General features: G+C 35.3%; 1 protein-coding gene across 1 annotated transcript; it reads left to right on the forward strand.

Annotated features, from left to right (window-relative positions):
- Positions 1-25,080: 25,080 nt before the first annotated feature.
- Positions 25,081-26,830, forward strand: LOC145613893 (uncharacterized). Its single transcript, XM_081668932.1, has 3 exons — positions 25,081-25,404; positions 25,493-25,655; positions 26,349-26,830. Exons 1-3 carry the CDS (start codon positions 25,081-25,083, stop codon positions 26,828-26,830), a joined length of 969 nt encoding a protein of 322 aa, XP_081525058.1.
- Positions 26,831-72,089: the final 45,259 nt, after the last annotated feature.

The raw sequence follows: 72,089 nt of genomic DNA on the forward strand, positions 1-72,089 counted from the left end.
ATTTGACTTTCATTAAATTCAAAAAGCGTTGTTTGAATGTATTTAACTTTCATTTCACTCAATTAGCTTTGTTGAATGCATTTGACTTTCATTTGATTCAAAAAGCTTTTTTTGAATTTGTTTGACTATCATTTGACTCAATTAGCATTGTAGAATGCATTTGACTTTCATTTGACTCAATTAGCTTTGTATGAATGTGTTTGACTTTCATTTGACTTAATTAGCTTTGTTAATTGCATTTCACTTTCATTTAATTCAAAAAGCTTTGTTTGAATGTGTTTTACTTTCATTTGACTCAATTAGCTTTGTTGAATGCATTCGAATTTCATTTGATTCAAAAAGATTTTTATGAATGTGTTTGACTTTCATTTGACTCCATTATCCTTGTTGAATGCATTTCATTTTCATTTGATTAAAAAAGCTTTGTTTTAATGTGTTTGATTTTTATTTTATTAAAAAAGCTTTGTTGAATGAGTTTGAATTTCATTTGACTTAATTAGCTTTGTTGAATGCATTGGACATTCAATTGATTCAAAAAGCTTTGTATAAATTTGTTTGACATCCATTTGATTCAAAAAGCTTTGTATGAATGTGTTTGACTTTCATTTGACTCAATTATCTTTGTTGAATCCATTTGACTTTCATTAAATTCAAAAAGCGTTGTTTGAATGTATTTAACTTTCATTTCACTCAATTAGCTTTGTTGAATGCATTTGACTTTCATTTGATTCAAAAAGCTTTTTTTGAATTTGTTTGACTATCATTTGACTCAATTAGCATTGTAGAATGCATTTGACTTTCATTTGACTCAATTAGCTTTGTATGAATGTGTTTGACTTTCATTTGACTTAATTAGCTTTGTTAATTGCATTTCACTTTCATTTAATTCAAAAAGCTTTGTTTGAATGTGTTTTACTTTCATTTGACTCAATTAGCTTTGTTGAATGCATTCGAATTTCATTTGATTCAAAAAGATTTTTATGAATGTGTTTGACTTTCATTTGACTCCATTATCCTTGTTGAATGCATATGAGTTTCATTTGATTTAAAAAGCTGTGTTTGAATGTGTTTGACTTTCATTTGACTCAATTAGCTTTGTTGAATGCATTTGACTTTCATTTGATTCAAAAAGATTTGTTTGAATGTGTTTGACTTTCATTTGAGTCAAAAAGCTTTGTTGAATGCATTTGACTTTCATTTGATTCAAAAAGCTCTGTTTGAATGTGTTTGACTTTCATTTCAGTTAAAAAGCTATGTTGAATGCATTTGACTTTCATTTGATTTAAAAAAGCTTTGTTTGAATGTGTTTGACTTTCATTTGACTCAATTATCATTGTTGAATGCATTTGACTTTCATTTGATTCAAAAAGCTTTGTTTGAATGTGTTTGACTTTCATTTGACTTAATTGTCTTTGTTGAATGTATTTGACTTTCATTCGATTCAAAAAGCGTTGTTGAATGTGTTTGACTTTCATTTGACTCAACTAGCTTTGTTGAATGCATTTGAGTTTTATTTGATTAAAAAAGCTTTTTATGAATGTGTTTGACTTTCATTTGACCCAATTACCTTTGTTGAATGCGTTTGACTTTCATTTGATTCAATATATCTCTTTTTTGTTGCTATTGAAAACAAGTTGTCTTACTAGTTGTTGCTAGATTTCATCAAATTTTGTCTTGTTTCCATATATCAACAAATTCTGACAACTAATTTTTTATTTGTAGCGATTTAGAAACAAATTGAGGCACCAAATTTTTGAATTGCTCCTATTAGAAATTAGCCGTCTTACTAGTTGTTGCATTTTACATTCATTTGATTCAAAAACCTTTGTTTGAATGTGTTTGATTTTCATTTCACTCAATTAGCTTTGTTAATTGCATTTCACTTTCATTTAATTCAAAAAGCTTTCTTTGAATGTGTTTGACTTTCATTTGACTCAATTAGCTTTGTTGAATGCATTTTACTTTCATTTGAATCAATGTAATACCCCGTATTTTTATGTATTTTTATAAAGTATTTAAGTATTAATAATAAGGGCTCAAGTATTTTCATTAAATATTTTGAAGGGTTAAAATATTTTAAATATAAGGTTTTATAAAAGTAAAATATATTTTGGGTCAAACCATTTTAATTATTGGATTATAGATAAAGCAAGTATTTATATTTGGGTCAACAAGTATTTAATCCAAATGTAGCCCATCTTTCTTATGAACCCAATCATCCTTAATCATATATGGCTAGACTCTAGTCTAGGCATCTTACCCTACACCCTACCTAAACTCATCGTTTTACACCCCTTCCCCCAAATACTCACTTTTATAGTAACTAAATAGTAATAACCTTACTGTTTACCCCACCCCATATATATTAAAAAAAAAAAACAGCCATTATCACTTCACTTTCTCTCTCCTCACCCATTTTCTACATTTTCTCTCTCTACATCTATTTTTTTGCATTTTCAAATCTGAAAATTTCTATGAATTTATGAGAAATCATCAAAAAAATTGTTCAGTTACTACAACTAATCAAGGTCGAAATTCAAATTAAAGAAGTGATTTTATTCATATTCTGTTCGAAAAAGAGTATAAACCCTAGTTTTATTTATTTTTTTGTTGCAATTGTGTTACAGGATCATCATCGAAGTATAAAACATAGAAAAAGAAGGTATGGACTATTGCATTTTAGTAACTTTTACTAATTTCGTTTTAAACTAGTAATTAGAACAAGTACCTTTTGATTTTTGGGTATAAACTATGAAATATTCCTTCAATTTTTTTTTTTTTTTTTTGCAGTTGAAGGAATTAGTTTCAGAGAAGAACATCAAAGAATCTGGAGAAAAGTAAGCATTAATTAAATTAGTTTGTAGTGTTTCTTCTTTACTGAATGTTCATTTTCGTATTAATAAATGTTCATTTATATAGTAGTATACAATCATTCACATGTTAATAGATGATTAATATAAATATATTACTACATTTATACTACCTCCGTTAACAATTATCTGCAACAAAGGGGTATTATTTGTGAGATATAAAATATTCCTTTGTTGCAAATAATAGTTAACGGAGGTAGTATATTACTACATAGTCATTGTATTAATGTTCATTCTTTTTCATAGTTTGGAGTGGAAAATTATTAGTAGATAGTCATTGTATATATAAATGTTCATTCTTTTTCGTAGTTTGGAGTGGAAAGTTATTTTAGATGAATATTCATTTGTATTTTGGTAGATGTTCAATCGTATAAAAGTATATGGTTTTCACATATTAATATACAATTACTAGAGTTTTGATAAATATTTACATTTTGGTCATCTTCTTCAAATATTTCATGCTCGGTTAAATTTTGAGTTTCAATATTTGTCTTTTTTTCAGATGCATGTATGATAAATCACATATTGATAGCTTCAAGAGTTATACACGTATATATTTCATGTTCATTGATTGATATCTTTCATAGGCATTTTTAAACTAATGCATGTTCATTTATATATCAATAGATGTACATTTTCATATTCAATTATGTAAATATTTTCATTATTGTATTAATAGTTGTTCATTCCATATAAATAGATGATCATTTCTACACATATATATGTTCATTTCCTTATCGATCATTTCAATTGTTATATTTTCATATTCTTATGAAAATTGGTTCTTTCAACACTTATTCTTGCTCAAATCTAACTAAAAATTCTTGTTTTTTTCTATTAGTTAAACAAAGAATTATGGATATAGTGAGTTACACCACACGATTGCAAGGACAAAAAGGAAGACAACAAAAATAAGGAAATCAAGAATGCATGGATTCGCGCAATATCAACCAATAACACTAGCTTGAATTTTTCGATTTTGGATCGATAATTCATTGTGTATAATATATGTGTAGAATTGGGTTGTATATTTAATTCAATATTTTAATTTTTGGTGACATACAATTTCTATTTGATTTTAATAAGAAGGAAATAACTTTTTTGTTTCCCAAAGTATTATTACAAATCACACCTTCAAAAGCAAACATTTAAATAGTATATATATAATACTAATATTTTTTTGACGACTTTGAACCATCATTCACTAACTAGAATATTTGACACTTTATGTTCATAAACACACCTGAACGATCAATAGAAAACTGTACAATAATTAAACATTCAGTTCTTGTATCAAGTCTCTCATAGGACCTAATATTTCTACACTTATTATCTTTATAACCCTGATTAGGACAAATAAATCCTTTCATAAAACATGAGCCATCCCTTCGCCTCTTACTCCTCCCAACTCTGATCCCAAAACCTTTCATAAAAGCATACTCATTATACATTTCATAAGCATCATCTTCAGAAGGAAATTGTTTCCCCCAATAATCAAAGTGACTTGCTTCTTCAAAACAAATAGCATCCTCTGTTCCCACTGCAATAATTAAACATGTAATAAATGAATGATTACAGTAGCAATAATGGTCAATTACAATAATGCATTTGATCAATTACAGTAAAATTATCATAAATAAAAATATAAATGAGCATCTATACTTACATAACTGAACATTATTAATGAAACTACAAAACAGTGATAATAATTAAAAGTTACATGTACAACTTATAATTCCATAAACACAAGTTTATCTATAAATGAACATTTATAATTACATAATTGAACATTATTACAACAAAACGGAATAACAAATGTTAAACTTTTTTTTTTTTTTTTGAGGGAACAAATATTAAAATATGTTCACTAGTTAAAATTTATATGAGTGTCTTTAAAAGAATGAAAATCATTGAAATTCACATGTACACCATATATTTTCGTATACGACTACAATAAACCTATAGTTTACTACATAAACATACATTAAACATAATTGAACATTTACTATTACACAAGGGATCATTTTTTTTTAACTAAGATTATTTTTGAACGACACACCAAGGTGATAAAAATAATTGGTTTAGTAAAATTATAACAACTATAGATGTTCATATAAGACGTACAAAACTGGAAAGGCAACAATCAAATAATAAGATTACAATCGATTACAAAATAAAAACAATTACACAAATAAGATTCAAATTAGAAGAATAATACAACCAAAACTATGAATCAACTACTATATTAGAATAACAATACCAAAAACAGAGCATTATTATCAAAATTAAAATCAGTAGAACAAAAACTGTGAAATCAAAACATTATAATCGTACAATTACAATCGAAAAACATAGCATTATCAAAATCTATTGATTGATTATCATTTAAAGTACGAATTACTTACATTGATGTTTAAAGGAAACAAGTAATCTAACTCCAATAGGGAAAATTGACTCACAACCATGATCAAATACAATTGAGTTTGAGATCTCCATGGAAGAAGAGAGAGAAAATTAAAAAAAACAATGTAAAAAAAAGAGGAGAGAGAAAATAGAATCAGTGAAAAATAGGAGAGAGAAAATTTTAAATTTGATCTATAAATTATATATTTGGTTTTCTTGAATGAAAAGTTATAAAAAAAAAAAGAAAAACAAAAAACAAAACAAAAGATGGCATTTAGACGTAGTTAGTGGGGAGGGGGTGTAGGGGAAGTTATAAAATTAAAAATTTGTAAATCATCCTATTTTTACTTTTGGGCCACCTATTTCATCATTTAAAGTCCATTATTTTTTATGAAGCCCAAATCTACCCTAACCTACTCTACACTATAAATACTCCATTTATCCCCAAAAATTTCCCACACAAAAAGGTTAGTCTTATTTTCTATCTCCTCTTATTTTAACTATTGTTCTAACAATTCATAATTTGGGTTTTTGATTTTAATTGTTTAAATAAGATTAGTATGTTTGGTAATTGTATTTTAATGATTAAAGATTGTAAATTTTAAATAATAAAGTGTTTTATTTTCAGATTTCATAAAATTATAAGTTAGGGTTTTAAAATTATTAAAGACTTGATTTTTAGGGTTTTTATGAACAATTGATTTAGGGCTTTTATAGTAATGATATTTTGGAAATTTTGGTGATTATAACTACTAATTAGTTTAACTTAATTCCAGATTATTTTGAAAACGTAGATACGTGTTTTAATTTTTAGATTTCCGTTCGTTAATATTAATCCCGTATTAATCCCGATCAGGTTCTAAACTCATCCGATTTTGACAAAAAAAGTAGTGTTTTCCATGTGGAAACAACGTTTTAAGAAAGACTCACTACCTTTGGTAGTGAGCACCACACTCTCGTGCCCAAATTCAGCTTCTAAATATGATTTTCCAGGCAGTTTTTGGTTTTTAACGAAGTTTTTTTAAATTTTATCCTTGAGTTTAAAGGGTAATAGATAATTTAATTTTTCTATGGATAACTTAAGTATAAAGATGTATTTTGATGAAGTTTTAAAGGTGTTTTTGATTAGTTTAAAATGCTGGAATTTTATTTAAAGTAGTTAATTGTGATTTAAATAAAAGGGTGTGACTACCTATTAAAAAGGAGTTTAATTAGGGGTTTTTAAATCATTTTCAGATTATTTTAAATGGTTTAAAGTGAGTTTAAGTTTCTGAAAATTGTGTATACAAGGGTAATTAATTTAGTATTATTGTCCCTTTATGTAGGAGACTTGATTCGGAAATTGTTGTAGTATTTTCGGCCACTTTATGGGCTTAATTGAGGTACGTTCGCGTACTTAGCATATTTTGATGATGTAGAATCATGCTAGGGTTGGTTTCAATCAATTACAAGTAGTATCATGCTAAGGTTTATGTATGGAATTGTGAATTATTGGTGTTGGAAATTGAATTGTGAAGAATGAATTATTTGTGATGGTTTATGGATTGGAAAATTATATTTTGGCATGATTATATGGACTACACTTTTATTTATGGCAAGTTAGAATGCATGATTAATTAAACTACATGTTTAATTATGTTTGGAATGTTGAAAAGGAATTTAATTATGGTTCATATAATTTTTATTGATGCTTTAAGCATGAGGAATGAGCTATATAAGTGTCTATGTACACGAGGAATAAATTGTATGTTGGTGCCTTTGTGCACTTAAGGTGTTTTTAACACCGAGGGATAGGATTTTTGGCGCTTTATGCGTTTAAGGTGTCTTTGAAACCGAGGTAGAATTAAAAAGGGTTCAACATTAAATATTATGTGGTCACTAAATATTCAAGAATTAAATTGGTATGTTTGAGTGATTTAATTATTATTGATGATTGAATTGTTATGCTTTGAGGGTCATCACCAAGTCTAATAATATGTAAATAACGTAAAGTGAAAGAGATTACGCACCAAAACTCTTGGAACGTATATACCTTGAGTATGAACATATGGGGGGAGTTATGTGACTTTATATTTGATCATAACTTCTAACGGAGTATAGGATGCTGTATATTCCTTTTTATTGTTATTACGCGCTGGAATTCCGCCACCTATGTGTGGCACAGGTTTGTCGCTGGCACGGTTAGCTCCCGTGTTAGTTAACCTCAATTTATTTGGGGGAGGTATAGTTGGAAACCCATTCGATGCGTAATCAACGCTAAATGAATTATTTTAGTGTCTAGTTAAAGTGTCTTGTTGATTGTTGTGTGTGCTTGTAAACAGGTGCATTGAGGTAAGTGTGTGTTGATAGGTAAAAGCATGTTAGTGTGTTTATTTACTCTTATGTACTCAGCTTTGCTGATTGTGTGTGTTTGTGTGTTTGGCCATGCCTTTATCTTGGCCCTATGATGACCCATTTTTAATGGAGAGTAGTGGGGGCAAGTGGAGATAATCTATTCAGGTGTTGAAGCATATTCATGACGGGGCATGAGTGAAGAGCGAATCATGCTAATTTCTATTAGTTAAGATGTAGTTTATTGCTTTCAAATATTATGTTATGTTATGCTTATGAGACTAACGCAAAGGTTTTTCGTAATTTAATTGGTTTTGATAAGGGCCTTCAATGGTTCCAAGTGGTAGGTTGATTTTATTTGACTTCGTTTGACTTTGGTTTTAACTTTATTTTCGTTTGGTTGACTAATGGGATGAAGAACTGTAGGTCGTTGGGCTACCACCCCACCCAATCAAACAAAATTTGTAACTTAACAAACCCCTATTTAGTGTAGTGGTAAGTCAAGGTCGAACCCAAGGGAATGGAGGTCGAATGCACAATGCCTAAGTCAAGCTATTTCGAAGTCAAGTAAAGGGGGTTTATGAAGGAAACTAGAGCTAGAGCTAAATGATGCAAGAACTTGTATGAAATCAATCTAAAGATATTAGGGCAATGGATCCACATGTAATTGTAATGGAAAATGGTAATATGGGAGGTCGAACCGACTAAGTCAAGTGATATGAAGGAAGATCATCATGTATCCAAAAGAGCATACCAAGATAGTTCACCTAGAGGTCTAACTAGCGTCAACTACGCTAAACACTACCTAGGGAACGTCACAAAGCACCTCAATCGTGAAATCGCAAGTTACTAATCAATGGTCCGTATCATAGCAAGCTCACAATGCAATCTAGTGCAATAATCAAAGATGGCCAAACTTCAATCAATCACACACATGCACATGAATTATCAACCAAATTTAATCATATCATCAACTCCATCAATTATCCCCAAATTACTCTAATCCATCACTCAAACATGCTTCACCATTTCCCTAGCTAGAAAACTACTCACTAGCCATAGGAATCAAGATCAAAACTACAACAATCATCAATTTCATCATCAACATAATTGAAATCAAAGATCAATCAACAATCAATCAAAAATCAATAAAACTACAATCAATCATCAAACTAACTCCAATCAATCAACAATAACATAGAAAACAAATGAAATCAACTAGAATCAAACTTGTATCGAAATCAAGAAGAAGATCCTTACAAAACTTTGATCTAAAGATCAATTACAATGAGGAATTCTTGAGCAATCACCAAAAATCATGAGTTTCTCTCTCTTCAATCCTTGAGTTTCTCTCTCTAAAATTCTCTCAAAAACTAACTATCAAATCCAATCTAAAGCTTCTTGCTAAAAATATGAAGAAATAACTATATATACAAAGAGGAGGTAGGTATTGACGCCCAAAAATAGACCCACGTAGGTGCGGGCGCTCGGAGGAGAGAGAGTGGTGCGCACGGGACACACCCAGATTGGTGCGCCCGCACGCACCAGGTGTGCGGCCGCACCCGACCAATGTGCGGCCGCACACTACCTTGGTGCGCCCGCACCTGGCTGGGTCTTCCCCCTTCTTCTCTTCGTCCTAGCTCAAGCGGTGCACACATCCTAGATGATGATGATGGAGGACAAAGTAGGCAGAAACTTTCTTGAATTTCTTGAAGAGTAAAAGCCATGAGGAAGGCATATACAAAGCCTTGAAGCTTGCCCCTTGGATCCACCTTTGACTTGAAGCTTCTTGCACCATCTTTAGGCATGAAAACAATGAAAGCTCATAGAGAGGAAGCTCGGGAATTCTTGGACAATCAATTACCACCTACAAACAAATGATAAAAAACAAGTAAAAGAGAAAAATAACAAGTAAACTAGAAAATGCATGAAATAGAGAAATTAACTACAAAAAGCATAAAATGAAGAAAACAAGAATAAATCTAAGGAAAACTAAAGAAAAGAGATATAGAAAGAAATAGAATTCATCCAAAAAGGGTAAAATAGGTATTTTTAAAGGAAAGGAATTTCTAGGGTGTTACAAAGTGGTATCTGGGAGCTTTGGTTGAGATTTTTATTACCACTAAAGCCGAAAACGTATTTTAAAGTGTTTTATTTTAAAACTTGGCCAAGTGCTTATTTAATAAAGTAGTTTTAAAAGCGAGTTATTTTATTTTATTATGATTTTAAGAGGACCAAAATATTTTTTTTTTTTTTTTTTTATGAGGTTCAAAATTTTTAGTTTGGACATCCGAAATTTTTATGGTATGTCCGAATTATTTTTGTGATGGACGAATATTTTGGCCCTTTTTCGAAGCTTATTTTCAAATTTTATTTTGAAAAGAGGAGTCAAAAATATTTTTAGTTTGTTCATTTTGTAGGAAAGCAAGGATTGAGGTAAGAAATATGTGTTAAAAGCTTTTATTAGCATTTGGTGAGCTTGGGTAGGAGAAGAAAGGGCATATAGGCTAGAATTTAATTTCTTCCATATGTGTATATTTTTATATGAGGTGTTCAAGCATGTCGTATGACTAAATGTTTATTGATGAAAGCATGCAATATGTAAAATATTATATGTGAGCTATCAAGATTGTATGATTGAACACCGTACTTAATATTTTGCAAGAACTGTATTATATTGTTATGGGAAGGGTTTTCTTTTGGTAGTCAAGCCCGTTTTCTTGTAGGATCCCTAAACTCATACCTTGTGAGTTTCCATGATGAGAATTTTGAGGAATGTTTAGGATTGTTTGCATATTATTGGAAGATATCTTGGGATACACATCATCACATGGGTGTGAGTATTGTGTTTTGGGATAGCATGTTGTTAAGATACCTTGTCTAGTTATTAGAATGAGTTTTTGAGTTTTGTGCACTTGTGTATCGAGACACAAAGGTATGAGAATTAAGAGATTAATACTATTGATTAAAGAGCTTGTAGTTGGGAGGAATTGTGATTCTATACCCATTTGAGGAATATGTTTTGTCTTTGAACACAAGGTTGAGTATGAATCTAAATTGAACAAGAGCCCAAGAAAGGTGAGCATAGGAATTGATTAGAGATGAGTGATGATGGAATTTATTATATGAGCTGAGGGATACCCAATCCGAAGTAATTGGAGTTTGACATTGTAAGGTTAGTGACTTATCATTTCTTATGATTAAAGTTATTTAGTTTGGGGTGGAGAATTGAGTATATATATATTAATATATAATGGGAGTCTTGAGAAATCATGATTTTGTTGGAATATTGAGGACTTTTGTTTTGTCGAACCTTGAGAGCATTGTCACAAATTTAACCTTGAGAATATTAACACATATCATCTAAAAGTTATGAGTATATACTCATTAACCTTGGGATATGAAGATAATTATCTTACGTTAAGGAGTCATAGCAAAGCTATCATTTTGAAGAGAGTTCTTGAACTTATTCACCTACTCTTTTAGAGTTGTTCAACGACCTTATGATTTCTATTGCTTTCCAAGAGCTACTCATTTCTCTCTCTCCTTTTGGGTAGCAGTTATAGGGATATTTATATTTTTGATTGCTTGTTTAATTATATGAACTATGGTTGTTTATCAATCATAATTTTATGCATTTAAATTATTGGATATGAGGACAAAAATATGTTACCTCTTACCTTAATTCGAATTAAATAATAATTGTTCCTTGATTGAGTTTAATGGTTGATGTTTTGATTAGAGCAAGGGAAAGCTAGGTGTTTCAACCCAACCTATATAGCATCTAGTTTTATCATCCAGAAAGTATGGTGTCAAGAAACAATTCCAATAATGGAAATGATTTGAACAAGGTAGTAAGGCAAGCTTGATAGATTGCCAAGGATGATATAACCACCAATAATCCTGTAGTGGATGAAGGTGTACCTAAAAAGTGTTAAAGAGTGAAAACCATCTAAACACCAAAGGGAGATCAATTCCCAAAGTTTTGAGGGTTGAGTTAAAGAGCTATGCAAGCTGTTTATAGGCAAAATGTATCTTGAGAATTTGAGAGGGAATGAAAGTTTGTATGATAAGTACTGGAAGGAGTTGATTTTACCATGTCAATGGGAACGAACAAGTTGTGAATACACCCAATCTTATCCGAGGGACATTTGAGATAGCAAACTCGAAATAAAGATGGAAGGAACATGTAGTGAAGTTTGGGTGGAAATGAAAAGATTGTTTTCTTTGGAGTAGCACTCCAAGTTGTTAAGATCTCGAAGTTTTCAAGGGAGTAGTATTGCTTAGAAGCCCAAGGAACAAGTTAAAGGATGGTGATCTTTATATGAGTTCCAATGATAATTGTCAACATATAATGTTTTTAGGAGCTTGACTAAATTGTATAAAGAGTGAACAATTCATATATTCGCTGAAAAAAAAAAAAAAGTGAGACTAAGGATGAGGATAAGGGATCAAAACCAGAAAGAAGGTGGGTGAAAAAAATCAACAAGATGGCTAAAGGAGTTTTAAAAAGATATTTTAGGAATAAGAAGAAGCAGGAAGGTGGCTTAAGTAATTCTTGGAGGTTAAGCAGGTTAAAACCATGAAGGAATAATATACTTAAAGGTATTGAAATTATTGAACTATGAATATGAAAATGCCATAAAGGAGAAGAGTTTATGACAAGATTTATGAATTTGATTGGAATGTGTTGATATGATTTAAGTAAGGATTGGTTATAAGGTAATTGAAGTTGAGATTATTTATGAGTCATGAGATTTATTTAAGGGATGGTAGAAGAAAAATTACGGGTTGATTAGATGAAATTTGTAAGCAAGAGTAATGTAAGCAAAGAAATATAGGGGTTGAGGGAACTTTAGAAATAATATAAGGACGTGTTTGTGTGTGAAGAAAGGATTAATGTTGCATTGTTTAAAGGAGTTAAAGAATACTGTGGTAAGTCGTTGACAGAAAGTTACATCGCCTTGGGGAGCGCATGGATTTGTTAAGTGAAGGGATGAAAATTTGTATTTGTAAAGTGGCTTAGGAAAATTGATCAAGGTAACAATGAAGAATAATTTATCTTTTGATTAAAAGAGACAATTTGTTTGATCAAATGAAATGAATAAATATAATATTGAGGTTAGACTTGAGGATAGGAACTAGTATTAAGTAAGAACCTTCGAAAGAGGACATTTCGAATATTGGCATTTATGAAAAGATTTGGTCGGTTTGAGTTTCATTTTTTCCCTTTTGGATTAACGGAGCACCTATGTTTTATATGGACCTAAAGGAATAGAGTGTTTTATCGAAGATATTTTGGTAAATTCTAAGAATGGGAAGGAAAGGACGATGTGATTACTTGTGATAAAGTTATCAATATAGAGATGAAAGAAAATGCACCCATGGTTTTTCCTAAGAGTGAGTTATGATTAAGAAAGGACCATCTTGGGAGACCTTGTGATAAAATACAGAGGTAATTGCTGATGTAGCAGGGATAGAAGCGGTGAATTATGGACAATAAATTAGTTGTCATTTGAGGTCTTTAAGTTGGATAATGGGGGTGAAAAAGGTCTATGATGGATTTTCAAGGATAATAGACAAGTGAATGTATTAATGGAGAGTAATAGAAAGTTTATGGGGAATATAAATGTGAAATAAATTTTGTATGGAAACATGATTATTTGAATGAAGTTTAAAGTTGAAATAGACTCTCACACACAAGGATTTAAATATGTAGTAAAGAAATGATTGGAGTTGATAAAGGAATATAGGTGAGGCATTCAATGTTATTGAAAGGGGAGGTAATGTGGTGGATTGATACAAAGTAAATAGGAAAGAAGGAAATTAACCTCCGTGAAAGTGTTGAAAAAGCAAAGTAAAGAAAATGTTGGGTGACTAGAGTTTGAGACCAACAATATTCGAGAGAATGAAGGAAAATCAAGAAGGGAATGTGAATTTGGGTCGAGTTCGTAAGAGGATGTGCTATTTTATTTGCATGAAGATAAAAGCTTTAATATACATTTAAGAATAAGAAGTTGAAGTGAAATATAAGGGAAGGAAAGTGAAATACACCTAGGAAAGGACAAGTTGTAAAAGGATTCAATAAAGGTGTATTAATGATTAAGAGTGATTGTTTCATTTGAATTGTGATGGATAGATTGTCTAAGTCCACAATGTGTAAAACTGATGAAGGAGACTTAGAGAAAAGAGCAATTTGCAAAGGCTTACATCAAATTTGTTGTGAGATTACATGGAGTTCCTAAAGATATCATTTTAGATTGAGATTCCTAGTTTCTTTCAAGATCCTAGGAGATATACAGGAGAACTTTGGTGATACACTGAGGACGATTACTACAACCACAAAATAATAATGGACAAACAAAAGGAATATTTGACGTTGGAAGTCATTAGAGAGCATGAAGCATTGGAGAGAAAACAAATGAAAGTTAACCAAGCAAACCCGCATTGGCATGGCAACATTTCAAGGTTGGTATAGAAAGAACCATGAAAGTTCACTATGTCGGGGAACATTAGTGAGCAGATCGTCTTAGGACTTCAAACGAGTAAAGTTATGGAGAACCCAGAAAAGTATCTATGAATGGATTCGAGTGGTGCAAGTTAATTAAGGGACAAGAGACAAGTGTTATTGAAAGTGTAACCTATAAGTCAAAAGATGAATTTTGGAAAGAAACAAAATATGAGCTTAAGTTTAGAGAAATATATGAATTTGCATAGAATTGGTAAAGTGGTGAAATACTCGGCATATTATTTGACCTTTGTAAGGTATAAGACATCTTTCATAAGTCATTGTGAAAGAACATTGACTAAAGGTATGAATTACAAAGAAAACTATTGAGGGTAACCAATTTAATCAAGAGAAAGCTTGACAAAATCAAGGTTTTAAATAGCAAAGTGCTTCATACTTTTACTAGAAGATTGGTAAAAGATAGTATAGATGGTATTGATTATTTTTGGTATAATGAGTATGGAATTGATGAGACTTTTGGTACTTGCAACAAGGAATGAATATATATAGAGAAGTATTATGATTTTACCAAGGATGGAAAGAGAAATAGAACAACATAACTCTAAAGTTGAATTAACTGGAGTTACGGGGGCGTAACTCATTTTCTTTAAGGGGGTAGAGTGCGATAGAATTGCGCGCTTTTCCCTTAATTTTGGCATTTTAAGTGCTTTTTCGGTCAGTTTTACACTGATTTTGTTATTTAGTTTGTTTGTCTTACACACAAGGATGTGTAAGTTTATTACCAAAGTTGAATCTTACACTAATAGTAGTGTGAGTTTGTTAGATAGCCTAATAGTTTACACATTATTTTGTGTAAGTTGGTTAGTAAAGTTGTTATCTTATACGCTAGTTTGTGTAAGTTGGTTAGTAAGTTAGTTACTTTACACACTAGTTTGTGTGTGAATGAATGGATGAGGTAGAAAGTAAGTATCACAAAAGTACAACAACTAAAAATATTAAGGAAATTTTTAGAATTTACAAGCACTTATTCGTTTTCAAGCGATCCTTTTCTTGTTTTCGTACTTAAGTTTCGAGGACGAAACTTCTTTTAAGGGGGGTAGACTGTAATACCCCGTATTTTTATGTATTTTTATAAAGTATTTAAGTATTAATAATAAGGGCTCAAGTATTTTCATTAAATATTTTGAAGGGTTAAAATATTTTAAATATAAGGTTTTATAAAAGTAAAATATATTTTGGGTCAAACCATTTTAATTATTGGATTATAGATAAAGCAAGTATTTATATTTGGGTCAACAAGTATTTAATCCAAATGTAGCCCATCTTTCTTATGAACCCAATCATCCTATTTTTACTTTTGGGCCACCTATTTCATCATTTAAAGTCCATTATTTTTTATGAAGCCCAAACCTACCCTAACCTACTCTACACTATAAATACTCCATTTATCCCCAAAATTCCCACACAAAAAGGTTAGTCTTATTTTCTATCTCCTCTTGTGTTAATTATTGTTCTAACAATTCATAATTTGGGTTTTTGATTTAAATTGTTTAAATAAGATTAGTATGTTTGGTAAGGAAAAGTATTGTGTAGAACGGACTCGCGTGAGTCCGGTCAAACAAAACGAAAAAAACAAAATTCTTAATTGTCAAAAATTAGATAATAATGGTCAGATATTAAGTTATAAATATCAGAAATTAGATCAAAAGTGTCAGAATTTAGATGATATTGGTCAGAATTTAGATGATAATGGTCACATATTAAATTATAAATATCAGGAATTATATTATAATTGTCAGAAATTAGGTTATATATATCAGATATTAGGCTATATACATCAGAAATTAGATTCCTTTAGTTTGATAATATTCTTAAATATTAGGTAATTCTGATAAATTATATTCTTGAACTTTAGAATTCTGATAAAATATTAACAAACTTTAACGTGAACAGAAGGCAGTAGGCTGGTGTTTAAACAATTTAATCCAAAAATATGCATTTCATGAGCAGAGTATCTACAAGTGGAAGAGCCATAGAAAAGTAAGATGTTTACAGCTTTGGTGTTCTTCTGTTAGAGTTTGTGACTGGAAAAAGACCGACTGATCCATGCTTCGTTTAAAAAGGCTTGAATGTTGTTGGTTGGGTGAGTTCTTAAGTCTTTGTCCTTTCCCAAAAGACTTTACCAGAAACAAAGGTGTCTATAACAGAGAGAAAACAAGAGAATAAAAAAAGCTAGAAGAGAAATAATGGAGGCACCGCACGAATCTGGGCCACAGGGTCTGTCGAGGAGGCCGTCGAGAAACACAGCGGTATTAAGTGGTACCTTACTTAGGTGGGGGAGGGTCACCGACACCGATATGAGAGGGGGAGGGTCCGCCAACCGTCGACAGGGGACTAGGCAGTGGTAATGGGTAGGGGATGAATGTGTGCATTATAAACCGGACTCACGTGAGTCCGTTCTACGCAAAACCTTCTCGTTTGGTAATTGTATTTTAATGATTAAAGATTGTAAATTTTAAATAATAAAGTGTGTTATTTTCAGATTTCATGAAATTATAAGTTAGGGTTTTAAAATTATTAAAGACTTGATTTTTAGGGTTTTTATGAACAATTAATTTAGGGCTTTTATAATAATGATATTTTGGAAATTTTGGTGATTATAACTACTAATTAGTTTAACTTAATTCCCGATTATTTTGAAAAACGTAGATTCGTGTTTTAATTTTTAGATTTCCGTTCGTTAATATTAATCCCGTATTAATCCCGATCAGGTTCTAAACTCATCCGATTTTGACAAAACAGTAGTGTTTTCGGTGTGAAAACAACGTTTTAAGAAAGACTCACTACCTTTGGTAGTGAGCACCACCCTCTCGTGCCCACATTCAGCCTCTAAATATGATTTTCGGGCAGTTTTTGGTTTTTAACGAAGTTTTTTTTAAATTTTATCCTTGAGTTTAAAGGGTAAGAGATAATTTAATTTTTCTATGGATAACTTCAGTATAAAGATGTATTTTGATGAAGTTTTAAAGGTGTTTTTGATTAGTTTAAAATGCTGGAATTTTATTTAAAGTAGTATAATTGTGATTTTAATAAAAGGGTGTGATTACCTATTAAAAAGGAGTTTAATTAGGGGTTTTAAAATAATTTTCAAATTATTTTAAATGGTTTAAAGTGAGTTTAAGTTGCTGGAAATTGTGTATACAAGGGTAATTAATTTTGTATTATTGTCCCTTTATGTAGGAGACTTGATTCGGAAATTGTTGTAGTATTTTCGGCCACTTTATGGGCTTAATTGAGGTACGTTCGCGTACTTAGCATATTTTGATGATGTAGAATCATGCTAGGGTTTGTTTCAATCAATTACAAGTAGTATAATGCTAGGGTTTATGTATGGAATTGTGAATTATTGGTGTTGGAAATTGAATTGTGAAGCAAGAATTATTTGTGATGGTTTATGGATTCGAAAATTATATTTTGGCATGATTATATGGACTACACTTTTATTTATGGCAAGTTAGAATGCATGATTAATTAAACTACATGTTTAATATGTTTGGAATATTGAAAAGGAATTTAATTATGGTTCATATAATTTTTATTGATGCTTTAAGCATGAAGAATGAGCAATATAAGTGTCTATGTACACGAGGAATAAATTGTATGTTGGTGTCTTTGTGTACTTAAGGTGTTTTTAACACCGAGGGATAGGATTTTTGGCGCTTTATGCGTTTAAGGTGTCTTTGACACCGAGGTAGAATTAAAAAGGGTTCAACATTAAATATTATGTGGTCACTAAGTATTCAAGAATTAAATTGGTATGTTTGAGTGATTGAATTATTATTGATGATTGAATTGTTATGCTTTGAGGGTCATCGCCAAGTCTAATAATATGTAAATAACATAAAGTGAAAGAGATTACGCACCAAAACTCTTAGAACGTATATACCTTGAGTATGAACATATGGGGGAGTTATGTGACTTTATATTTGATCATAACTTTTAACGGAGTACAGGATGCTGTATATTCCTTTTTATTATTATTATGCGCTGAAATTCCGCCACCTATGTGTGGCACAGGTTTGTCGCTGGCACGGTTAGCTCCCGTGTCAGTTAACCTCAATTTATTTGGGGGAGGTATAGTTGGAAACCCATTCGATGCGTAATCAACGCTAAATAAATTATTTAGTGTCTAGTTAAAGTGTCTTGTTGATTGTTGTGTGTGCTTGTAAACAGGTGCATTGAGGTAAGTGTGTATTGATAGGTAAAAGCATGTTAGTGTGTTTATTTACTCTTATGTACTCAGCTTTGCTGATTGTGTGTGTTTGTGTGTTTGGCCATGTCTTTATCTTAGCCCTATGATGACCCATTTTTAATGGAGAGTAGTGGGGGCAAGTGGAGATAATCTTTTCAGGTGTTGAAGCATATTCATGACGGGGCATGAGTGAAGAGCGAATCATGCTAATTTCTATTAGTTAAGATGTAGTTTATTGCTTTCAAATATTATGTTATGTTATGCTTATGAGACTAACACAAAGGTTTTCGTAATTTAATTGGTTTTGATAAGGGCCTTCAATGGTTCCAAGTTGTCGGTTTATTTTATTTGACTTCGTTTGACTTTGGTTTTAACTTTACTTTTGTTTGGTTGACTTTTAAGTTGACACGTTTTGAATGGTTTTGATTTAAGTCTTCCGCTGTGTGTCTTTGATAATTGCCTGAGTCTTTCTCACGGTGGCGGTAATGTCTTTGATAATTGCCTGAGCCGTTCTCACGTATTTGACTTTCATTTGCTTCAAAAAGCGTTGTATGAATGTGTTTGACTTTCATTTGACTCAATTATCTTTATTGAATGCATTTGACTTTCATTTCATTCAAAAAGCTTTGTTTGAATGTGTTTGACTTTCATTTGAGTCAAAAATCTTTGTTGAATGCATATGACTTTTATTTGATTAAAAAAACTTTGTTTGAATGTGTTTTACCTTCATTTGACTCAATTAGCTTTGTTGAATACATTTGACTTTCATTTGATTCAAAAAGCTTTGTTTGAATGTGTTTGACTTTCATTTGAGTCAAAAAGCTTTGTTGAATGCATTTGACTTTCATTTGATTCAAAAAGCTTTGTTTGAATGTGTTTCACTTTCATTTAAGTCAAAAATCTATGTTGAATGCATTTGAATTTTATTTGATTCAAAAAGCTTTGTTTGAATGTGTTTGACTTTCATTTGACTCAATTATCTTTGTTGAATGCATTTGACTTTCATTTGATTCAAAAAGCTTTGTTTGAATGTGTTTGACTTTCATTTGACTCAATTGTCTTTGTTGAATGTATTTGACTTTCATTTGGTTCAAAAAGCGTTGTTGAATGTGTTTGACTTTCATTTGACTCAATTATCTTTGTTGAATGCATTTGAGTTTTATTTGATTCAAAAAGCTTTGTATGAATGTGTTTGACTTTCATTTGACCGAATTACCTTTGTTGAATGCATTTAACTTTCATTTAATTCAATATATCTCTTTTTTGTTGCTATTGAAAACAAGTTGTCTTACTAGTTGTTGCTTGATTTCATCAAATTTTGTCTTGTTTCCATATATCAACAAATTCTGACAACTAATTTTTTATTTGTAACGATTTAGAAACAAATTGAGGCAACAAATTTTTGAATTGTTCCTATTAAAAATTAGCCGTCTTACTAGTTGTTGCATTTTACATTCATTTGATTCAAAATCTTTGTTTGAATGTGTTTGAATTTCATTTGACTCAATTAGCTTTGTTGAATGCATTTGACTTTCATTTGATTCAAAAAGCTTTGTTTGAATTTGTTTGACTTTCATTTGAGTCAAAAAGCTTTGTTAAATGCATTTGACTTTCATTTGATTCAAGAAGCTTCGTTTGAATGGGTTTGACTTTCAATTGAGTCAAAAAGCTATGTTGAATGCATTTGAATTTCATTTGATTCAAAAAGCTTTGTTTGAATGTGTTTGACTTTAATTTGACTCAATTGTCTTTGTTAAATGTTCCTATTAGAAATTAGCCGTCTCATTATTATTGCTAGATGACAACAGATTTTTTATTTGTTGTCATTTAGCAATGCCATTTTACAAAACGTTTGGCAACAAAATTTCTAGTTGTTGCTATTGGAGACACTTGTTTTACTATTTGTTGCTTAAATGACATCACATTTTAATTTGTTGCCATTAGAAACAAGTTGTGTTATAAATTGTTGCTAATTTTTTAAGAGTCATTGAAGTAATTTACATAATATGTTCTAATAAATAAAACGAAAACAAGGCATCTTGTTCTATACAAAAGAAATATTAGAAGGAATTAATAATCGTTCAATCACTTTTAGCAATAAAACAAAGGCGATAAAATAATATATATTATTTTATAAGTTCATTAGAAAGAGCATGTAGAAAATGGGAATGCTTCTTACTATTTTGCCCGAATTTGTTTGATTTTGGTTCTACAAGACCTTAAAACCTTATGAATTGCTTTGTTTTTGTGATTTCTTTTGTGAGGCAGTTATGAATACATATATTTGACATGACTCAAGCCTTTTCAAGTTCATTAGAAAGAGCATGTAGAAAATGGGAATGCTTCTTCCCATTTTAGCCGAATTTGCTTGATTTTGGTTCTACAAGACCTTAAAACCTTATAACATGCTTTGTTTTTGTGATTTCTTTTCTTAGGAAGTTATAAATACATATATTTGACATGAATCAAGCCTTTTCAAGTTCATTAGAAAGAGCACGTAGAAAATGAGAACGCTTCTTCCCATTTTGCCCGAATTCGCTTGATTTCGGTTCTACTAGACCTTAAAACCTTAGAACTTGCTTTGTCTTAGTGATTTCTATGCTTATGCAGTTACTAATACATATATTTGACATGATTCAAGCCTTTATAAGTTCATTAGAAAGAGCATGTAGAAAATGGGAACGCTTTTTACCATTTGGGCCGAATTTGGTTGATTTTGGTTCTACAAGACCTTAATACCTTATAACATCCTTTGTTTTTGTGATTTCTTTTGTTAGGAATTTATAAATACATATATTTAACATGAATCAAGCCTTTTCAAGTTCCTTAGAAAGAGCATGTAAAAAATGGGCGCTTCTTCCTATTTTGCTCGAATTTGCTTGATTTCGGTTCTACCAGTCCTTAAACCTTATAACTTGCTTTTTTTTGTTATTTCTATGGTTAGGAATTAAAAATACATATATTTAACATTATTCAAGTTTTTTTTAGTTCATTAGAAAGAGCATGTAGAAAATGGGAATGTTTCTTACTATTTTGCCCGAATTTGCTTGATTTTGGTTCTACAAGACCTTAAAACCATATAACTTGCTTTGTTTTTGTGATTTATTTTGTTAGGCAGTTATAAATACATACATTTGACATGAATCAAGCCTTTTCAAGTTCATTAGAAAGAGCATGTTGAAAATGGGTACGCTTTTTCCCATTTTCCTGAATTTGCTTGATTTTGGTTCTACAACACCTTAAAACCTTATATCTTGCTTTGTTTTTGTGATTTATATGCTTAGAAAATTATAAATACATATATTTGATATGATTCAAGATTTTATAATTTCTATTAGAAAGAGTATGTAGAAAATGGAAAGGCTTCTTACTATTTTGCCCGAATTTGCTTGATTTTGGTTCTACAAGACCTTAAAACCTTATAACTTGCTTTGTTTTTGTGATTTATTTTGTTAGGAAGTTAAAAATACATATATTTGATATTAACCAAGCCTTTTCAAGTTTATTAAAAAGAGCAAGTAGAAAAAGGGAATGCTTCTTACTATTTTGCTCGAATTTGCTTGATTTCAGTTCTACAAGACCTAAAAACCTTATAACTTTCTTTGTTTTTGTGATTTCTATGCTTATGAATTGATAAATACATATATTTCACATGATTCAAACAATTATAAGTTCATTAGAAAGAGCATGTAGAATTTGGGAATGCTTCTTACTATTTTGCCCGAATTTGCTTGAATTTGGTTCTACAAGACCTTAAAACCTCATAACTTGCTTTGTTTTTGTAATTTATTTTCTTATGGATTTATAAATACATATATTTGACATGATCCAAGCATTTATAAGTTCATTAGAAAGAGCATGTAGAAAATGGGAACGTTTTTTCCTATTTTGCCTGAATTTGCTTGATTTTGGTTCTACAAGACCTTAAATCCTTATAACTTGCTTTTGCTTTGTTATTTATTTTCTTAGGTAGTTATAAATATGTATATTTGACATGATTCAAGAATTTATAATTTCATTAGAAAGAACATGTAGAAAATGGGAATGTTTCTTACTATTTTGCCTGAATTTGCTTGATATTGGTTCTACAAGACCTTAAAACCTTAGTACATGCTTTGTTTTTGTGATTTATATTCTTAGGAAGTTTTAAATACATATATTTGACATGAATCAATCATTTTCAAGTTCATTAGAAAGTGCGTGTAGAAAATGGGAACGCTTCTTCTCATTTTGCCTAAATTTGCTTGATTTCAGTTCTACCAAACCTTAAAACCTTATAAATTGCTTTCTCTTTGTTATTTATTTGCTTAGGCAGTTAAAAATACATATATTTGATATGATTCAAGCCTTTACAATTTCATTAGAAGGAGCATGTAGAAAACGGGAACGCTTCTTCCCATTTTGGCCGAATTTGCTTGATTTTGGTTTTACAACACCTTAAAACCTTATAACATGATTTTTTTGTGATTTCTTTTCTTAGGAAGTTATAAATACATATATTAGACATGAATCAAGCCTTTTCAAGTTCATTAGAAAGAGCGTGTGGAAAATAGGAACGCTTCTTCTCATTTTGCCTGAATTTACTTGATTTCGGTTCTACCAGACCTTAAAACCTTATAACTTGCTTTGTTTTTGTGATTTCTATGCTTAGGAAGTTACAAATAAATATATTTGACATGACTCAAGCATTTATAAGTTCATTAGAAAGAGAATGTAGAAAATGGGAACGCTTCTTACCATTTTGCCCGAAAATGCTTGATTTTGGTTCTACAAGACCTTAACACCTTATAACATCTTTTTTTTTGTAATTTATTTTGTTATGAAGTTATAAATACATATGTTTGACATAACTCAAGCCTTTTCATGTTCATTAGAAAGAGCATATTGAAAATGGGAATGCTTTTTCCCATTTTGCTCGAATTTGCTTGATTTTGATTCTACAAGACCTTAAAACCTCATAACTTGCTTTTTTTGTGATTTATATGCTTAGCCAGTTATAAATACATATATTTGACACGATTCAAGCATTTATAAGTTCATTAGAAAGAGCAAGTAGAAAATGGGAATGCTTCTTACCATTTTGCCCGAATATGCTTGATTTTGGTTCTACAAGACCTTAAAACCTTATAAAATCCTTTTTTTGTGATTTCTCTTGTTATGAAGTTATAAATACTTATATTTGACATGAATCAATCCTTTTCAAGTTCATTAGAAAGAGCATGTAGAAAATGGGAACGCTTCTTCTAATTTTGCCCGAATTTGCTTGATTTCGGTTCTACCAGACCTTAAAACCTTATAACTTGCTTTATCTTAGTGATTTCTATACTTAGGCAGTTACTAATACATATATGTGACATGATTCAAGCCTTTATAAGTTCATTAGAAAGAGCATGTAGAAAACGGGAACGCTTCTTCCTATTTGGGCCGAATTTGGTTGATTTTGGTTCTACAAGACCTTAAAACCTTATAACATCCTTTGTTTTTGTGATTTCTTTTGTAAGGAAGTTATAAATACATATATTTGACATGAATCAAGCCTTTTCAAGTTCATTAGAAAGAGCATGTAGAAAATGGGAACGCTTCTTCTCATTTTGCCCGAATTTGCTTGATTTCGGTTCTACCAGACCTTAAAACCTTATAACTTGCTTTATCTTAGTGATTTCTATACTTAGGCAGTTACTAATACATATATGTGACATGATTCAAGCCTTTATAAGTTCATTAGAAAGAGCATGTAGAAAACGGGAACGCTTCTTCCTATTTGGGCCGAATTTGGTTAATTTTGGTTCTACAAGATCTTAAAACCTTATAACATCCTTTGTTTTTGTGATTTCTTTTGTAAGGAAGTTATAAATACATATATTTGACATGAATCATGCCTTTTCAAGTTCATTAGAAAGAGCATGTAGAAAATGGGAACGCTTCTTTTCATTTTGCCCGAATTTGCTTGATTTCGGTTCTACCAGACCTTAAAACCTTATAAATTACTTTGTCTTAGTGATTTCTATACTTAGGCAGCTAATAATACATATATGTGACATGATTCAAGCCTTTATAAGTTCATTAGAAAGAGCATGTAGAAAACGGGAACGCTTCTTCCTATTTGGGCCGAATTTGGTTGATTTTGGTTCTACAAGACCTTAAAACCTTATAAAATCCTTTGTTTTTGTGAATTATTTTTTAGGAAGTTATAAATATATATTTGACATGACTTAAGCATTTTCAAGCTCATTAGAAAGTGCATGTAGAAAATGAGAACGCTTTTTCTCATTTTGCCTGAATTTGCTTGATTTCGGTTCTACCAGACCTTAAAACCTTATACCTTTCTTTCTCTTTGTTATTTATTTTCTTAGGCAGTTACAAATACATATATTTGACATTATTCAAGCCTTTATAAGTTTATTGGAAGGAGCATGTAGAAAATGGGAACGCTTCTTCCCATTTTGGCCGAATTTGCTTGATTTTGGTTCTACAAGACCTTAAAACCTTATAACATGCTTTTTTTTTCTGATTTCTTTTCTTAGGAATTTATAAATACATATATTAGACATTAATCAAGCTTTTTCAAGTTCATTAGAAAGAGCGTGTAGAAAATGGGAACGCTTCTTCTCATATGATGTTAATTGGTAACAATAATTTTCATTTTGATGACCTTAAATAGTTAAATGACCTAAAAGAATGTCATTCTTCTAAGTGCTATACTTACTTTGTCTATGATTTTTGTATCATTTAATTTTTAGTGAAACTGATATATAATGAGGGAGGATCGAGCATGGATGTTTAAACGGTTAGAAGGAAAATTCCTTAGTCCAACCTTTGCTGAAAAGGTCAATGAATTTATTATATTTGCTACCACACAAGACAATGTCGTGATAGATGGTGTGATGAAATGTCCATCTGCACAGTGTCGAAATATTCCTTATCAAGATCTTAATACCATTAAGGAGCATCTCTATAGACATGGTTTTTTGCCTAACTATTGCCAATGGGTTTTTCATGGTGAACTGCACTTCCAAAGAGAATCCCAAAGAAGCAGCTCCATATCCACCGAGGATGCATTGAACCCATATAGAAACATGGTATTAGATGCCTTTGGACTAGAAGGTGGTTTAGAAAATAGAAGAAGAACCACATGCTAGTTACAAGAAGTTCTTTGACATGTTGAAGGCAGCGGAAGAGCCATTGTATGATGGCTGCAAGTTGTCTGTATTGTCTGCTGCTGCAAGGATGGCAAACATCAAGTGCGAGTATAATATTCCACATAAAGCTATAGATAGTGTTGTTTCCTTAATGAAAGACATGTGCCCAGATGAAAACAAGATGACAAATAGTTTTTACAAGACTAAGAAATTGCTTGAAGGGCTAGAACTTCCGCACCAAAAGATTCATGTATGTCCAAATGGATGTATGTTATTTTGGAAGGAACACAAAGATCTCAAAGAATGTCTATATTGCAAAGGAAGTCGTTATAAGACACTTAGAGAAAGTGGAAACAATTCTCCTCATAGTGCTCTTATATATTTTCCTATAGGCCCGAGATTACAAAGATTATATGCAACAAGATCTACTGCGGAGCAGATGAGGTGGCATAAAGATAATCCTCGAGTTCATGGCCTTATGTCTCATCCAAGTGATGGAGAGGCGTGGAAACACCTAGATAAAGAGTAACCTTCTTTTGCTGCAGAGCCTAGAAATGTCCGACTAGGTCTTTGTATCGACGGATTTTCACCATTTGGAAAGACAGGTTGGCAATATTCTTGTTGGCCCGTCATTTTAACTCCTTATAATCTTCCACCTGAATTGTGCATGAAGAAACCTTTTATGTTTCTAAGTTTGATAATTCCAGGTCCGAAGAATCCTAAAGGGAATCTCGATGTGTACTTGCAACCTCTTATTGAAGAGTTAAAGCAATTACGGGAGGTTGGGTTACTGACTTACGACATCTCGCAAAAACAAAATTTTCAATTGAAGGCTGCATTGTTTTGGACTATAAGTGATTTTCCGGCTTATAGTATTCTTTCAGGATGGTCCACGTCGGGTAGATTAGCTTGCCCATATTTTATGGAAAACACTAAGGCTTTCACTCTTAAAAATGGTGGAAAACAAAGTTGGTTTGATTGTCACCGTCAGTTTTTACCCCATGATCATAATTTTCGAAAAAATAAGAGTGCTTTTTTTAAAGACAGAGTTGAGAATGATTCCCCACCACCACGAATAAGTGGTGAGGACATTTGGAATCGAGTATCTTTATTTCTAAAAAATGTTGAGCAAATAAGGGGTGATGATAACGAGGCAGAAGGATATGGAAAGTTCCACCATTGGACAAAGCAAAGCGTCTTTTGGGAGCTTCCATATTGGAGCAAGCTCTTGATACGCCACAATCTTGATGTCATGCACATTGAAAAAAATGTATTTGATAATGTGTTTCACACTGTAGTGGATGTTAAGGGTAAAACTAAAGACAATGTGAAAGCAAGAAGAGACTTGGGGGAGTATTGTAAATGACGAAATTGGAGGCGCAAGATGTTGTTAATAGTAAAGGGGAAAAACGGACTTTAAAACCGAATGCTCCTTTTGTGTTGCCTAAAGAGAAAAGGAAACTTATTTGTGAATGGGTGAAGAAATTAAAGTTTCCTGATGGATATGCTTCTAATTTAGGTAGATACGTTGATTTAAAGGTGATGTGTGTCATAAATGGCACACATTTGATGAGCATTTAGGTCCTTTTTATCCTCTTTTCATAGCTTTCATGGTTAATAAATGCTTAGTTTTATGCTTTGTTGCTTAGTTTTGCCTTTCCTCTCTTTTTGTGTAGCTTTTGTGCATTTCGTTGGTTTTCTAGCCTTTTCTCCTTTATTTGCTCTATTTTCGTGGGTATAGGTATTGGACGAGGTTCGGGTCTTGATTTTGGTGATCCACTATGATGGAAAAAGCTTTTGGATCAAGTTCATGGCATTCGGGAAGCTCAAGATGCAAAGAAGTGGAAGTTCCAAGTCTTGGCTCTTCTCTTGTGCTCGCTTACGGTGCTCCCTTCAAAGGGAGTGTGTGCCCTCCAATATTAAGCCTTAGCTACTGCCACTCCTAGTTCCCATTACCATCATAAATCATGTGTGCACCCCTTGTGCTTGAGGAGTTTAAGATTCGAAGAAACCCAGCTGAGTGCGGCCGCACGCGCGGATGGTGCGGCCGCACACCATGGTGGTGCGGGCGCACATCATCGTGGTGCGGGCGCACATCCTTTTGTAGTGCGGCCACGCCGGCGTGGGTCTTTTTCGATCGGATTTTGACGATTTTCTCTCTCTTCTTATACCTATTTGAACCCAATTTTTGTAAGCAAGTTAAATAATAGAATTAGATCATATTCTTAGCTTAGTTGAGAGCTTCTCTCTCTAGATCTAGGGGTTAGTTTTAGGAGTAGATTTTAGAGAGAGAAAGTGAAGAATTTCAATGGTGATTGAGAGATTGAAGATTCAATGGTGACAATTGTATTGGAGATCTACTCTATTATCAATGAGCATTTCTAAACTCTATCTCATTTATTGTTTTGTTTAGTATTCATGTTTGGATCGTTTGATTTTGATTGATTTTGATGATTTGATGATTGATGTTTGATTAGAGTAATTGTTCTTCTTTGATTGTTGATTCTTTGATTGTTGATTACTTTAGTTGTTTGTTGAATTGATGATGTTGCTAGAGTAGTTGTTTGGTTAGGGATTTGGTGAAGCTTATATTATGTAATGGATTAATGTATATTAGGGATTTTAATGGAGTTGATGATGTGATTAAATCGGTTAATTGATTATGTGCATGTGTGTGTTTGATTTAGGCTTGATCACCCTAGTTATTCACACTAAATTGCATTGTAAGTTCACATTGATACGGACCATTGATTTGTGGCTTGCATTTACACGATTGAGGTGTCTTGTGATGTTTCCTAGCTAGAGTTTATCGTAGTTGACGCTAGTTAGACCTCTAGGAGAATAGCTTGATATGCTCTTTTGGTTGCATAATTGATCTTCCCTCACATTGCTTGACTTAGTCAACTTTCTAAACCAATTTGAATTGTTCATTGCTATTATAAGTGAATCCTAATCCCTAGCATTTTACTTGTTTGGTTTCTTTGTCTTAGTAGTTGTTAGTGTCTTCTTTTACCCTTAGTCTTCGACCTAGCTTAGGCACATAATTGGAAGCACTTAGACATTACCGTTCCTTTGGGTTCGACCCTTGACTTACCTCTATACTTGTATTTAGGTTTGTTGAGTGTTTATAAATTTTGTTTCGCTTAGGAGGATTAGTCCAACAACCTAATTTTCCCACGTCAAAAGGAGTGTAAGCTATTCGGTATGAAAAGTCATGATTGTCATGTTGTTATGCAACGATTGCTACCAGCGGTATTTAAAGACTTGTTACCCTTAAATGTGTGGAATGTTATTACTGAGTTGAGCCAATTTTTTAGAGATCTTTGCACCACCACCTTAAAAATTACTGACATGGTGCGATTGGAAGAAAATATTCCTGAAATTATTTGCAAATTAGAGAGAATATTTCCGCCTGGTTTTTTTAATAGTATGGAGCATCTTCCTATTCATTTGCCATATGAGGCAAAAATTGTTGGGCCGATTCAATATAGGTGGATGTACCCTTTTGAGAGGTAATTATATAAAATTCATCTTTTACTTTCTTTTTTTAAAATTAATTTGAAGATACTTAGCATTTTTTATTATAGGTTTTTATACCATTTAAAGAGGAAAGTGGGTAATAAAGTGCGAGTGGAAGCCTCAATTTGTAAAGCCTACCTACTCGAGGAGGTAACAAATTTTTGCTCCCTTTATTTTGAAGAAGAAGTTGACTCTAAGGTGAAGGATTTAGGATTGGGTGCACATGCTGAAAGTGAATTGAACAATAATCCTAACTTACCTGAGATGTTCTCTTTAACTTTTGGACATAGTTCGTCAGAAGGTCAATTTTGTTACCTTATTGAATAAGATTACAAAGTTGCTCACCGATATGTTCTAAGTAATTATGAAACTCTACAGCAATATGAAAGGTAAATTTCTATAAAAGTACCATAACATGTTTCTCGTAACATATCTATATGTTTACATACTAATATCATTAACAGTTTGTTTGAAGAACAAATGATCAGAGAACATAGATGCCAAAGTTCAGATGAAGTTTGGATCAAATATGAAGACATATATCCTGATTGGTTCTAAGACTATGTAAGTCACTTAACTAATATAAAATACTAATTAAATATATGATTAACTAGTGTTTTTAGCATGTTAGTATATGACCGTTGTAGACACCCATTTGTGTCTCCCCAAAACCAAACCCAGTGATGAATGCCTTTCACGTCGAACCATAATCGAATAAGGTGAAAGTGTGAAAAGTCAAGTGTTGCGGTTAGTTTTTATTAAAAATCTTTCTTTCTGTTTTCGAAAACCCACTCTATTTTATGAAAACGTCCAATTCAGCTTATTTTGGTCCATGATAAGGGTCCAATAATGGTGCAGTTGGATGGGGCTTGAAAAGACTTTTCCAACGATATATTATAAGTCCAATTCCGATGAATAATGAGGAAGTTATGGCCAAAATACTAAATTGGGCCCAAACCGGATTTTACCCACGACCCAATGATCATGAGGAGGGTCCAAAGGTTTAATCCTATTCCTAAACTAATTAGGATTGATTAGAATCTTCTATAAGTTTCTAAAATATCTTAATTATCCTTTTTTGAAAAGATAAGATCATGGAATTTGATTTGAATATAAACTTTCGTTTTTTAAAACTTTCCTAATTCTATTCAGATTTAAACATGTTCAAAGACAGTCAGATATTATTTTTGTGCCTCATATTTTTTATCCAAATTTTATATGGTTGGATCTCTTTCCAATGATATATTATAATATTAAATCCGAGCTATAACGAAAAAGATATGAAAGATATACGAAACTCTATCCAAAACTGATACCCTTTCACTATTTGGGCCATATCTTTTTATCTACAAATATTTTAATCTGATTCTAATTGCATTGGAAAGTGAACTTCAAGAGCTTTCTAACGACATATTATATAACTTATTTGGACTTATGGATCAAAAGATATGATAAAAACTAAATCGCAAAAAAACTGTCTTGTCGCGAAACGACAAGCCTGTCGCCTCGCGACAGGCTAAATTTCTGGCGACAGGTCTAGTTTTCTGGCGACAGAGTGGAGTTTTATTCCTTATCAAATTCTATGTTTTTTTGGACTATTTTCCTATTAATAAGGTCCCGAATCTCTGTTTTTACTCATCAACTCTCATCAACAATCAACTCTCATTCACAATCACCCAATTCTCTCTATTCTCTCTTGAGCAATATATGCTTTTTTCTCTCTTTTTCTAAACTAGCTTTTTTATTGAACACAATTCCGCATACACAAGATCTTGAAACACCTAGCCAAGTTCGAAGTTGCCTTCGCCCTAGACGTGAAAGGTTGATAATTTCTGAGGGTTTGGTCCCAAATCAAGTCTAAACTTTTTAACTCTTTCTTTCAATTATTTAATTTAATTCTTTATTTTGTTATTTTCATTGAAGTTTACTAACTTGTGTATTTTGTTATTAGAAAGAGGTACGAGGCTTCAAAGTAAGTAGATTAGCTTACTCTCTATTTCTTTCACAATGTAGAAAGCATGTTTATTATTAATTAACTCCTAGTATCATGTTAGGATGTTATTTTATGCTTTCTAGTATCATGTTTAGGATGCTCTTTATTATTTCTAATATCATGTTATCATGTTAGTACCATGTTAGGTTTAAAGCTTTGATCTTTATTGCTTAGTGACATGCTGGGATTTGTTATTAATCTTGTTAGTATCATGCCTAGGATCTTGCTATTATATTTAAGCTTTATTATGCCTTTTCATGATTATGATTATTATTATTGCTTTATCATGTTGCTTGATTTATTATTGTTATTGCTTGATCACACCTTTTATGATTGTTTAAAGGGAATTTGTACTTGAAATCACGCTTAATAAGATAATTAATAATTTGGTTTAGGCTAATATGATTTTAACTCAAGTGATCGCCAATAATAGTTTATTTGGGCATTAATATTCAACCAACATAGATTAAACAGGTTAGGTTTAATCTAATGTTTGTATGTTATTCGAAAAGCGTACATGAATACGAGCAGAACAAAGTAGAGACCTATTTTATAGGGCGGGTCCTTTCTTTTGTAGATTGGGTTCGTACCCTCATCCCCGAACCCTGTTTGGTTTAAGACCTTATGGAGTTGATGGTCTTTTTGGATTGTCTTTTGGGTTTACAAGTTCCTAAAACTTGTTGGCGACTCTTTTGCTCTCTTTTCTTTCCCTTTGGAACGCCACCATACTTAAGTGTATGATCACAGTGGGGTTCAAGTTTGGGATCATAACGCTTGAAATATTCCCTACAGTTTTTGGCGACTCCACTAGGGAGGATTTCTATTTATATTCCTGAAATTTATTTTGGCAATTATTTAGAATGAGCGGATGAGACTCGAAAAATTCTAAGTATTTCATGTGCGTGATTTGATTAACATTATTGTCATATGCATTAAAAGGTTCTCGTTGGATAGACCAATGAGTCAAAAATATAGGATTTTTATACGTAGGAAATTTGAGAAATATCTTTCATGACTAGAATCGAAAAAACGATGCGAAATCTGGAAAATTCTAAGAACAAAGAAACTTGCCAAGGCATTTAGGAACTAGCATCTAGAAAACAGGGCATGTCGCCCGTAAAGAGCTTCTGTCGCCTGGCGACAGTTTTGTCGCTTGGCGACAGAGGTTCTTTTGCGGCGACAGTCCCTGTAGTCTGGCGCCAAGTTCTTCCAATACCGAGCCAGGGGTCTGCCTTCTTGCTTTGACCATTTCTAGCACTGTTGGGTCGATTTTACTTATTGATTGAGTCCTTTTCTCACTTTTCTGAACCCATATGTGTTCTACATATGGACATAATCCTCTGGGGGTTCCTGCTTCACCTGCCCAATTGAATATCCACTATATGTGCAACAACGGGTACGTGCAAAGTTTGTGAATCCACCAAACCATGGAGTCGAGTTCGATTTCATTACAAACTCGCGGGGTCCCGTCCATTCGCACCAACCCTCACGGTAGGCTTGTGTGCAATGCATACGGATTCATAACCATTGACCTTTTTGACTTAACCCATATCCTTGAACTTTAGAGAACTAGAGTCATGGTTAGGTTGCAAACTCATTGCATCATTTTGTGACTATGTGAAGTACTTGTGCATCTCTTATTTGTGCATATTTTATACGTGACTAAACTAACCGTTTGGTTTGACTTGTGTTTGCAAATAAGACTTAATAAACTAACCAATGACTAAAGGACTTTGTTTAATTAATTAATTAATTAATTTGAACTAATGAACAAGCCTTAAATCGAGTCATAGTTCCTTTAAATCAACCCGGATTTTTATTCCCGTATACTGCACATGCGTCAACTTGTTTTGGTCATAGCCGGAGTTCTAAGAAGAACCACGAGTCTTATAGCCTATGGATCTGTAGCCCCGAGTTTGAACTTTAATTTGGCGTTGGTTTCGTCCCAATCAGAGTCACATATTAAAAGTTATGACTAAAATACCACAGCCTGTCCAGTTTAATGCATATACGTGAAGTCTTAATTTAGTCTTTGCTTAAGTCTAGTCACATAGTTTAGCCACATGGTCATGACGCAAGTCTTAACATGTCACCTACACTCATTAGTCTTAGCACACACTTTGTACGTGTCACCATGACCATGTCTTAGGTTCATGCATGAGTCGATTTTTCCGTCATTTGAGTTAGGGTCCATTCTATTCCTAAATCTTCCATATTTCTTCATCTACATCCTCCTACTCTCCACATTCTTTCCTCCATATTTCTCCATTCACATCATCTTCCCGCTCTCCACATACTTTCTCCACACATATCATTCCCTTCATTCTTTCATAATCTCTTCCCATTTATGCATCTTGAACCGAGTTTGAGTCATGTGAATGATAAGAAAAAAAAGTAATGATGAGACAAAATACAAAGCAAGCTTCTCACTAAGATTTCATGCTTTCTTCTTCATTTTTTCAAACCTTTCCCCCATAAGTCTAGCATAGGCACCTTGCATTTTCCTTAGATTCACTTTGTAGGTTTTTCTTTTCCCCTTTTAATAAAACGAGCATTTTATTTTCTTGAATATGATCATTGCATTGCATTATTCAAAAAAATAAATAAATAAAAATAAATAAATAAATCAAGGTCGAATTAAGCACAAGGTATACCCATGATTAGAGACACCCCTTGTAGCCCATTATACCGTCTCTCACCCTTTAAATATATAATCCTTTTCTTGATAAACCACTTTAAGCCTCGTCTAACGATAGACCTTTTCTTTATTCAACACACATCTACTTAACCTTGGGATGGGATGGTGTGTAACTTATGCAAGTTCTAAATACAAAAGCTTGAGTGATCTCAAAATAATAAAATAAAAATAAATAAAAGTGTACAAAAGGGCAAGTGTTCCAATGTCTTGGATATAAAAATATCTTTGATAAGAACATGTCTCAGATTGCGTTTCTTATCGGGTGCTCGGTACCGTGCCTGAGAAACATGAATGCCAAGTGAGTGATAGACCGCATGATCGAGATTGCCCACACTTATAAAAAAAATGCGAATATGAAAAATGCAAAAGCAAAAAAAGAAGAGCAAAAAAAAAAAAAAGAGAGCTCAAAAATGAGAAACCTCAAGCATAAAAATTTAAAGATTCAAAAGCAAGGTTGCACACCTTGGGGGCTTATCTAGGGTCTTGAGCCTTTATCCCCTTCTTCTCTAACCTTTAGCCTAACCACGTTACAACCCTTAAAAAAGACCTTTTTGAGGTATACATACACTTGTGCGAGGTTCGGCTAGAGCTACGTTTGGCCTGATTCCTAACGACACGTAGGTAACCTTATATTGAGGTGCGGCCATAATAAAAATGCATTCATTTTCACATTCACACACTTACACCATGATCATGTCAAGGGATCCCCAATGCTCATCCCTATTCATTTAGAGCTAGACTTGGGGGCTTGATCCTTACATCATTAGCCTACCTAGCCTAAGAGTCACTATCTCTTGACTCTTATCAAATAATACTTTTCCACACATTTAGCCTTTGCAGCCTAACCTTAGTGTCACTTTCACACACGTCACAGATGCATGACCAAATAGACTTCCAATTAGGAACCCTTTGTCATGAAGTCTTAACATAACGTTAAAGCATTCTTTGTCATATCAACATCACTCATCACTTGCAACCATCATTGTATCAAAGTATGAAGTGCTTAGCCTCCGTGCCTAAGTTACCTAAATACTTTCATAATCAAGTCAACTAAGATAGTTTAGGAGGAATTACTCCTTGCACCTTAAGAGACAACATTGAACGCATATACTTGATTAAGCTCATTCAACATGCACCATCAAACACTTCGATTCCTTTTTCCGCGTCTTTCTTTTTCAGGAGAAAGTCGGTACCCTCCACAAAAATGACGGAAAAAGTTTTGCTTTTTTTTGCACATCACACACGAGTCATGTACATTCAGTCATGTCGTGTCATATCACATCGAGTTGAGTCTAGCACATGTGTCAAAACACATTAAGTCACACGAGTCATGAGTCACACATGTCAATTCACCTTGGGTCAACTTCAAGTCAGTCAGTCACATTGAGTCAACCTCAAGTCAATCATTCACCTTAGGTCAACCCTAAGAAACACATCAAGCCTTAGGTCAACCCTAAGAAAAACACCAGCAAAGTCTTTTGGCAATTCTTTTGATTTTTACAGGATACAACCATTCAGCAAAGCTCCTGTTCGCAGCCAACCGAACGATCGCAACAAGCATTCAAGTATCAAGCTCTTTTGTTCAGAGACGCGTGGACATATCATCAAAGCTCTTTTGTTCAGAGACGCGTGGACATATCATCAAGCTCTATTGTTCAGAGACGCGTGGACATCTCATTCTATCAAGCTCTATTGTTCAGAGACGCGTGGACATCTCATTCTATCAAAAGCTCCATTGTTCAGAGACGAGTGAACATTCCTCAAGAAAGCTCCATTGTTTAGAGACGAGTGAACAATCCTCAAAAAAGACTCCATTGTTCAGAGACGAGTGAACATCAACAACAGCAACATAGCGTTCCCTAGCTTGTGGAAAGTTGTCACAATAACAAAATGCAACAAAATGGTTACCCTCAGAGACGTGTGCTCGACGGTGCAAGATACGCGCTTCTTAACTCTTTTATCTATTTAACTAACATTGTTTTACAGGTATCGGCGTTACAAGAATGATTTGGGATCGCAGAACGTTCTGAATCATTCTCCTTCCCTATCGCTACTTTGACTTTTGTTTTCGAAACCTAAGTTTCTCCAAACTTAGTCAAAGTGGGGGCTTCTGTAGACACCCATTTGTGTCTCCCCAAAACCAAACCCAGTGATGAATTCCTTTCATGTCGAACCATAATCGAATGAGGTGAAAGTGTGAAAAGTCAAGTGTTGCGGTTAGTTTTTATTAAAATCCTTCTTTCTGTTTTCGAAAACCCACTCTATTTTATGAAAACGTCCAATCCAGTTTAGTTTGGTCCATGATAAGGGTTCAATAATGGTGTAGTTGGATGGGTCTTGAAAAGATCTTTCCAACGATATATTATAAGCCCAATTTCGATGAATGATGACGAAGTTATGACCAAAATACTAAACTGGGCCCAAACCAGATTTTACCTACGACCCAATGATCATGTGGAGGGTCCAAGGGTTTAATCCTATTCCTAAACTAATTAGGATTGATTAGAATCTTCTATAAGTTTCTAAAATATCTTAATTATTCCTGTTTGAAAAGATAAGATCATGGAATTTGATTTGGATATAAACTTTCCTTTTTTAAAAACTTTCCTAATTCTATTCGGATTTAAAGATGTTCAAAGATAGTCAGATATTACTTTTGTGCCTCATATTTTTTATCCAGATTTTATATGGTTGGATAGATCTTGAAATTATCTTTCCAATGATATATTATAATAATAAATCCGAGCTATAACGAAAAAGATATGAAAGGAATACAAAACTCTATCCAAAACTGACACCCTTTCACTATTTCGGCCATATCTTTTTATCTACAAAATATTTTAATCTGATTCTAATTGAATTAGAAAGTAGACTTCAAGTGCTTACCAACGACATATTATATGACTTATTTGGACTTCTATATCAAAAGGTATGATAAAAACAAAATATGCAAAAAATTGTCTTGTCGCGAAACGACAAACCTATCACCTCGCGACAAGATAAATTTCCGGCGACAGGTCTAGTTTTCTGGCGACAGAGTGGAGTTTTATTCCTTATCAAATTCTATGATTTTCCAAACTATTTTCTTATAAATAGGGTCCTCGACCTCTGTTTTTAATCATTCAATTCTCATCATCAATTCTCTCTATCAACTTTCTCAAGAATTACTTAATTCTTTTCTTTTCTCTCTTTCTAAACCAACCTTTTAAACACAATACCGCATACACAAGATCTTGAAACACCTAACCAAGTTCGAAGTTGCCTTCGCCCTAGACGTGAAAGGTTGATTATTTCTGAGGGTTTGGTCCCAAATCAAGTTTAAACTTTTTAACTCTTTCTTTCAATTATTTAATTTAATTCTTTATTTTATTATTTTCATTGAAGTTTACTAACTTGTGTATTTTGTTATTAGAAAGACGTACGAGGCTTCAAAATAAGTAGATTAGCTTACTCTCTATTTCTTTCACAATGTAGAAAGCATGTTTATTATTGATTAACTCCTAGAATCATGTTAGGATGTTATTTTATGATTTCTAGTATCATGTTTAGGATGCTCTTTATTATTTCTAATATCATGTTATCATGATAATACCATGTTAGGTTTAAAGCTTTGATATTTATTGCTTAGTGACATGCTGGGATTTGTTATTAATCTTGTTAGTATCATGCCTAGGATCTTGCTATTATATTTAAGCTTTATTATGCCTTATCATGATTATGATTATTATTATTGCTTTATCATGTTGCTTGATTTATTATTGTTATTGCTTAATCACACCTTTTATGATTGTTTAAAGGGAATTTGTACTTGAAATCACGCTTAATAAGATAATTAATAATTTGGTTTAGGCTAATATGATTTTAACTCAAGTGATCGCCAATAATAGTTTATTTGGGCATTAATATTCAACCAACATAGATTAAACAGGTTAGGTTTAATCTAATGTTTGTATGTTATTCGAAAAGCGTACATGAATACGAGCAGAACAAAGTAGAGACCTATTTTATAGGGCGGGTCCTTTCTTTTGTAGATTGGGTTCGTACCCTCATCCCCGAACCCTGTTTGGTTTAAGACCTTATGGAGTTGATGGTCTTTTTGGATTGTCTTTTGGGTTTACAAGTTCCTAAAACTTGTTGGCGACTCTTTTGCTCTCTTTTCTTTCCCTTTGGAACGCCACCATACTTAAGTGTATGATCACAGTGGGGTTCAAGTTTGGGATCATAACGCTTGAAATATTCCCTACAGTTTTTGGCGACTCCACTAGGGAGGATTTCTATTTATATTCCTGAAATTTATTTTGGCAATTATTTAGAATGAGCGGATGAGACTCGAAAAATTCTAAGTATTTCATGTGCGTGATTTGATTAACATTATTGTCATATGCATTAAAAGGTTCTCGTTGGATAGACCAATGAGTCAAAAATATAGGATTTTTATACGTAGGAAATTTGAGAAATATCTTTCATGACTAGAATCGAAAAAACGATGCGAAATCTGGAAAATTCTAAGAACAAAGAAACTTGCCAAGGCATGTAGGAACTAGCGTCTAGAAAACAGTGCTTGTCATCCCCTGTAAAGAGCTTCTGTCGCTTGGCTACAGGGGTTCTTTTGCGGCGACAGTCCCTGTAGTCTGGCGCCAAGTTCTTCCAATACCGAGCCAGGGATCTGCCTTCTTGTTTTGACCATTTCTAGTACTGTTGGCTCGATTCTACTTATTGATTGAGTCCTTTTCTGACTTTTCTGAACCCATATGTGTTCTACATATGGACATAACCCTCTGGGGTTCCTACTTCACCTGCCCAATTGAATATCCACTTTATGTGCAACAACGGGTACGTGCAAAGTTTGTGAATCCACCAAACCATGGAGTCGAGTTCGATTTCATCACGAACTCGCGGGGTCCCGTCCATTCGCACCAACCCTCACGGTAGGCTTGTGTGCAATGCATACGGACTCATAACCATGGACCCTTTTTGACTTAACCCATATCCTTGAACTTTAGAGAACTAGAGCCATGGTTAGGTTGCAAACTCATTGCATTAGATTGTGACTATATGAACTACTTGTGCATTATTTGCTTGTGCATAGCTTATATGTGACTAAACTAACCGTTTGGTTTGACTTGTGTTTGTAAATAAGTCTAAATAAACTAACCAATGACTAAAGGACTTTGTTTAATTAATTAATTAATTAATTTGAACTAATGAACAAGCCTTAAATCGAGTCATAGTTCCGTTTAGTCAACCCGGATACTGCACATGCGTCAACTTGTTTTGGTCATAGCCGGAGTTCTAGGAAGAACCAGGAGTCGTATAACCTATGGATCTGTAGCCCCGAGTTTTAATTTTAATTTGGCGTTGGTTTTGTCCCAATCAAAGTCACAGATTAAAAGTTATACTAAAATACCACAGCCTGTCCAGTTTAGTGCACATACGTGAAGTCTTAACTTAGTCCTTGCTTGAGTCTAGTCACATAGTCTAGCCACATGGTCATGACACAAGTCTTAACATGTCACCTACACTCATTAGTCTTAGCACACACTTTGTACATGTCACCATGACCATGTCTTAGGTTCATGCATGAGTCGTTTTTCCGTCATTTAAGTTGGGGGTCCAATCTATTCCTAATTCTTCCATATTTCTCCATCTCTATCATCTTCCCACTCACTACATTCTTTCCCCATGCATATCATACTTCTCACTCTTCCATAATCTTTTCCCATCTATTGCATGTTGAATAACGCTTGAGGCAAAATAATTGGTATAAAACTTATCCCTAATTTCCCTTTCTACAGTACTTGGTTAAGGAGAGAAGGGCGATTAATAAAGGACAACACTTTAATTCAAGTAGCACTTTTTGAAAAACCAATCGGTAGAAAAAGGAAAGCTAAGAAGATAATGGCTAGTCAAGAAGAGCTTAATGAAGTCAAGGGAGAGGTAGCCAACTTGGCTGAGATATTGAAAAACTTAACTCTACAAATGAATGACCCTGCGAAACAACAGCTGTAGACACCCATTTGTGTCTCCCCAAAACCAAACCCAGTGATGAATACCTTTTACGTCAAATCATAATCGAATGAGGTGAAAGTGTGGAAAAGTCAAGTGTTGCGGTTAGTTTTTATTAAAAATCTTTCTTTCTGTTTTCGAAAACCCACTTTATTTTATGAAAACGTCCAATTCAGTTTATTTTGGTCCATGATAAGGGTCCAATAATGGTGTAGTTGGATGGGGTTTGAAAAGACCATTCCAACGATATATTATAAGCCCAATTCCGATGAATGATGAGGAAGTTATGGCCAAAATACTAAACTGGGCCCAAACCGGATTTTACCTACGACCCAATGATCATGAGGAGGGTCCAAAGGTTTAATCCTATTCCTAAACTAATTAGGATTGATTAGAATCTTCTATCAGTTTCTAAAATATCTTAATTATCCTTTTTTGAAAAGATAAGATCATGGAATTTGATTTGAATATAAACTTTCCTTTTTTAAAACTTTCCTAATTCTATTTGATTTTAAACATGTCCAAAGATAGTCAGATATTATTTTCGTGCCTCATATAATTTATCAAAATTTTATATGGTTGGATAGATCTTGAAATTATCTTTCCAATGATGTATTATAATATTAAATCCGAGCTATAACGAAAAAGATATGAAAGAAATACGAAACTCTATCCAAAACTGACACCATCCTACTATTTCGTCCATATCTTTTGATCTACAAAAGATTTTAATTTGATTCTAATTGAATTAGAAATTAGACTTAAAAAGCTTTCCAACGACATATTATATGACTTATTTGGACTTCTGAATCAAAAGATATGATAAAAACAAAATTCACAAAAACTGTTGTCTACGAGTTTTATTTCGATTTGAATTCGGATTTCTTTTCTTATTCTTCGACCTTCTCTTTTTTCTTATAAATAGAGGTCATATCTCCCCTTTCTCATCATCAACTATCAATCTAAAATCAATTCTTACTATCAATTCTCTCTATTCTCTCTCTAAGCAATATAGCTTAATTCTTTTCTCTCTCTTTCTAAACCCACCTTTTTACAAAATACACAATTCCGCATTCACAAGACTTAGAGTCTCTTAGCCAAGTTCGAAGTTGCCTTCGCCCTAGACGTGAAAGGTTGATATTTTCTGAGGGTTTGGTCAAAAACTAGTCAAAACTTTATTTACTTTGATTTCAATTTAATTCTTTAATTGCTCTTTGTTATTTTCATTGAAGTTTACTAACTTGTGTATTTTGTTATTAGAAAGAGGTACGAGGCTTCAAAGTAAGTAGATTAGCTTACTCCCTATTTTATTAACAATGTAGAAAGCATGCTTATTATTGTTTTATGATTCCTAGTGTCATGTTAGGATGTGTTCAATTCCTAGTATCATGTTAGGATGTTATTTTATGCTTTCTAGTATCATGTTTAGGGTGCCTTTACTTATTTCTAATATCATGTTAGCATGTTAGTACCATGTTAGGTTTAAAGCTTTGATTTTTATTGTTGAGTGACATGCTAGGGATTGGTTATTAATCTTGTTAGTATCATGCCTAGGATCTTGCTATTATGTTTAAGCTTTATTATGCCTTATCATGATAATGAATATTATGATTATTTATTGCTTATTATTATGTTGCTTGAATATTTTATTGTTATTGCTTGATCACACCTTTTATGATTGTTAAAGGGAATTTGTACTTGAAATCACGCTTAATAAGATAATTTTTAATTTGGTTTAGGCTAATATGATTTTAATTCAAGTGATCGCCAATAATAGATTTATTTTTGCATTAATATTCAACCAACATAGATTAAGCAGGTTAGGTTCAATATAATGTTTGTATGTTATTCGAAAAACGCACATGAATACGAGCAGAACAAAGTAGAGGCCTATTTTATAGGGCGGGTCCTTTCTTTTGTAGATTGGATTCGTACCCTCATCCCCGAGCCCTGTTTGGTTCAAGACCTTATGGAGTTGATGGTCCTTTTGGATTGTATTTTGGGTTTACAAGTTTTTAAAACTTGTTAGCGACTCTTTTGCTCTCTTTTCCTTCCCTTTGGAACGCCACCGTACTCTAGTGTATGATCACAGTGGGGTTCAAGTTTGGGATCATAATGCTTGAAATATTCCCTACAACAGCAAATGGACTTCATCCAGGAAAGTTTGAGTAAACTATCTAATGATTATAAGTTCCAAGGCATTAGCTCACAAGGGGTCTCGGTGGATAAGGATCATCTTCCACAGAAGTTCAATGCCAACGACATCCCGAAATTCAAACCTATGGATAACCCTTACTTTCATTTAAGAGCATTTGAAACTATAATGAATATTATGGGGATAGATAAGAAAGCTTTTCATTCTGTATATTCTTTGTCTTTAGAAGCTGTATGTCAACAGTGGTACTTTTCACTTGATAAAGAAAATACCTCTAGTTGGGAGTCTATTGTAAGTGCTTTCATTGAAAGATATAAATGCAATATTCAAATTGAAACTGACCATAGACAACTTGAGATGCTAAGACAAAAAGAAAATAAAAGTTTCACTTCCTTTTTCAACAAGTGGAGGGAAACTTCCGCTAATATGATTGAAGTCCCTACTGAGAAGGAGTCTGTGAGGTTGTTTATCAAGAATTTACAAGAGAAGTATTCGAAGAATTTGAGATATCAACACAACTTGAACACTTTCAAGGCAGTCTATGACATAGGCATTGAGATTGAAGATGACCTTGCAAAGCAAAAAGCTACTAACAATAGTAACCACAGTGGCTGAAAAGGATAGAAGAACGACAATCCTTCTTCTGCTGAAAACACCCACTCTAATAACAATGTTAGTACCTTTGACCTCAATGAAGTCTTAGCCATGAATAATCAAGAATCTAAGAAAGAATTAAGGAAAGAATTCACCCCTATTGGGATGAGCTATGATGTTGCCTTCGATCGACTCCATACTAAGGGGCTCATTACTCCCATTGGACCTATTCAAGATCCCGCACCTGAAAAGAGATTGCCTAGTTGGAATCCAGATACACATTGTAAGTACCATCAAGGTAGGGGTCATACTACTGAGAGCTGTTGGAAGCTAAAGGAGGCCATCCAATATTTGATCGACAATAACAAGCTTCCTATACCTCCAGTCGGCAAGAAGACCGGGTGATGATAAAGCACAAGACAAGAGGCGAGCTTTAACGACAAGATTTCGTGACCTTTTTTTTCTATTTCTTTTTTTTATTCCTTTCCCCAATAAAGTCTAGCATAGGCACCTTTCATTTTCCTCTAGTTTTTACTTTGTAGGACTTTCATTTACTTTTTTCCTTTTAATAAAATGAGCATTTTATTTTCTTGCATATAATCATTGCATTGCATTGTCAAAAAAAAAAAAAAAAAAAAAAAAAAAACGCCGAATTAAGCACAAGGTATACCAATGATTTGAGGAACCCCTTGTAACCATATCATATTACCTTTCACCCTTCAAATATATAATCCCTTTCTTGACAAACCACTTTGAGCCTTGTCTAACGATATACCTTTCATTTTTCAACCCACATCTACTAACCTGGGGATGGGATGGTGTGTAACTTATGCAATTCAAAAATAGGAAAATCTTGAATGATCTCAAAATAAAAAAAATAATACAAAAAAATAAATAAAAGTGTACAAAAGGGCAAGTGTTCCAATGTCTTTGATATGAAAATATCTTTGATAAGAACATGTCTCAGATTGCGTCTCTTATCAAGTGCTCGGTACCGTGCCTGAGAAACATGAATGCCAAGTGAGTGATAGACCGCATGATCGAGATTGCCCACACTTATAAAAAAAATGCGAATATGAAAAATGCAAAAGCAAAAAAGAAGAACAAACAAAAAAAAAGAGCTCAAAAATGAGAAACCTCAAGCATAAAAATACAAAGATTCAAAAGCAAGGTTGCACACCTTGGGGGCTTATCTAGGGTCTTGAGCCTTTATCCCCTTCTTCTCTAACCTTTAGCCTAACCACGTTACAACCCTTAAAAAGACCTTTTGAGGTATACATACACTTGTGCGAGGTTTGGCTAGAGCCACATTTGGCCTGATTCCTTACGGATACGTAGGCAACCTCCCAATGAGGTGCGGCCATAATAAAAATGCATTCATTTTCACATTCACACACTCACACCATGATCATGTCAAGGGATCTCCAATGCTCATCCCTATTCACTTAGAGTTAGACTTGGGGGCTTGATCCTTACATCATTAGCCTACCTAGCCTAAGAGTCATCATTATTTGACTCTTATCAAATAATACCTTTCCATACACTTAGCCTTTGCAGCCTAACTTTAGTGTCACTTTCACACACATCACAGATACATGACCAAATAGACTTCCAATTAGGAACCCTTTGACATAAATTTTTTTTATTTTTTGCATTTTTGAGTCGCACATTACGCACGAGTCATGTACATTGAGTCATGTTGTGTCATATCACATCGAGTGGAGTCTAACCCATGCTTCAAACGCTTTGAGTCGAGTCATGTCGAATCAATGAGTCAAGCAACACTAAGCCTTAGGTCAACCCTAAGATAATAAAAGATTAGCAAAGTCCTATAGTCCAAAATATAGATGCAGGTACATTCCAGCGAGCAAGAATATTCCCGGATTTTTTCGAAAAAAAACCGCGAATATAGATATATGAGATTCTTCCAAGATAAGAGAAGTTTGAGAAAAATTATGAAGAGCTTTAATTTCCAAAAGATTTAAGAGAAACCAGGCAATGAGCAGCAGCAGCAGCAGTAGAAATGGAAAAGGAATCTGTCGCCAAACGACAAGTTTGTCGCCTGGCGACAGAACGATATCGCGACGACAGAAGGTTCTGGCATGCGCCAGTGCAGCGACAGAATGTGTGGCCCCATATTAGATTATACGGACCTTTTACAGAAATTTCGGGTTCCTTGGTACGCCAATTAGCCCCTATAAGCAATTTGACAAGATTAAGTAGTCAGCTCGATTACAACAATAATAAGTGATCGACCTGACAAAAGATTGTCTCACTTAGCTTAAAGCGCCTAAGTATTGGATCATCGCAAGCACCAAAGTAACGGTTCACAACGATTTCCTAGGATGGAAAAAGATTTGAAGATTTGAGATGACGAAGCCTTCAACAGGGGGCTTTAAGATTAAAAAGAGTCTTTTAATTGGATTTAAGAAGGACGATTTGAGATGAAGCGACCTTCAATAGCTTTCACCATGATTGGGGAGGTTATTATTTGAGAAGAACGATTCAAGATGAAGCGGTCTTTGATAGCTTTCGCTAAGATTGTGAAGGTTATCACTTGATTTGAGAAGATAGCACGAGATGAGCAATCTTCGACAACGCCCGCTAAGATTGTGGAAGTTGTCACCTAGATTTGAGAAGATAGCATGAGATGGGCGATCTTCGACAATGTCCGCTAAGATTGTGGAAGTTGTCGTTTATATTTGAGAAGAGCGGTCCGTGATGAGGCGTTCTTCGACGACATTCACTAAGATTGTGGAAGTTGTCACCTAGATTTGAGAAGAGCGGTTCGTGATGAGGCGGTCTTCGACAACATTCGCTAAGATTGTGGAGGTTGTCACCTAGATTTGAGAAGAGCGGTTCGTGATGAGGCGGTCTTCGACAATGCCCGCTAAGATTGTGGAAGTTGTCACCTATATTTGAGAAGAGCGGTTCGTGATTAGGAAGGTTGTCACCATGATTCAAGGAAAAGCTTGAGATGTAGCAGCAATGATAGACAGTGTTCCCTAGGATGTGGAGAGTTGTCACAAATTCTGAAGATGGCGAGATATGGTCACCTTCGACGGTCCCTCAAGATAAAGAAGAGATTGTCTATAGCGGCGACGCACTGCCGTGGCGACGTACTGCCACAACCCTGAAGATGACGACGTACAGTTATTTTCGACGATGTTCCCGAGATATTGTGGAGGATTGTCACCAAGAAGTGTTGAAGATGACGACGCAATGTTACCTTCAAAGATGGCGTTCTCTAGCTTGTAGAAGGTCGTCAAAACGAAATGCAACAAAAATGGTTACTGTTTAGGGGATTTTTACCCTAGATACTTGGACCAATGAGGGGCTGCCACGTGTCAAGGGCTGGCAGGTCACCTCTGACCTATCCCCAGCTGACACGTGGCCTCCCAAAATACATTCTCAGAATGGCGGCTTTCGGAGGACCAATTCCCCAAATGCATTGATTGTGGCGCAGCCCACCTGCCCTAGGTCAGATGACCTAGGGGAGGGCACTTTTCCCCATGACCCTATAAATAGGGAGATATTCCCCCATTTTGGGGGCATTCACAATCATTTATTACACCCTACTTTCTCTCTCATCAGAGAACTCCTGAGCTTGGAATCCAAGCAGATCCCCACCTTAAATTCCGCTCTTTTTACTCTCCTTCAAGTTACTAACTTGAGCGTTGGAGGCGGAGCACCACCCAACCAGTGTCTTAGTTAATTTTGCAGGTACAGAAGCCAGCAGGCCAGTCTTCGAGTTGTAACTCTCCCAAGGGACAAAAACACCCAAAACATTTGGCGCCGTCTGTGGGGAGAGTACCTCAAGATGGTTCAAAATTCTGTACCAATTCTCAATTCTACCTCTCTACGTCCGGGTACTCAGACGGGTAACCCGGAGGACTTGCAACCGGTTATTCAGCCGGAAGGGTTTGAAATCCCTCAGCCTCCACCTCATCCTCAGCCAGAGGTATTCACTAAGGAGGAGGAAGAAGAAGAAGACAATGAGGTGGAGACCTACATAACCAAAGATGGTTCTCTCATCTCTAAATCCATTCGTTCTAGAGATCAATTGGAGCGAAATCTAGATCAGGCGGGCCCAAGCAGCCGGCCCACAGGGAGGTCAGACGGGGAAACCCGGAAGACCAGAGGAGAACCCCAGTCACCCGGAATGAGCTCATGAAATTCATGAACTCCTTCAAGGGTGAAATCAAGGAGATGATCAACAACAAGGCAGGCTCTTCCAAGAGTCAGCCGGCTAAAAAGACTCCCAATGATGGGAAGAAGAAGAAGCCGGTCAAGGACAGGCAGCCAACTCCTCATCCAAAGGAGAAGGGAGCCGCAAAACTTGACTGGTCTAAGATTCTGATGCCCCGGCGACCCCAGCCGGAGGCCAAAAAGGCGTCTACCTTCGATGCTAGAGAAGTCATCAATCGAAGGAGGCAGCAGCAGTCTGAGTCAGCTTCTACCTCAAGCTTTCCAGACAGCTTCAAGGAAGCTTCTGCAAGGAACTCTATGTCCTTGCATGAGAGTCGGACAGGCGGTAAATCCGTCAACACCGAACCTCAGCTGATGATAGGGTCTATGCCATACGCACCCCAGGCGCAGTATGGGCAATATGGCCTCCAATTCATGAAGCCACCTCCATTTGGAGGTAAGGCGACATATACTAATGTCCAGCCACTAGACTGGCAGCTCCGGCTGATGAGGCTAGGCGAACAGCCGACTGCCTTTGCAGCCAATATAACCGAGGCGGCTCAGCCGGCCAAGGTTAAGAAAATTTTGGTTGGAGCTTATGATGGCACCACCAACCCAGAAGACCACTTGATGGCATACACCAACCTGATGTGTTTACAAGGTTGGGACGATGCCACCTGGTGCCGCTGTTTTCCGGCTACATTGAAGGGCATTGCCCAGCAATGGTTTGGCAACTTGCCAGCCGGATCTGTTGACTACTTCAAGAAGCTAGCCTTCTTGTTTGCCACCAACTTCTCAATGAACATCCCTGCTAAGAAAACAAGTTTAGACTTGAGCACCATTAAGCAGGGAGAGAGAGAAGGGCTACGCTCATATGTCAGACGGTTCAACCTGGTCAGAATTCAGATCCAGGGGCTGTCTGACGAGGTAGCATTTACAGACTTCTTCAAGGGTCTGAGAGACGGGTCGACTTTTAAGTTCGACCTTGTCAGAAAAGGGGCATTTACGCTACAGGCGGCCCTGAGGGAGGCGGAAAGCTATATACAAGCAACCAACCTCTGTACACCTGGTAGCCAGTCAAACTCCAAGAAGTCTGACAAGCAAAACGAGAGCCGGTCTGCTCAACCGGCAAAGAAAAAAGAAGAGATCAAGAAGAGAAAAGAAGTCTGGGCGGTCAGTGATTCTGAGCAGCCGTCCCAGAAGAAGAAGAAAGAGTTTAAACCGTACGTCCCCCGGTACAAGTTTAACAAAGACTGTAACTCCATCCTCATGGAGGTAAAGGACCGGCTATCCATTGAGAAGCCGAATCCAATGAAGAGTTCCGTCCAGTCTCGGAACAAAAATAAATATTGCCAATTCCATGAGGAGGTTGGCCATGACACCAACGACTGCTTCAGTTTACAGCGGACGTTGGACCGTCTGGCTGACAAAGGGCTTCTGAATTCCTATATTTCTAAGTCCCCAGCCAGGGCAAAGAAGAAGAACAAGGGTCAGTCCTCTAAGGCTACCCCCAGCCTGCTAGTAGTTCGGAAACCGACAGGGATCCGGTCTACACCATAGCAGGCGGATTCTCTTGTGGTGGCCCTACCATCCGGGGCACCAAAAGCCATCTTCGAAAGATGGATAAGGATGATGAGGAGCAGGCATCTGCCAGCTCCACTTTTCCGGATGTCCTCATTACTGAGAAGGACAGGGGCAGCGTCCGCCGCCCGCATGACGACCCGGTTGTTATTGACTGCAAGGTCGCCAACCAGTTAGTTGGGCGCATCCTTATTGACACCGGCAGCTCGTCAGACATCATCAGCCTCCGGTGCTTGCAGAAGCTGAAATACAACTCCAGCAGCATGCATCCGGTCACCTACCCCTTGGTTGGTTTTGGGGGTGGGATGGTCTATCCAGCCGAAAGAATTGACTTACCCATCCGGCTGGGTGAGAAGGGCCAGGGACGACATATTGTCGTCAGATTCTTGGTCGTTGAGGAGTTGACTGCCTACAACATCATTCTTGGGAGGCCAACCCTCAACGAAGCCAAGGCGGTAATCATCCCGTCTCTTATGCTCACCAAGTATGAGAGGGATGATGGTTTTGTTGGTTCCCTGAACGGGGATCAGAAGACGGCCCGGGAGTGCTACCTCTCAGCCGTCAAAGATACTGTGGCCGCAGACGGCCAAGGGAAGGAACCAATAGACCTTGACAATGTCAAGGATGCTCCTTCACCCCCACCAGCAGCCGGAAAAAAGAGAAAAGCTGCAGAGCTGGTGGTGGTGAAGAAAGAAAAGAAATAGCAATCACTGACCGGTGAACGGTCAGAGGAGCTCCGTCCCCAACCGGTTGGTGAAAGTATTGATCTTGTTCTAGACGACAGTCGTCCAGAGCGAACTGTTAAGGTTGGGACGGTTGCTAATGCTGTTCTGGGTGCAGACTTGCACCTTCTGTTGAAAGAATTCAAAGATGTGTTTGCCTTTGTAGTGGAAGAGATGCCAGGCATCAGCCCGGATCTCGATGTCCACAAACTCGCCGTGGATCCAAAAATGAAGCCCATCCGGCAAAAGAAGAGAAACCAGGGTGAGGAAAGAAGTCAGGCGGCAGCTGCCGAAGTAAAAAAGCTGTTGGATGCCAGGTTCATTCGGCCTTGTAATTTCCCCGACTGGGTGGCAAACGTTGTGCTTGTAAAGAAGTCGAATGGTACCTGGCGGATGTGTGTAGATTACACAGATCTCAACAAGGCATGCCCAAGGATAGTTATCCACTTCCAAAAATTGACAGCTTGGTCGATTCAACAGCTGGCCATGCCTTGATGAGTTTTATGGATGCCTACTTCGGCTTCCATCAGATACCCCTGTGGAAAAAAGATCAAGAAAAGACGGCCTTCGTCACTGATCAGGGGTTATTCTGTTATACTGTGATGCCGTTTGGCTTGAAGAATGCGTCGGCTACGTTCCAACGGATGATTAATACAATCTTCATTAATCAAATTGGGAGGAACATAGAGGCGTACATTGATGACATGATAGTCAAATCCAAGCAGCAGGCGGATCACCTTGCTGATCTCCGAGAAACCTTCACCACACTCAGGCGGCATAAGGTTATGTTAAATCCTAAGAAATGCGTCTTTGGTGTTGAGTCTGGGAAGTTTCTCGGATTCCTGTTTGATCAAAGGGGGATAGAGGCTAACCCTGAGAAGATACAGGCGGTAATTGACATGAAGTCACCCCGCACTGTCAAGAAAGTCCAGAGACTCACTGGTTGCCTGGCCGCCTTGGGGAGATTCCTTAGCCGGTCAGGTGACAAATGCCTTTACTTCTTCCAAGCAATCAGGAAGAAGACTAGATTTGAATGGGGGGATGATGCTGAGGCAGCATTCCAAAAATTGAAAGAACACTTACACTCTTTGCCAACGCTTGTTAGTCCTTTGCCTAGAGAGAAGTTGTACATGTACCTAGCCGTCTCAGACCATGCTCTCAGTGCCGTTCTCCTTGCTGAACGAGACGGTACTCAGCTCCCGGTGTATTTCATTAGCCATGTGTTGAAAAATGCTGAACTCCGGTACCCCATGGTGGAAAAATTTGGTCTTGCTCTATATATGGCCTTCAAAAAGTTGAAGCCATACTTTCGGGCACATCCGGTTGTAATCTACACCGATCAGCCCCTCAAGCGGCCAATGTCTACCCTGGAGTCATCCGGCAGAATGTTGAAATGGGCTATTGAAATGCAAAGTCTTGAAATCTCCTACGAACCAAGGAAAGCAGTGAAAGGTCAGGCGTTTGCCGACTTCATTGTTGAAATGACTCGTCCGGTTCTCCCGGATAATGTTAACCAGGTTTGGAAGGTGTATGTAGATGGGAGCTCTACAAAGAACGGCTGTGGTGCAGGCATTGTTTGTGAATCTCAAGAAGGAGATAAATATGAGTATGCACTACGGTTCAAGTTTCAGGCCTCGAATAATGAGGCGGAGTATGAAGCCCTGCTAGCCGGAATCCGCATGTAAAAGGCAGCAGGGGCAACAAAGATGGACGCCCATTCTGATTCTCAGTTGGTTGTTAGCCAGTATGAGGGCACTTATGAAGCGACCCATCCAGCTATGATCAAATATCTTCAGGCTGTCAAAGATGAGGTTGGGACACTTGAGGAATTCAGATTGAATCAAGTGCCCCGGTCAGATAACCACCCGGCGGATGCACTGTCAAAATTGGCATCGTCCGCCTGTCATGATACGCCTCTGTCAGTCTTTTGGGAAGTTCTTGAAAAAAGAAGTATTTATGAAGAGCCTATTGGAATTCTGGATCAAAGTTCTACTTGGATGGATGGCATCCGGGCGTATCTTGCAGACGGCACGCTCCCTGATTCACCTCAGGAGGCAGCCGTCATGAAAAAGAGAGCAGCAAACTTCGAGTTGAGGAACGGAGAACTCTTCAAGGCTGGTTTTTTCAAGCCCTTGTTGAAATGTGTTACCCCAAAAAAGGGGAAAGAGGTACTCGAAGAGCTGCATGCGGGATTTTGCGCCTCCCACATAGGCGGCAAGTCCCTAGCCCTCAGAGCCAGGCGGCATTATTTCTGGCCTCCCCTGGAGGTAGACGCCAATGAATTTGTGAAGAAATGTGATAAATGCCAGAGGTTTGGCAAGCTAATACATCGCCCGGCTACATTTTGGGTCTTTATACGCCTGCTCCAGGCGGAAAGCGCTATATCTTGGTGGCTGTGGATTATTTCACCAAATTGGTGGAGGCGGAGGCAGTTAAGAATATCAAGACAAAGGATGTCATCTCTTTCATATGGAAGAATATTATCACCCGGTTTGGGGTACCTATGTCTATGGTATTTGACAACGGCCCTCAGTTTGAGACGCCTCAGCTCAAGACTTGGTTAAGAGATCAGGGTATCTCAAGTTACTTTGCCTCAGTCGGTCGTCCTCAAGCAAATGGTCAGGTTAAGGCATTCAACAAACTCATCTCAGACGACATTAAAAAGAAAATTGAAAGAGTCGGTGGTCTATGGGCTGAAGAATTAATTCATGTCCTTTGGGCCATCCGGACAACTACCAAGGGGTCAACCGGAGAAACCCCATTTCTAATGGTATACGGGGCTGAAGCCGTTTTACCCATTGAACACTATGAGCCTACGCTCAAAGTGATGCTCTATGATGAAGAGGCAAATTGGGAGGCCATGCGGCTGGCATTGGACTCCCTCCCAGAACGCAGGGGCAATGCTGCCCTGCGACATGAGTTATACCGTCTGAGAATGACGCGAGCCTACAACAAAAGAGTGCACAAACGTCCCTTGAAAGTGGACGATTTTGTGTTACGGAAAATGGAGGCAACCGGTAGGGCCAATGAGCTTGGAAAGCTAATTCCTAATTGGGAAGGTCCCTACCGGATTTATGAAGAAGTTAGGGATGACACATACCGCCTGGAAACCCCAGACAGTAGACGCCTGCCTAGAACTTGGAATGTAGATAACTTAAAAAAGTACTACTTCTGAGTATTGTAAAGTTTTTTGTAACAAGAAGTGTTAATGAGAAATGCTTTTGTTTCATTTTTTTGTCTCTTTATTCTCCGTTTGGGTTTACCCATATAAATGTTATTAAGCCTAGTAGCAAATTTAATATATGAATAACTTGAGGCCATGGGCCATATAAAAAGCTAAGTCTGATACTTGGTGTTCAAAATTGAAGGCCAATGGCCAGATCCTTAAGCTAGGCACAAAACCGCCTAGTGGCTAGCAGCCGGTCTACAACTAGACTTGAGGCTAAGGGCCAGATGGTTGTTCTTTTTCACAAATTCGTCTATTCCAATATGGATATAGGCGTCCGGCGACACCCCTCCGGGTGCAATCGTCGCAGAGAAAAGCCTAACTGCTCGTTCTATGTACCCTTGCAAGCGGCAAAGATTGAACGGCTAAGCTAGTCAACTCATAGCCGTCTGACTTCAACCTTTCCTAAGAATGTTTTGAGACTGTGAAACTCCGGATGCTCTCAGGCATCAGCCGGAGAACGATCACAACCTTTACTTAGGATTTTATCTCTTTTAAGTTGCGCACCCTTCCTATTGGGGCAAAACTCTATTGCGTAATGGCTTAAATTGAATACCCAGGCGGTTTGATACCGACTAGGGTAGAGGTTGCATGCCTGTTAATTGGCCAGCTGAGTATTTGGTTTGGGGCAATCACCATTGTGATTGATTGCCTTACAAACATCTCATACTCTTTAAGTATGAGAAGTTTCCAAGGCAATCAATCCTCATTTTATAGGATTAAATTAACCACTCAACCGTCCAGGGGCAAGGACAGCCGGATTTTGTACCTGCCGCATGCTTTTCACAAGATAGGCAAAATCACAATTATATATGCAAAAGTATATACTACCTCCGTTTCTTTTTAGTTGACACGTATTCCTTTTTAGGAAGTTTCTTTTTAGTTGACACGTTTCCTTTTTGGGTAAATTTTTTACCTTGCATTTACAAGCTACCCCACTTGCTTTTTCATTCTCTATCACTCTCTCTCCTCTCCTTAATATTTGTGCCTAAATCAAACGCCTCAACTAAATAGAAACGGAGGAAGTATGCAAGAAAAAATTGAAAAAATTGTGCAAGTGTAAGAAAAACCGACTGAGTCGGTGTACTTCATAAATATAAGTTGGCCAAAAGGCCAAAATCATTGTTATCCGGAATCACATTCGGTAAAAGAAACCATTGTTATCTGACCCCCCGGTCGGTAAAAGATACACAAGATACTCGGCACACAGGCCGGAAAGGCAAAAGAAAGATAAAAAGAAAAGTTGATTGATTGGCATACTGCCGCTGAGTCCAAGAGTTTGATCACTCTTGGGGAATTCGCTGTTCTGGCTGCTTGATCTCCGGCTGGTCTTGTGCCGGGGGAAGGTCCTCTTCAGCATTCACATCCTCTTTAGGCTGGTTCTCTTTGACTTGACCTTCCGCCTGCTCCCCCGCTTGCTCGGCCTCATCATCGGAGACATCATATCCTTGCTCATCAGCCCAGACCTTGAAGCGAGGCGGTGCTTCCTCTCCCAAAACTTGAGCGTCATACACAGCTGTGGCGTAATCGTACCTCAGCTTGTAGTATTCAAAGTCTACTTCTGGGTTGAGGAGGTTCCAGGCTAACCTCAGGCGGGCTTCAGTATCTTTCTCATTCTCCTGGACCAGCCGGGCTTGCTCCTTGGCAATCTCATCCTGGTGCTGAGTCTTCAGGTTGGCCAGCTCCACCCCCAACCGGGAATTATAAGCCCGGAGTTGGGTATTTTCTGTATCAGCACCTTCCAACGCCTTGAGATTAGATTCAGCAGTCTTCAGTTTTTGCTCAAGGTCGTTGGCCCGGTTGTTCGTAGCCTCGTTAGCAGTCGTCAGAGTCTGAACCAGCTCCTCCTGTTTCAACTCCACTACTTTAATTGCAAGAGCAGACATATAATATGCATGTTCAGCAGAGTTGAGATTTTCAATTGCCCTTCTTTTGGCGTCATTTACCTCTTCCTACTTCCGCCTGAAGGGCACCCGGAGCCCGTCCACTCTCAGCATAACCTGAATAAGTCAGCCGGGAAAGTGAGTACTCAACACAATGAAATGAAAACATAAGTCTAAAAGTTAAGGCAGTTTACCTCCGCCAGTTGGCCCATTATCCGGTCAAAGTCCACTACCTGGAAATCAGGTACTGAGCCTTTTTCTGTCCGGGTGAGGGTCCCCACCATCCGTTTGGCAAAAGCGGAAAGTCAGGTGCCCCGGAGGTAGCATCTGCACCAAAAGAAGTACTTGGTGAGAGGGAAGCAGCATATGCAGCATTCATCCGTCCCCAGCTACTCACTGAGCCACCGGATGGGTCTACCTTAGTCTTGACCCTCATAAAGTCAAGTGGGTAAGGGATTTCAATGGTAGCCTTCCCTTGAGTTCTGGGCTGTGGAGTTGAACCCTCCCCAGCCGCTGCAGTGCCGGCTGCAGCATTGAGTGGCACGCCACTCTTCGATGCCTCCTCTGAGGCACCCGGCATTTTATCCCCCGTCTGCTTTGAGCTCTCGCTCAAAGCCTGCACCTTGGAAGGGGATTTTCCACCAGTCTTGGGATGATCTGGTTTGGCAGCAGAGGTTGTCTGGGAAGGGGTTCGTCTAGGGACCTTGGCAGCCGGAGTTTTAAGCTCGTCTCCAGTTCTTTTTACATGTTTAGAGAAGGAGCGAGGAATGACTTTGTTGGTGCCCTGCAAGGAGGAAAGCAAAATGTTAGTAGCCGGGAAAGTACTTAAGAAAATTTATTAAATAAACATTGGGGCAGGCGGTCTTACCCCGCCTTTCTTTGCATCCTTGGCCTCCAAGGACGCTTTCTTTGCCATCAGCTGCTCCTTGCGCAGCTGGGCAGCAGGCTTAGCCGGAGTCTTTGCCGGGTCCACCATCCTTTTAGCTTCGGCTGCAAGGTCAGACGGAATGTCAGTCAAAGAAAAACATTTAAAAATTATTGAAAGCAAAGCAAGTTCTTCAAGTATAGGGATCTACCCTAGGGAAACATTGTGCTAAGCCCACAGGCGGATAGGAATCTCTCATCCTTGAAAAAATCCGGATGGGGAATCTCAGTCCCGTCGTCCATGGGCGCAGTTGAGGTTTCAAAGAAACCAGGATCCATGATCTGCCGGCGAGCTCGTGCAGAAAGCTCCGGGAGAGCGCACTTTCTCCCAAGGAGTGCCGGCTCCTTATTGTATCGGCGCAGCGTCCGGTTGTGTGTAGGGGATGAGGAGGAAATCAAATAAAACCTATCCCTCCATCCAGCCCATTTGGACACCTTGTCCAAGGTTATTTGATATTGGGGCAAGGTTGTGAGAGTATACCAAGCCCCATGACCGCCTGGGGCCCTGCTCAAATAGTGCATGTGAGCAAAGGCCGAGAAACTAGGCTCTATATTTTGGAATTCGCAGACGGCAATATAGCTGAGTATATTCCCCCACGAATTTGGAGTTAACTGCCAAAGCCCCAGATCATACCCCTTGAGGATCTTCCTGATCCCAGTATGGAGGGGGAACCGGAGGCCGGCTTCGATAACCGCCTCGAAGCAGACGAAATAGTTGTCTGCATTCTGAAGATCATCCTTCCAAGCCATAACGGCGTCCGCAGGCGAAACCGTAATATACCACCCGTTCCCAAATGGGTGCTTTTCTTTGAAGGCGTTGAAGCTGCTCTTCAGTAGGGCTCTATCAGCCGGCAGCATCCTTATTTTCCTGGGGTCAGGCTTGTCTGCAGTCTTCGCTGGCACTTGATAGTCAGCCGCGAAGTTCTCTTATGCAGAGTCGGAAGCTTCCGACCCTGATCTCTCAGCAGCCTCCTCGCCGCCTGACCCACCTTCTTCTTCTCTCTCAGAGGAAGAGGCGGCCTCCTCGCCGCCTGATTCCCTCACTTCTTCTTGTGAGGAGGCGCCACTTTTAGAATTCTCTGGCTCATCCGGACTCTCATAGCCCGCCTCCCTCGTAACCTCGTCAGCGCGCACTTTTCAAGCGCGCCAGTGCCTCGGCTTGATAGCCGCTTGTTTAACTCTGGCCATTGTGTCCTGCACAGACACAGAGAAGGAGGGATTTGGGGATGAGCAAAGGAGATCTGATTGTCCGGAAAGGGCACCCCCGGTTCTAGACTTAGCCGTACCAGCAGACCGGCTGAGCGTCCTAGGCCGTGCCGTGTGTGTGGATGAAGATTCCATTTATTTTGTTTTGAAAAACGAATGTATACAGGCGGAAAAAGAATGTATACAAGTAAAAGAAAATTGAAGGAAGGAAACGGATAGTTACCATACTTTTAAAAAGCTCTGAAAAATCTGAAAACAGCTACAGCCGGTGACCGGGTGTTCTTGAGTGAGCACGCGGGAATCTTGAAATGGCAAGTACGCAGTCGGGGTCAGAGCACCTCTCTCTAAAAACTTCTCTTTCTCTCTCTAGAAAATGAAAATTGTGAATGAAGTGAGAGGAGAGAAGGGGGGGGGGGGGTAAACTCCTATTTATAGGCAGGGTAAACGAAAAAATGACCTTTAACCCTAGCCGTTTTACTGTTCACCTCTCACAGGTTGACATGTGTCACAGGCACCACGTGGCCTGCCACGTGCCACCTGTGAGGGGCAAATGTTTAGGGGATTTTTACCCTAGATACTTGGACCAATGAGGGGCTGCCACGTGTCAAGGGCTGACAGGTCACCTCTGACCTATCCCCAGCTGACACGTGGCCTCCCCAGATACATTCTCAGAATGGCGGCTTTCGGAGGCCCAATTCCCCAAATGCATTGATTGTGGCGCAACCCACCTGCCCTAGGTCAGATGACCTAGGGGAGGGCACTTTTCCCCATGACCCTATAAATAGGGAGATATTCCCCCATTTTGGGGGCATTCACAATCATTTATTATACCCTACTTTCTCTCTCATCAGAGAACTCCTGAGCTTGGAATCCAAGCAGATCCCCACCTTAAATTCCGCTCTTTTTACTCTCCTTCAAGTTACTAACTTGAGCGTTGGAGGCAGAGCACCACCCAACCGGTGTCTTCGTTGATTTTGCAGGTACAGAAGCCAGCAGGACCAGTCTTCGAGTTGTAACTCTCCCAAGGGACAAAAACACCCAAAACAGTTACCTCCTGAGACGTGTGCTCGACGGTGCAAGATACGCGTTTCTTAACTCTTTTATCTGCTTTAACTAATGATTAGTTTGCAGGTATCGGCGTTATAAGAATGATTTGGGATCGCAGAACGTTCTGAATCATTCTCCGTCCCCATCGCTACTTTGACTCTTGTTTTCGAAACCTAAATTTCTCGAAACTCAGTCAAAGTGGGGGCTTCTGTAGACACCCATTTGTTTCTCCCTAAAACCAAACCCAGTGATGAATGCCTTTCACGTCGAACCATAATCGAATAAGGTGAAAGTGTGAAAAGTCAAGTGTTGCGGTTAGTTTTTATTAAAAATCTTTCTTTCTGTTTTCGAAAACTCACTCTATTTTATGAAAACGTCCAATTCAGCTTATTTTGGTCCATGATAAGGGTCCAATAATGGTGTAGTTGGATGGGACTTGAAAAGAATTTTCCAACGATATATTATAAGCCCAATTCCGATGAATAATGAGGAAGTTATGGCCAAAATACTAAATTTGGCCCAAAGCGGATTTTACCTACAACCCAATGATCATGAGGAGGGTCCAAAGGTTTAATCCTATTCCTAAACTAATTACGATTGATTAGAATCTTCTATAAGTTTCTAAAATATCTTAATTATCCTTTTTTAAAAAGATAAGATCATGGAATTTGATTTGAATATAAACTTTCCTTTTTTAAAACTTTCCTAATTCTATTTAGATTTAAACATGTTCAAAGACAGTCAGATATTATTTTTGTGCCTCATATTTTTTATTTAAATTTTATATGGTTGGATAGTTCTTGAAATTATCTTTCCAATGATATATTATAATATTAAATCCGAGCTATAACGAAAAAGATATGAAAAATATACGAAACTCTATCCAAAACTGATACCCTTTCACTATTTTGGCCATATCTTTTTATCTACATAATATTATAATCTGATTCTAATTTCATTGGAAATTAAACTTCAAGAGCTTTCCAATGACATATTATATGACTTATTTGGACTTTTGAATCAAAAGATATGATAAAAACAAAATCCGCAAAAAACTGTCTTGTCGCGAAACGACAAGCCTGTCGCCTCGCGACAGGCTAAATTTCTGGCGACAGGTCTAGTTTTCTGGTGACAGAGTGGAGTTTTATTCCTTATCAAATTCTATGATTTTCCGGACTATTTTCCTATAAATAGGGTCCCGAACCTCTATTTTTACTCATCAACTCTCATCAACAATCAACTCTCATTCACAATCACCCAATTCTCTCTATTCTCTCTTGAGCAATATATGCTTTCTTTCTCTCTTTTTCTAAACTAGCTTTTTTATTAAACACAATTCCGCATACACAAGATCTTGAAACACCTAGCCAAGTTCGAAGTTGCCTTCGCCCTAGACGTGAAAGGTTGATAATTTCTGAGGGTTTGGTCCCAAATCAAGTCTAAACTTTTTAACTCTTTCTTTCAATTATTTAATTTAATTCTTTATTTTATTATTTTCATTGAAGTTTACTAACTTGTGTATTTTGTTATTAGAAAGAGGTACGAGGCTTCAAAGTAAGTAGATTAGCTTACTTTCTATTTCTTTCACAATGTAGAAAGCATGTTTATTATTGATTAACTCCTAGTATCATGTTAGGATGTTATTTTATGCTTTCTAGTATATGTTGGAGTTTATAGGTACTACGCAGCGGAAATAAACATGAATCATATTCATACAGTACCTAATCCAAGGATCTAATGCATAACACATAAAGAACAAATAATTGTACCTTTGAAGCGTGATTCCACGTGCGATCGAGCAAGAACAAGGGGAGATAAAGAACCTCAAGCGTGATTCCTCTACTTGGTCCACGGGCACAAGTTAAGACCTCCACTAATGCTAGTTAGTTGCAATTGAAACCTTCAATTGACCTTCTATGGAGAAGAGCGACATACTAACCAAGAACCACCACACGCGCCACCAAGGGGTGGCCGGCCGTGAGTCCAAAGGGGGGAGGAGTGAGAGCCGTGAATGTGAGAGAGGATTAGGGTTTTGGGATTGGTTGCCTTGATGTCAAAATTCACAGTGTGTGAATTATGACTACTAGCTGCAAACCCTAGGCATGGATCTTATTTATAGATCTCATCTCTAAATAAGAGCCCATGTCAAAAGCCCAAAACCTAATTCCAATCTAACTATGCTAGCCCAATCCAATTCATGATTAGTTAATTGCTCATGAGGCCCATTAATGGGCCTCTTACTTGCTTAACCCAATACCCTTGTGTGTGACCAATATAGGATCCATTCTAAAGGGCTTTAGACTATTTGACTAGCCCAAAGATCATCTCTCATAGTCTAGCAACAGAGGATGACGCCCCAATAGAATGAACTTATTATCTCCATAATAGTGATCCTTGATATATCTAGTAATTGCACTTATCGAAGACACAATTCCTTCAGTATCATGTTTAGGATGCTCTTTATTATTTCTAATATCATGTTATCATGTTAGTACCATGTTAGGTTTAAAGCTTTGATCTTTATTGCTTAGTGACATGTTGGGATTTGTTATTAATCTTGTTAGTATCATGCCTAGGATATTGCTATTATATTTAAGCTTTATTATGCCTTATCATGATTATGATTATTATTATTGCTTTATCATGTTGCTTGATTTATTATTGTTATTGCTTGATCACACCTTTTATGATTGTTTAAAGGGAATTTGTACTTGAAATCACGCTTAATAAGATAATTAATAATTTGGTTTAGGCTAATATGATTTTAACTCAAGTGATCGCCAATAATAGTTTATTTGTGCATTAATATTGAACCATCATAGATTAAACAGGTTAGGTTTAATCTAATGTTTGTATGTTATTCGAAAAGCGCACATGAATACGAGCAGAACAAAGTAGAGACCTATTTTTTAGGGCGGGTCCTTTCTTTTATAGATTGGATTTGTACCCTCATCCCCGAACCCTGTTTGGTTCAAGACCTTATGGAGTTCATGGTCCTTTTGGATTGTCTTTTGGGTTTACAAGTTCCTAAAACTTGTTGGCGACTCTTTTGCTCTCTTTTCTTTCCCTTTGGAACGCCACCATACTTAAGTGTATGATCACAGTGGGGTTCAAGTTTGGGATCATAATGCTTGAAATATTCCCTACAACCGTAATGACATTTTGAACCTTTGATTAATATAGGTATTGGAAAAGGGCATCAAAAATGACATTGTTCGCTCGTTAGCATTTGGACCACTAACAAGAGTTCGAAAGTTTAATCACTATCACATCAATGGCTATCATTTTCATACTCTTTCTCATGGAAAAAACAAGTGTAATCCCCCGTATTTATAAATATATTATAAATGAATTTTTATTTCATTTATAATATTTATGTGTGTTTTTCCGGGATTTAAGTTTTAAAGTTCCAAATTATTTTTGGGTTGATAATTGATTTTGTTCTAAAAGGATTTTTCATTGTCCATTCTACATTTATGCCATACATATTAGACAAAGCTAGTCCATTTCATTTATCTAATTGGCCCATTAATTTTATGAGGCCCAATCGTAAAACTAACCCTACACCACTCTCTCTCCTATAAATACCCCATACATCCCCAAATTTTTTCCCCACACAAAAGGTTAGTCTTATTTTTCCTCCTCTTTATTTTCTTTATTTTTTCCCCACCACTCTTTGTTGAATGCATGTTACTATCATTGGATTCAAAAAGCTTTGTTAGAATGTGTTTAACTTTCATTTGACTCTATTAGCTTTGTTGAATGCATTAGACTTTCATTTGATTCAAAAAGCGTTGTTAGAATGTGTTTGAATTTCATTTGACTCAATTATCTTTGTTGAATGCGTTTGACTTTCATTTGATTCAAAAAACTTTGTATGAATGTGTTTGACTTTCTTTTGCCTCAATTATATTTACTGAATGCGTTTGATATTCATTTGATTCAAAAAGCTTTGTTTGAATGTGTTTGACTTTCATTTGACTCAATAAACTTTGTTTCATGCATTTGACTTTCATTTGATTCAAAAAGATTTGTTAGAATGTGTTTGACTTTCATTTGAGTAAAAAAGCTTTGTTGAATGCATTTGACTTTCAATTGATTCAAAAACCTTTGTTTTGGGTTTTATTTTTGTAGTATATAAGATTATATTTTTAGTATCAAAATCATGTTTTCGATAGTTTAAATTATTAATTTCAGATTTATAATTGTTACTATAATTTTCAGATTTTATAATTATAAAACCTAGGGTTTTAATTTATTGAAATTGGGATTTTAGGGTTCTAATGACTAATTAATTTGGGGCTTTTGTTCCTAGTTAATTTCTAATGATTAATTAAGCATAAAAACATGTTTTAAAGGAAGTTTTAAGGACTTTTAATGTAGATTATATTGCTGGAAATTTTTGTATGTATTAATTTGTGATTATGGGTTATTTTCTAGGAGGTGATTATTCTTTAGGAGACTTTTATGTGATTAAAAGTGGCGCAAAGGATTGTTTACACGAGGTACGTACATGTCTACTTCGTTGCAAGTAGTGTCATGTTTAGGTACCAAAAAGAACGAACTTAGTTTCTTGATTAGAGAACAATTGGATGGAAATTGTTTGGTTATATATTTAATTCATTCATGTATTTATGTTTATGAGGCATGTTTTGGTGAATTAAATATGCTTGAATGGAATTATGGATGCAAGTATGTTGAATTATATTGGATTAATTGTTTGTATGGAATGTTGATACAAACATATTTTATTGGATTGGTTTGTTAACCACATTTGGATTATTAAAGGATTGGAATTGAATGGTTTAAGTGGAATGAATTAATTAATTAATCCACAATGTTATTTATTTATTTATTACTCAATCATGACTTGTTAGTATGTTGAGTAAAGGTGGATTATTAAGCCGAAATGGCTAGGTGGGTTGACTATGTTCAACAATTTTAGATAATTTGGAAGTTTAATGGAATCAAAGGTCAACTTGTGATGTGATCACCATTGTCCTAAATAAGATTAATAGTGAATTGATTTATTATTGTTATGTATGGTCTACTTAAATGAGTCGGATATTAATTAAAATTGTAATCACGTAAAATGAAACATGGATGAGCAATAAAACTCTAGAAAGCGTGCACTTCTAGAGTATTGACAATTATGGGTTGGGGTACACGGTGGTAGCCCGTGGCTTTTCCAGGCTTGTTTGATCAACATGTCCTCTTCTATTTTGGTATTTACATTTTATTTTATAATGAAAGTTAGATGGGATCCTAGACTAACTTTGTCAGAATGAAGTCGCGCCCATTCTTGCATCGCGCTAACTTTTATTTCAAATGGTCATTTGGGACCAAAATGATTTGGTGGATTGGACAACCTCGTCTATTGCTTACTCCAAACTAAAGCTTACTCCAAACTAAATTAATTAAATTAAATATAGAGTCAAGTGTTTGGAATTGGTTAGTAAGTATGTTGAGTCAATTGAATTGTTTAAGTGTGGAGTCTTGATTAAAGAATTTGTGTTATATGTTTATTTACTTTAATTAGTTGAGCATGCTAGGTTTTGTGTGTTGTAACTTGTATGTACTCAGCTTTGCTGATTGCGTGCTTTTATGTGTGTCTTTCTTTGGTCATGGCCTTCGCCTTTCAATGACCCTGTGATGATCCAATTATTACACTTGTATTATTGGGGAGCAGTATTGCACAGGTTAGCTTGATGATGTGAAGTTCAGGGATTTGACAAACGCATTGTCAAGGGATTGTGTGATTGAGAGTATTCGATTCTTGTGTTAAACTTATTTATGCTTTGCTATTTCGTTTATGTCTTGGATTTTGATTATTGGTTTGGTTTTGAATAAGGGCCTTTATGGTTCCAACTTGTAAGCCTTGGCTTATTCGTTTTCTGAACTGTTTTATTTTAAAGACTTATGTTTGGTTTTCCACTGCAATACTTTGATAAAGCCTTAACGTTTTAACACGTGGCGGTAACATGTCAATGGTTCTCCACTATTTTTTTAAAGTAAGTGGTTTGGAAAAGGGAGAATTATTGGGGTGTTACAACAAGTCAACTATGAATTATGGTATATGTGTGAAAAGTGTCCAAGGAAGTGATTATTATGGAATTCTACAAGAAATAATAGAGTTAACTTATGTTGGAGCAAGAAAGCGTTATACAACAGTGTTGTTTAAGTGTGAGTGGTTTGATGTTGGACGACCTGGCATTAGGATACATAATAAGTATAATCTTGTTGAGGTGAACCATTCAAAACGATATCCAAAGGATGATCCGTTTGTACTGGCATATCAAGCCGAACAAGTATATTTTGCTCCTTGTCCTAGTAGTAGTAGTAGTAATGAAAGAAATTAGTGGTGGTTTGTTTTCAACATTAAGGCAAGAGGAGTTATTGATGCTCCCGTTGAGCCTAATGCATTCCAAGTTGCTTCAATTGAAAATCCTCCTTTGTTATCTGAATTTGAAGTAGGTGAGGAAGAAGCCCAAGAGCTTTCTTGTAATGAATATGAGGAAGTGGAAGAGGGAGAGGATGAAGAGGAGAAGGAGGAGGAGGAGGAATTAGAGGAAGATGAAGAAAATAGTTCATTTAGATTAGACATTTTATTTTTTACTTTGGTTTATCTTAATTTTCAAATATTTTTAATGCCTTTAACTTCTTGTTATTGTAATTTTGATAATTAAATTTTATATTATATGAAATTTATATCATATAGTTAATATTACTTCTTTAGTATATTTAACTCTTACAGTTATTACCTTGTCTTTTCTCATTTTCTAGTGTGCAGATACACAAAAATGGTTCTAACTAGAGGTGGCTTTAATGGGAGGGGTCCTATCATTAGGCGTCAACCTAATGTTTCATCACAACTTTCTTCTCAACAAACACCATCACATGGTGAAATGAATGATAATTCTCATATGGAAGAACTATATAAGGATCAAGAGGAGATGTAAATTGATGATGCAAATGGTGCTGGCTATAACAAAAATGAAGAGGAAGTAGAGTTTCCTGATGACACGGGTAATCGAGATGCTTCTCAAGTATTGCACAAAACTGAGGGACGGTGAGTAACCTTAGTTAATACTACCTCCGCTTCTTTTTAGTTGACACGTATTCCTTTTTAGGAAGTTTCTTTTTAGTTGACACGTTTCCTTTTTAGGTAAATTTTTTACCTTGCATTTACAAGCTACCCCACTTGCCTTTTCATTCTCTATCACTCTCCTCTCCTTAATATATTTGCCTAAATCAAACGCGTCAACTTAATAGAAACGGAGGAAGTACAATTGAATTGGTATATATATATATATATATATATATATATATATATATATATATATATATATATATATATATATATATATATATATATATATATATATATATATATATATATATATATATATATATATATATATATATATTTGTTTCTAATTTCAGTGTTTATGAGACAGGTTTCATTCTCGTGAAGTTGTGGATGAAGTTGTTGAAACTTCATATAAGACTTATTTTATGGGGCCATGGATTCACTGGGCTATGGTTCCGAAAGAAGCAAAAGCAATTTGGTGGAAAGCCTTTTAGGTATTTTTCATTATGAAACATGATAATTTTTAAAATTCAAAACCAATTTTTCCTTTAATAAATTATATATCACTAACAAGTGGTGCATCATTGCTCAAAAGGCTAAGTTCTCTTGGGATCCTTCAATGGAAAAAATGGTAAAGAAAGGATGGCAGCAAAAATGTTCTAGACGCCTTTCTAATGTGGTGAGTAAGATGTTCACAACAAAAGGTTATCGTGCTAAATGGTGTCACCCAAGCATTAGGAAACGACTTGCAGCTATTAGAGCAACTGATACCTTCAAAAAGAAGTCTGCCCAATATTCGTTAAATAGAAAGAGGCTTGGGAAAGAAATGCCAATCCATTGCCAAGGATCTAAATCAACCGAACAAATTAAGATTGAATTGGTATGTCATTACAGAATGATTTATAACTTGATATTTGATATTTTATTAGTTATTCACAGAAGGATTGTGATCCCCAAATTAGTAGTAGTGTAATCTATCAATTGTTGGTATGAATGATCTAATTAGTGGAAAATAATGGATCCATTTTTTTTCCTTATCACAAAGGGCTGTTGCTGCGGCGGTGTTGTGGCGGTAGTGCTGCTGCCCTGCTTCGACAGTGCTGCTGCTGCTGTGCTATGGCGGGAGTGCTGCTGCTCTGCTTCGGCAGTGCTGCGGCAGTGCTGCTGCTGCTGTGCTGCGGCGGCAGTGCTGCTGCTACTGTGCTGCGGCGGCAGTGCTGCTGCTGTACTGTGGAAGTGCTGCTGCAGTGTTGCGACAGTGCAGCTGCTTTGTTGCGGCAGTGCTGCTGATGTGCTGCTGCAATGCTGTTACAATGCAGCTGCTCTGTTGCAACAGTGCTGCTGCTGTGCTGCGGCAGTGAGCAGCTGCTGCTGCTGCTCTGTTGCGGTGTTGTGGCAGTGCTGCTGTAGTGTTGTGGCAGTGCTGCAATTAGACTCAATTAGCTTTGTTAATTGCATTTAACTTCCAATTGACTCAATTAGCTTTGTATAATGTGTTTGACTTTCATTTGACTCAATTAGCTTTGTTAATTGCATTTAACTTTCATTTAATTCAACAAGCTTTGTTTGAATGTGTTTGACTTTTATTTGAATCAATTAGCTTTGTTGAATGCATTTTACTTTCACTTGATTCAAAAAGCATCATTTGAATGTCTTTGACTTTCATTTGACTCAATTATCTTTGTTGAATGCATTTGACTTTCATTTGATTCAAAAACAATTGTTTGAATGTGTTTGAGTTTCGTTTGACTCAATTAGCATTGTTGAATGCATTTTACTTTCATTTGATACAAAAAACTTTGTTTGAATGTGTTTGACTTTCATTAGACTCAATTAGCTTTATGAATGCATTTGACTTTCATTTGATTCAAAAAGCTTTGTTTGAATGTGTTTGACTTTTATTTGGCTCAATTAGCTTTGTTGAATGCATTTTACTTTCATTTGATTCAAAAAGCTTCGTTTGAATGTGTTGGACTTTCATTTGACTCAATTAGCTTGGTTGAATGCATTTGACTTTCATTTGATTCAAAAACAATTGTTTGAATGTGTTTGACTTTTATATGACTTAATTAGCATTGTTGAATGCATTTTACTTATATTTGATACAAAAAGCTTTGTTTGAAAGTGTTTGACTTTCATTAGACTCAATTAGCTTCGTTGAATGTGCTTGACTTTCATCCGATTCAAAAAGCATTGTATGAATGTGTTTGATTTTCATTTGACTCAATTAGCTTTGTTGAATGCATTTAACTTTCCTTTGAGTCAAAAAGCTTTGTTTGAATTTGTTTGAATTTCATTTGAATTAGCTTTGCAGAATGCATTTGACTTTCATTTGACTCAATTAGCTTTGTATGAATGTGTATGACTTTGATTTGACTCAACTAGCTTTGTTAATTGCATTTCAATTTCATTTAATTCCAAATCTTTGTTTGAATATGTTTGACTTTCATTTGACTCAATTAGCTTTGTTGAATGCATTTTACTTTCATTTTATTCAAAAAGCTTTGTTCGAATGTGTTTGACTTTCATTTGACTCAATTATCTTTGTTGAATGCATTTGATTTTTAATTCATTCAAAATGCTTTGTTTGAATGTGTTTGACTTTCGTTTGACTCAATTAGCTTTGTTGAATGCATTTGACTTTCATTTGACTCTAAAAGCTTTCTTTGATTGTGTTTGACTTTCATTTGACTCAATTAGCTTTGTAGAATGCATTTGACTTTCATTTGACTCAATTAGCATTGTACAATATGTTTGACTTTCATTTGACTGAATTAGCTTTGTTAATTGCATGTCACTTTCTTTTAATTCGACAAGGTTAGTTTGAATGTGTTTGACTTTTATTTGGTTCAATTAGCTTTGTTGAATGCATTTTACTTTCAATTGATTCAAAAAGCTTTGTTTGAATGTGTTTGACTTTCATTTGATTCAATTATCTTTGTAAAATGCATTTGACTTTCATTTGATACAAAAACAATTGTTTGAATGTGTTTGACTTTCATTTGACTCAATTAGCTTTGTTGAATGCATTTTACTTTCTATTGATTCAAAAAGCTTTGTTTGAATGTGTTTGACTTTAATTAGACAGAATTAGCTTTGATGAATGCATTTGACTTTCATTTGATTCAAAAAGCTTTTTTTGAATGTGTTTGACTTTCATTTGACTCAATTAGCTTTGTAGAATACATTTGATTTTCATTTGATTTAAAAAGCTTTGTATGAATGTGTTTGACTTTCATTTGACTCAATTAGCTATGTTAATTGCATTTCACTTTCATTAAATTCAAAAAACTTTGTTTGATTGTGTTTGACTATCATTTGATTCAAAAAGTTTTATTTGAATGTGTTTGACTTTCCTTTGACTCAATTAGCTTTGTTTAATGCATTTGTCTTTCATTTGATTCAAAAAGTATTGGTTGAATGTGTTTGACTTTCATTTGAATCAATTAGGTTTGTTGAATGCATTTGACCTTAATTTGATTCAAAAAGCTTTGTTTGAATGTGTTTGACTTTCATTTGAGTCATAAAGCTTTGTTGAATGCATTTAACTTTCGTTTAATTCAAAAAAGCTTTGTTTGAATGTGTTTGACTTTCATTTGCCTCAATTAGCATTGTTGAATGCAATTGACTTTCATTTAATTCAAAAAGCTTTATTTGAATGTGTTTGACTTTCATTTGACTTAATTAACTTTGTTGAATGAATTTAACTTTCATTTGATTCAAAAAGCTTTGTTTTAATGTGGTTGACTTTCATTTGATAAAAAAAGCTTTGTTGAATGAGTTTGAATATCATTTGACTCAAAAAGCTTTTGCATGAATGTGTTTGACTTTAATTTGACTAAATTATCTTTGTTGAATTCATTTGACTTTCATTTGATTCAAAAAGATTTGTATGAATGTGTTTGACTTTCATTTGACTCAATTATCTTTGTTGAATGCATTTTACTTTCATTTGGTTCAAAAAGCTTTGTTTGAATGTGTTTGACATTCATTTTGATTCAAAAAGATTTGTACGAATGTGTTTGACTTTCATTTGACTCAATTAGCTTTGTTGATGCATTTGACTTTCATTTAACTCAATTTGCTTTGTTGAATGCATGTTACTTTCATTGGATTCAAAAATCTTTGTTAAAATGTGTTTGAGTTTTATTTGACTCAATTAGCATTGTTGAATGCATTTGACTTTCATTTGATTCAAATAGCTTTGTTTGAATGTCTTTTAATTACATTTGACTTAATTATCTTCGTTGAATGCGTTTGATTTTCATTTGATTCAAAAAGCTTTGTATGAATGTGTTTGACTTTCATTTGACTCAATCATCTTTATTGAATGCATTCATTTAATTTAAAAAGCTTTGTTTCAATGTGTTTGACTTTTATTTGACTCAATTAACTTCGTTGAATGCATTTGACTTTCATTTGATTCAAAAAGCTTTGTTTGTATGTGTTTGATTTCATTTGAGTCAAAAAGCTTTGTTGAATGCATTCAACTTTTAATTGATTCAAAATGCTTTTTTTGAATGTGTTTTGACTTTCATTTCACTCAATTAGCTTTGTTGAATGCATTTGACTTTAATTTAACTCAAAAAGCTTTGTTTGAATGTGTTTGCCTCATTTGACTCAATTACCTTTGTAGAATGCATATGACTTTCATTTGACTCAATTAGCTTTTTATAAATGTGTGTGACTTTGTTGAACTCAATTGCATTTCACTTTTATTTGATTTAAAAAGCTTTGTTGAATGTATTTGACATTCATTTGATTCAAAAAGCTTTGTTTGAATGTGTTTGACTTTCATTTGACTCAATTAGCTTTGTTGATGCATTTGACTTTCATTAGATTCCAAAAGCATTGTTTGAATGTATTTGACTTTCATTTGACTCAATCAGCTTCGGAGAATGCATTTGACTTTCATTTTACTCAATTAGCCTTGTATGAATGTGTTTGACTTTTATTTGACTCAATTAGCTTTGTTAATTGCATTTCACTTTCATTCAATTCAAATAGCTTTGTTTAAATGTGTTTGACTTTCGTTTGACTCAATTAGCTTTGTTGAATGCATTTGATTTTCGTTTGGTTCAAAACGTATTGTTTGAATGTGTTTGACTTTCGTTTGACTCAATTTTCTTTATTGAATGCATTTGACTCTCATTTGATTCAAAAAGCTTTGTTTGAATGTGTTTAACTTTCATTTGAGTCAAAAACGTTTGTTGAATGAATTTAACTTTCATTTGATTCAAAAAGATTTGTTTGAATGTGTATGACTTTCATTTGACTCAATTATCTTTGTTGAATGCATTTGACTTTTAATTAATTCAAAAAGTTTTGTATGAATGTGTTTGAATTTCATTTGACTCAATTAGCTATGTTAATTACATATCACTTTCATTTAATTCAAAAAGTTTTGTATGAATGTGTGTGACTTTCATTTGACTCAATTATCTTTATTGAATGCATTTGACTTTCATTTGATATAAAAAGCTTTGTTTGAATGTGTTTGACTTTCATTTGAGTCAAAAAACTTTGTTGAATGAATTTGACTTTCATTTGACTCAAAAAGCTTTGTTTGAATGTGTTAAACCTTCATTTGACTCAATTATCTTTGTTGAATGAATTTAACTTTCATTCGGTTTAAAAAGCTTCGTTTGAATAAAAGCTTTTTTTGAATGTGTTTGACTTTCAGTTTACTCAATTAACTTTATTGAATGCATTTGACTCTCATTTGATTCAAAAAGCTTCGTTTGAATGTGTTTGACTTTCATTTGAGTCAAAAAGGTTTGTTGAATGCATTTGACTTTCATTTGATTCAAAAAGCTTTGTTTGAATGTGTATGACTTTCATTTGACTCAATTATTTTTGTTAAATGCATTTGACTTTCATTTGATTCAAAAAGTTTTGTATGATTGTGTTTGACTTTCATTTGACTGAATTAGCTTTGTTGAATGCATTTTACTTTTATTTGATTCAAGAAGCTTTGTAAGAATGTGTTTGACTTTCATTTGACTCAATTAGCTTTGTTGAATGTATTTGACTTTCATTTGATTCAAAAAGCTTTTTTTGATTGTGTTTGACTTTCATTTGACTCAATTAGCTTTGTAGAATGCATTTGATTTTCATTTGATTTAAAAAGCTTTGTATGAATGTGTTTGACTTTCATTTGACTCAATTAGCTATGTTAATTGCATTTCACTTTCATTAAATTCAAAAAGCTTTGTTTGATTGTGTTTGACTATCATTTGATTCAAAAAGTTTTATTTGAATGTGTTTGACTTTCCTTTGACTCAATTAGCTTTGTTTAATGCATTTGTCTTTCATTTGATTCAAAAAGTATTGGTTGAATGTGTTTGACTTTCATTTGAATCAATTAGGTTTGTTGAATGCATTTGACCTTAATTTGATTCAAAAAGCTTTGTTTGAATGTGTTTGACTTTCATTTGAGTCATAAAGCTTTGTTGAATGCATTTGACTTTCGTTTAATTCAAAAAAGCTTTGTTTGAATGTGTTTGACTTTCATTTGCCTCAATTAGCTTTGTTGAATGCAATTGACTTTCATTTAATTCAAAAAGCTTTATTTGAATGTGTTTGACTTTCATTTGACTTAATTAACTTTGTTGAATGAATTTAACTTTCATTTGATTCAAAAAGCTTTGTTTTAATGTGGTTGACTTTCATTTGATAAAAAAAGCTTTGTTGAATGAGTTTGAATATCATTTGACTCAAAAAGCTTTTGCATGAATGTGTTTGACTTTAATTTGACTAAATTATCTTTGTTGAATTCATTTGACTTTCATTTGATTCAAAAAGATTTGTATGAATGTGTTTGACTTTCATTTGACTCAATTATCTTTGTTGAATGCATTTTACTTTCATTTGGTTCAAAAAGCTTTGTTTGAATGTGTTTGACATTCATTTTGATTCAAAAAGATTTGTACGAATGTGTTTGAATTTCATTTGACTCAATTAGCTTTGTTGATGCATTTGACTTTCATTTAACTCAATTTGCTTTGTTGAATGCATGTTACTTTCATTGGATTCAAAAATCTTTGTTAAAATGTGTTTGAGTTTTATTTGACTCAATTAGCATTGTTGAATGCATTTGGCTTTCATTTGATTCAAATAGCTTTGTTTGAATGTCTTTTAATTACATTTGACTTAATTATCTTCGTTGAATGCGTTTGATTTTCATTTGATTCAAAAAGCTTTGTATGAATGTGTTTGACTTTCATTTGACTCAATCATCTTTATTGAATGCATTCATTTAATTTAAAAAGCTTTGTTTCAATGTGTTTGACTTTTATTTGACTCAATTAACTTCGTTGAATGCATTTGACTTTCATTTGATTCAAAAAGCTTTGTTTGTATGTGTTTGATTTCATTTGAGTCAAAAAGCTTTGTTGAATGCATTCAACTTTTAATTGATTCAAAATGCTTTTTTTGAATGTGTTTTGACTTTCATTTCACTCAATTAGCTTTGTTGAATGCATTTGACTTTAATTTAACTCAAAAAGCTTTGTTTGAATGTGTTTGCCTCATTTGACTCAATTACCTTTGTAGAATGCATATGACTTTCATTTGACTCAATTAGCTTTTTATAAATGTGTGTGACTTTGTTGAACTCAATTGCATTTCACTTTTATTTGATTTAAAAAGCTTTGTTGAATGTATTTGACATTCATTTGATTCAAAAAGCTTTGTTTGAATGTGTTTGACTTTCATTTGACTCAATTAGCTTTGTTGATGCATTTGACTTTCATTAGATTCCAAAAGCATTGTTTGAATGTATTTGACTTTCA

Source organism: Chenopodium album, chromosome 25 (assembly GCF_948465745.1).
Source record: "Chenopodium album chromosome 25, dcCheAlbu1.1, whole genome shotgun sequence".
Taxonomy (NCBI): Eukaryota; Viridiplantae; Streptophyta; class Magnoliopsida; order Caryophyllales; family Amaranthaceae; genus Chenopodium; species Chenopodium album.

Coding starts and splice junctions, on each gene's coding strand:
- LOC145613893 (XM_081668932.1), top strand. CDS start 25,081: ATGAGGGAGGATCGAGCATGGATGTTTAAACGGTTAGAAGGAAAATTC. Junction 25,405..25,492: donor TGAACCCATATAGAAACATG/GTATTAGATGCC, acceptor GACATGTTGAAG/GCAGCGGAAGAGCCATTGTA. Junction 25,656..26,348: donor TGAAAACAAGATGACAAATA/GTTTTTACAAGA, acceptor GTATTCTTTCAG/GATGGTCCACGTCGGGTAGA.